The following is a 69601-nucleotide window of genomic DNA, read 5'->3' on the forward strand; positions in this document are numbered from 1 at the left end:
CGAGATGGAGGGAGCTGAGGGTGGGGTAGCTGTATGCTCTTTCCTGAGCCTGCCAAGCCCCCAGTAACTGAGTCCCCCAACCAGGAGGAAACAGCAGGCTCTAGTTTCACAGCTGGCCATCTCAGCTAAGGCCCAAACCTGGGCTAGGTGGCTAAGTGCAGGCTGGGCTCACAAGCCCCTCCCCGTGCAAATCTATCTCCTGGGTTAGGAGGCTGGCTCCCAGCTGCAGTGTGACAGACCCTTCAGGGCTCCCCAGGTGGGAATCAGGTGGTAGGTGAAGAGCTAGCCCACCTGGGCAAAGTAGGAGTTGACTGAGCACTTAGCAAAGGGCAGGGTTCGGGGGAGTAGCGGAAAGGGAGGGGCTCATTGAATTGACAGGGTGAGGGAGGGCTGAAGGGGCAGACCTAGGAGAAGGGGAGCTCATATCAGAGGTGGAAGAGCTCCGGGTTCCCCTGGTGACAATCTTTCCAAATTAACCCAAAGCTCCTGTTCTTTCCAACTTGAAAATGGCAATGAATGGGCAGCTGGGTTCCGAGGGGGATGGCGCTCACACTCCCCAGTGGGGCAAGTGCAGAAGGGGGCGGGTCTTTCCACCTTGGCGTGAATCAGATTAGCAGCCAGCTCAGGTGTTTCCCTTCCCAAACTGACAGAGGTTTGTCTGCAGGAGTCAACGGAGGCCAAGATCCCATCTGAGTGGTCCTCTCCCACTAGGGCCGGGATCCTGTCAAGTCCATATTTACATTGGACAGCGAGATTGGAAATCCACAGTCCACGCTCACTCCAGCCACAACTCCCATCCCGGTTTCCACCCCTGGCCCCATCCCAGACCACGTCCATTGCAGAGAGCCTCAGGTTAGTCCAGTCCTGCCTCATGCATGCCTCCCCACACACGCATCCCCTCCAGCTCCCCCCTCAAGTCACTAGCGCCCCACGCTGATATTGCACGTCTTGCAGCTGGGGTCCTTTTTGGCATCAGCAGTGGAGAGGCTCATGAGTTGGTGGCCGCTGATCTCTCCCAGTACACCCACGCTGAGGTCGACGGGCTCGGTGTATATGACCTCCAGGATGATGTCCTGGGCATGGTGATAGACCAGCTCGCCGTCCTCCATGCAGCAGGTCAGGAATTTGTTGCAGGAAATGTCCAGCTGGGGCAGGCGCTCCCGGCAGAAGTGGTCTCCCGGGGAGCCCTTGGGGGCCAGCACCAGGACGACGTAGTGGTAGGCGGTGTACATGCAGTAGAAGTCCGCAAAGTAGAGGTTGGTGTTGGGGCTGAAGAGGCGCTGGGCGGGGATCTGGAAGCGGTAGCGGCCATAGGGTGAGTCCTGGGGGGGCTGGCCTGTGTTGAACTCGGTGTTGCAGCTGAAGAAGATCCCGTGCAGCATGCCGCTGGTGGGTGAGCCATGGCTCCCGCTGTTGTCCTTCAGGGAGGGCTTCATCATGTTCCCACAATGCATCCTGAGAGGCAGGGGGAGAAAGAGTGAGCCGCAGCCTGTCAGCCCAGCGGAGGGGGTATGGCTCTTGTTCTCCATCTGCCGCACTAGAGACTAGCTGCACCTCGGGGTTACCCCAGCACGCCCCACTGAAATCCGGGTTCGGATACTATTTGCTGGTGTGCGTAGAACACAAGCTTGTGTTGGGAGACTAGTGGTTAGAGCAGGGAGTGAGATTGGAGTCAGGACTCCGGGGTTCTATTCCCAGCTTCGAGAGTGGGGTGGGGTCTATGGGTTAAAACAGGGGACTAGGCATCAGGACTCCTGGGTTCTATTCCCAGCTCGGGGAGTGTGTTTGAAATCGGTTTTACTTTAGAGCGGGTGCAGATAGGTCTGGGACAGGACAGGGCCAGAGGGGAGACCAGCCTTGCAGTCCCAGCTCTGTGTTCTTTGTGCCCTCTCATTCTAGGTCAGGAAAATATCTCCTGGAGATGATGCTTCTCCCCCCAGGCTCCCTTCATTTGCTAGGCTGGGTGTGTGTTCCAGCCCTGCAAGGGGAGCCTGTGCGGGTAGGGGGTGTTACCTGACATGCTGGAAATATTCCTTGTGCTGGTTCCTATAGAAGACAGAGAATCTGAGCATCCTGCCAGCAATGAGCTCAGCCTTCTCCTGCAGCTGGGCCAGGTGCTCCTTGGCATAGTCTGCAAGGGGGAGGGAGACATTCGCCATCAGTGCAGCCAGCTCCCCTCCTACCCACCCCTGTGCAACCTGCCAGGCCCCTCCCCATCCCCTCCAGACAGCTGGCTCCCCCTCTGCACCCATGGCAACCAGGCGGCTCCCCCTCCCCATTCCCACCTTTCTGCCTCCCTCGGATGGCTGCAGCGAGCTCCCCCCTCCCCTTGTTTATTCCCTCCCCTGCCTTCACAAATGGTTCCCACCCTTTCCCCTAGCTGGCAGGAGCCAGCTCCCCCTCCCTTTGCTTCCCCCTCAGGGTGCGACTGGCTCCCACACCCTAAGCCTCCCACTCTTCCACTGTTGCTCCACAAGACAGGGTTTTGCTAGCTCTCACCCCACACCGCCACACCGCTTTCCTGTCAGCCTCTGTTCTGCCCCAGAGTCAGCAGCTCCCACTGCTCTTGGTTTTTTTATATGCCTTTAGCCCAGGACGCTCCCTCCCCTCTTGGGCTGCCCTGCACCCATCCCCCTCTTCTGTCCCCTTTCCCCTCACCCCTTCAGCAGAACACCCACAGCCTGCAAATAGGCTCCTGCCCCAGGGGCAGGGGGTCTTTGACTGCACAGGATGCCCCTGCTTAGTAGCACCATTGCCCCGAGGCGCTGAGAGGACCGGGGATTGTTGGGGAACAGAGCGCTCCCTGGGAGGGGACGGGGGACGGGCAGGGGCACACACAAAGCCTCCCTCTGTTGACTGTCACTATGGAATTGGGGTGGGGGGTCAGTGGAAAGGCTGTGGGGGGCTCCAACCTGTGTGAGAGCAGAGCAGGGGAGCAACAATTCCCCCCTCTGCCCCCACCCCAGCTAATGCAGAAGAAAGGAAATCTACTTGTGGGCACCGTGCTGGTGGCAGCTGGTCTGTGCCAGCCCCCTCAGACTTGGCAGCAGGCCCATTAGGGAGCAGTCGCTGGCTAAGAGAAATGGCTGCACAAAGAGGCTGGAGCCCCATGGGGCAACCCATGGACAGCTCAGTTCTTGTTTAATATTCAAGTAGCGTGAACCACTCCCACCCCCGCAGCCCCGCCAGGGCTCGCACAAGCAGCATGAACTCCCCAGACCTTGCATAAGCGGTATAACATGACAGAGTGTTTTTCTCCCCAGGGCAGATCCAACGTGGGTCCACAGTGAACTCAGCTCTGAGAACCAATTCCCCTCTGTGGTGCAGCAGGCTGGAGATTCCCTCCCGAGGATGGGCCAGAGGGGCTCATCACAGTCTGAGCCAGCTGGGCACGGACCATGTGGCTGAGGTTCCGCTACCAGCCATTGCACACGCAGGGCACACTCACCCCCCGTGCAGAACTCCACGGTCTCGCTCCAGCCGGACACCAGGTACTCCCCATCACTCTGCTTCACCGCTGTCTGCACTGCCACGCTGTACTCTGTCCTGGGGCTCAGGAACCAGTGGCCCCTCACAGTCATGGGCAGTGGGACTGCCTTGGCGACCAGCTTGGTGGGCACATCCTGTTCAAGGGCAAGAGCCATGCAAAAATAAACCAGGCTTGGGATCGAAGCAGTGTAGCTAGTGATCCCCTCCGCACCACAAAGCCTCCTCCCACAAGGAGCATGACACCCGGGCCCTGGGAAATACAGCACCCATCCAGGAATAGCCTCAGAGCATTGCACAAGGCTGATCTGGCAAGACCCTTCAGCAGCTCAGCTAAACTGGAAGTACATGCTTGTAAAAGAGCCCGTGCCTGCCCATGATGAACAGAGAGGCAGGTCATGGAGACCTTGGGAACACCCTTCTTAAAAACAATCCTAGTCTATTACAATGACAACTGCCATGGCTCCACAATCTGCTGTACACTAAGCTGCATGACCTACTAGCGTGGAAAACTGTCTGGTATATTGCTGCAGTGGCCACTACTCTAAAACAACTGTCACTATTAATATGTTGCTCTTAAATAGCATAGACTGACCGAGAATGCTGTCAAATTCACTATAATAGAATACCACTGCTGCCTAGCATCACCCTCGCACTCGTTACTGTAGTACACTGCAGAGGAGCACTGTTACTAATATCTGTTACTGTAGTATTTGTTGCCATAGTATCTACTGAAGTGGAATACTGTCATATCTGTTACTGCAGAGTATTCTAATATTCATTAGCATGGTATTAATATCTGTGGAATACTCTGGTGCTTGTTATTGCAGAATAATTTATTACCATGGTATTTACTGTTGTTGTACCTGTTACTGCAGAATATGTAGTATCTATTGACTCATTGCAGTGGAATATTGCAGTACTTGATATTGCAGAACATTGTTGTCATTATTGCCATAGCATTGGTCACTGTGGAATACTGTAGTACGTGTTACTGCAGAATGCTGCGGTATCCATTAACATAGTATTCCGTCCTATGGAACACTAATTCTTTTTCTGTTTGAGCAATGTCTGAGATGGTGCCTTCTGTGTTGCACCACTCAGGTGCCAATATACCTCCCACCCCACCTGGCCAGAGTTGTGCCCAACTCCTCCTGCACACAAGATGGGCAAAGAAATCTCACAGAGCCCTGGAAACAGCCAAACAAGCTCCGAGGTGTCCTGAAAACCTTTGTTTTAAGGAATAAATTGCCGTGTCAGTAGGCCACAAAAGCATCAGTGCAGCGCAGTGCTGTTTCTGTGGCAACGGCAAATGCTGAAGAGTCAGGAGACGTGGGGGAAAAAGACGCTTATTACTGGGGAGGGGAAAAAAATAATGTTTAACATTAAATAGCATCACCGTGGTAACCATCCTGCTAAAAGGATCCTGAATTAGTGACTCTGTTCCAGAGGGAGAAGGAAGAGTGAGTAATTCACTCTACGTCTCCTCTGGTTCTGCGTTGGAGGGTAGGTTTAGCACTCTTCTCCATGCTGATTTGGGGGGTACAGCTACTTCCTCACCCATCCCCACCCTGGTTCACGGGAACAGGCCCCAAGTCTCCCAGGGCTCTGGCCCCCTGGCATCAGCTCTCCTAGGCAAAACCTTTTAACTTCACAGTAGAGTTGGGTGGGGAAAGGAGGTTCTTTTTCCATTAAAGCCTGGCTCAGGCATTTCGGGCTGGTGACACTAGTGGGCTGAGAGTCCGAGGGGCTGAGATCCAAATCCTCCTCCCACTGAAGGATTTTGACATCAGTGGGACCTGGATTTGAACCTGACTCTTCTAGTTACCCACAGCAGCAGGCACAGCGCCCCCCCCCATGTTGTCCCCACCCATGAACCCAGTCCCTACCCCGAAGGGACTCCTTCCATGCTCCATAGGACATGCACTCCTTGGGTCCTCCACTGAAGCTGCCAGCAAAGAGACCCAGTATGGAGGCATCTGGGATGCAGATACACAGCTGGAGGAAGAGATGGCAGCTGATGGGCTACACGGGGAGTGACTCAGCGCTGGGCTGAGTACTCGGAGAACAATCGTTGGCTGAGGGTGGCCACAAGCATCCAGTCGCTGACCACATTTTTCCCTACCCCCACCCCCACTGGGCCGCCCCACCCCTTGCTCACCCTGTGTTTGAATTTGTTGGAGTTCTTGTTCTCCTTCTTGTTGAGGTCGATGAAGTAGTGGGTGACTCGCTCCAGGTCTCCCCCGTCCATGGCCCAGGAGATCCGGAATGAGTCACATGTGATGTTGTTGATCTCGATGCTGCGGGGGGTGGAGAGCAGCTCCATGGTCCAACCCGCCTGGCTCCTATGGCACAATGAGGGGATCAGTACGGTGACGGGAAACCAAGGGGTAGAGGCCATAAAATCAATTGGCCTCATGACCAGATTCAGAGCCCATTAGAGTCAATGGACAGACTTCCCTTCACCAGAGTGGGTTTAGCCTCCAGCCCACAGCCTGGCCCCAGGGCAGAACCCCCTGACCCAGCATGGGACTCCGTTGCAGCTTCCCATCCCCGATGTGAGAATCTGGGGGGTGCTCTGAGGCAGCCCCTCTGCCAGCACTGGAGAGAGAGTACTCTGCGGAGGTGTATGTTCACACAGCTATCTGGATGCACACGCAGCTTCTGTGGGCACAACTCTGCCGATGGGGAGTGAAAATGCTGGCCCTAAACGAAGGGGGGGGGGACAAGGCGGAAGAGCTGTGACTTGGGAGGCATGGGAGCTTGCATGGCTAGGAGGCCAACCTGGGAATGGCTGAGCACGGCCCAGCTGTAGAGGAAGGCTGACCTTGTTGTTAATACACTGGCCCAGGACTTGGGGGGAACTGGATTCCATTGCTGGACTCCCTCAGCGCTTTGCATATGTCACTTACTGTCCGATTTCCAAAGAGACCGTGCTGTGTGTCCACCCTCGATAGGCACCAGACTGGCAGCACACGCTGTGTTGAGCGCTATGGAAAAATCTGGCCCCCGCTGTGGGTGGTGAGCCCTTGAAAAACTGACCCCTCACCGCTCTGTGCTTAAATTCCCCTACTGTAAAAGGGGGGCCACTGACACTTCCTTGGCGGGCCTCATCTGTCTAAAGTGTGAGCTCTTTGGGGCAAGGGCTGTCTCTGATCCTGTGGCCATGCAGAGCCCAGCATGATGGGCAACGATCTCGGTTGGAGCTATTGGAATACAAATAATAACACAGAGAATAGCCCTTCCCAAAGAGCGGCAACTCAGACAGCGATTCCCCAGCTTCTGTCATTCTTTCGCTTCCTTTCCCCATGTATGTGCCCCTCTCATCGGAGCCCTAATTAATTCCATCTGAATCCATGGCGCCAGCTGAAGAGCGGGTGTCAGCCCACACGGAGGTTTGACAAAGCAGCCGGCACCTTGCAGGTGTTGGTGCCAGCAAGTACATCGCAAGCCTTGAACGGGACAGATTCAGAGCAGATGGTGCTGGGGAGGGAAGGGGCTCTGGGCCAACAGACGCAAAAGGAGGAGGGATTTGAGGGGTTTTTTTTGTTTTGGAAGGAAAGGAATTGCAGGCAGGGAGGGGTTGGAGGCTGTGCATGCCAGGAGCTAGAGAAGATGTGAGAATGCCAAGAGGGAGATCGGTGTGGTATCTGGGTAACCCCCAGTTTTAACATCCTGGCCTTTGTCATTTCAGGCACTGCTTCCCACTGTGCTTAAAGCAGGTTGATTGCTGTTGTTGTACAGAGGGCAGGGTGCAATGGCAGATGGCCATATGCTGCAGTTACAGGGGAAGTGGGGGTTTCTTGCACATGCACGCAGCGTGTTGTGCATGGATCAGGCAAGGGAAAGTAAACAGCATATGCGGGGCATGCAAGGTGCATGTATGTGCAAAGAATGCAGATACTGTCGAGTAAGGTGTGTTTTGGTTGTGTAGGTGGTATGTTTGGAACATGTGCATACAAAGTACATGTGGTGTGTGAGCAGAGGTAACGGGTTCACATGTCACCTGCATGTGTTACGTGTGTGTGTAGTAGGCAGAACCCATGGGTACATGTGGCATGGATGTAATGTGTGTGCGTTCATGCAGCGTAAGTGTGTGCCCTATGTGTAAAAAGGGCACCTGGTGAATTGGAGATTCACTCTGGGTACAAGCCCTGCATGAGGCCCGCTAATGAAGTGGGTTCTGCTATGTATTACTAGCTACTGATGGCTGCCAAAAGGCAGCTTTGGGGTGTACATGGAACCTGAGTGGTACATGGGCAGAATTTCACCCAGCATTCAGCATGAGTGCAAACAGATTTCCCAAATGCACTCAGCCCCCAGCAGCCCCCATGGTGATCCTGGGAGCCCAGTGTTCAGAAAAGCGCAGCACCCAACATCTGCTCAGCACTATGAGCTCTGGGCCAACGTGTGGTGTCTGGAGTGGTTGCATGACATTATTTCTTCCACGCCTCTTTCATTTGCAGTGTACCCAAGTCTGTGACCTTCATGGATGCCAGCAGCTTTGATGTAGGGATTATTTAAGAAGCAAAAGGCAAGACAGCCTAGGGCTGGGCAGAAGCTGAAGTTCCTTGTAGCATTATGAGGCCTGAGAGGAGTTTTTTCCATAAGGAGGAACTAGGCATGAGACTCTAAGATCACACACAGAGGTATAAATCAGGAGAGATTTCACTTCCACCCGCTTGGCACAGAGGGTGGTGGTGGGGAGATGAGATGTGACTTGGGGAGGCATGGGTGCTCTTCCCCTGCAGCACTCCCTGGGCGGAGGGGAAGGTGCCCTGCCAAGAAGTAACCCTTATAAGCTAGGTGTTTCTCTTTAAAGAGATGGCACTATATTTGCTTAATGTGGGGAGGGAAGGGGGGGGGCGGAAGAAAAACAACAACATAGGACTTAGATTTGGGGAAATGTATAATTACATGTAAATGTTCTCCCGCACCAGCTGTTTGTGCTACTGGGAAAGCTGCTTTTATGCCCAAGGCCCAGCCAGCACTGAGGCCTCTGGGCTTGATTCTGGACTCTACCCTGCCACTGATTTGTTGTTTGATCTTAGGCAAGTCACTTCCCTATCCCGCTCTGTGCCTCACTTTTCCCATCTGAACAGTGGGGATATGGGCTACCGTTCTGTTTCATGGGGGCAGGGAGACTCTGCCCATTGATATTTGTAAAGTGCTTTGAGATTGATTCTCAGATGAAAGGGGACAGAGGTATTATTGGCTGAGGTCGGGCACACTGAGGGGCACACTGAGTTGGCCCTGGTGAGTTTTGCATTCACTTCATGTTGCTCTGGCTCCTTTGGAAACAACTGTGCAATCAGTTTCAAAGGGGGGGTGAGGCTTTTATCTGGAGAGAACAGGTCTGATCGCCTGTGCTCCCATGGGGAGGGGCACTGGGTGAATCACGAGCAGCTAAAAGGCCTAATTCACCTTCCCTTTGCTCTTAGCGCCTGTGGCTGAGCCCTCCCCAGCTAAGGAGGCTGGGGCCTGGTCAGTGCTTGGGTGGGAGAGCTGCTGAGTGAACAAAAGTGGTGCTGGCAAGTCGACATAGGATGTTTGGAGTCAGTATTGAAAAGCTGCTTTCCGATGAGAAGTAAAATCAAGCTCTAACTAAGCTGCTGTGGCCATTAAAGATCCCTTGGTGTTTCTTCCATTAGCAAGACCAGCATCTACTCTCCCAGGGATGCTCCACAGCCTTTAGAAGGACGGATTTGCAAATGTTTCTCTTTTCTCTTCCCCGCCCCGCTCCATCTCTCCCCTCCGCCCACCCCCTGCTCTGTCACACGGGCACCAGCTCCTGCAGCAGGATCACAGTTTGTTTCGTGCCAAATTTCCCTAATCGTCTTTCTTCTCTTCCCCCCCTGCCGTGATGGCTCCTTTGTGTTTGGGAAGCAGGTGCTTTTATTTATAGCTGCCACATGAACAGCCCACACCTTCGTGTTTTGTTGCCATTTCTCAGAATTCAGTGCATCAGAATTTAACCCTGCGATGACTCAATATATCCAACCACAGGGAGCATAGTTGTTGTGCAGCACCAGGCACTAGCTGAGGGGGGGAGGCTGTTACCTGGGTGACGCACTTTTTAGAGAGTCAGTGTCACAGTTAACAAGGACCTGAGGGGGGCCACTTGAACTCTCTTTTAATATGAGGGGGAGAGGAGATGAATCCAGGCATCAGCTTAGCAACCCTACAGTAATAACCAACTAGTGTCAAAGCAACTCGAGAATAACAATCAACCCGTGCGCACATCTCATAAGCAACCCTACAATAATGATCAGCTAGTATGTAAGGCAACTTGAGAATAACAACCAACCAGCGCGCACAGCACTTCTGAAGACCCCTACAACGACAACCAACCAGCATGCACATCTCATGAGCAACCCAACAATAACAACTGAGTGTGCACAGCACTTGTGAAGAGCCCTACAGTAACAACCAACCAGAGTGCACAGCCCAAGAGCAAATCTACAGTAACAACCAACCAACATACACCACATGCGTGAGCAACCCTACAATAATAACCTGCCAGTTTGCAGAGCCCTGGTGAGCAGCCCCAGTGTGGGCCTGCGCTAATACCAAACCATCATGCACATGGGCGGGAGCAATCGGGCGACAGGAGTGGCAGCCTGAGTCCACTGTGGACATGGTGCTGCTAACGACTGAATGGGAGATAATCCCCAACCCCAAATCTCTATTGGCTGGATTCTCCTGCCAACCACCCTGGCACGGGCAGAAAGCTCTGAAAGCCACAGCTCTACACGGGTGGGGGCCCACCCAGCGTGAAGCACCTGCTGATAAATAGCCAGCGGCTGCTGCTGGTCTCAGCTGTGCTGTTTGCTCAGAGACCGATCCTTGGGGATCCGGCCAGGCCATTAACGCTGTCCTTTAAATCAGCTGCAGTCCAACCTGCCAGCAGGCTGCCTGGTTTAGTGAACAGAACTGTGTCTTGTGACTGTAGCTGAGGGCCTGATGCAAGGTTCCAGGGAGCAATTCATTGGCACCCTTCCAGCCCCGCTCAGCTTCAGCGTGGGTCCCATTCGCTCAGCACCCCCAGACATTACCAGTATGTTTCCTTTCTCTATTGACGCGTTTTTCTCCCTTCTCTCCAGTGAATTTAGCTCTGGTGAAATGTGCTGGGCTGGCCACACTGGGGAGGAGCAAGGCCCTCTGGCTCCAGGTCTGATGCCAATGGCTCTCTGGAGCAAGAGGGGAGTCCAGCCTCCATGCCGCATTCTGTCTTCGGCCTCCCTGCTGAGGCTGCTGGCAAATGAAGGGGAGGTAGTTGTGGTGGACAGTGGGTTTGTAATAGCCACCGCTGTCCACCGAGAACTCTGTACGAATTCACAGATCCAGTGCACTGATGCCATTTTTCTCCAGCACCTCCTGCTAGGAGAGGCTTATCTCTCTGCAGCATGATACCGTCCAAGGAGAGGAGGTTCTTTGTGCAAGCTCAGCACTTCCTGATGATCAAGTTTGGCTTCGAAGCAGCTGCATCAGGTAGGCTAAAAGCTCAGCCCTTTGGCTCCGTCTGGTTCAGGGTGGCAGAGGATGCAGGAGGAAGAACTTGGGGAGAAATTGCTCCAGAGTGATATTTCTCAGCCTGGCTGTTCTTTCCTCTGGTATCTGGAGGGAGAGGGGCAAAGGCATGGCAGCCAGAAGCAAGGGGTGAAGGAGAGATAAAACTTTGTGGCCCCTTGGTGTGGCTGCTTCTGTTCCCTGCACAACCTGTTCTTAGGGGGAAAGCACTGCCAGGAATCCAAACAGAGCAGGAGGGAGGCTGGGTTAGGCTTGGAGCCTGGAGCTCAGGAGCAGATGGAGAGAAAGAGAGCGGGAGGTGGATAGGACAAAGGAGGGAGGGGGGTCTGGGAACAGACCCTGGACTCCCCCATGTGCCCTGTTGATGCACTTGGGCGGAGCTTGGCCAATGCACCTCACAGAGCTCAGAGCTGACCAGGCCCCTGCCCCACAGCACTTACAGCCCAATAATGGGTGGACAGGGAGGCTGGCTGGATGAATGAGCTGAAGTGAAATGTGCCTCTCCAACCGCCATGCAGGGAGGCCGTCAGCACCCGGTTAACCTGGAGACCCATCTCAGTACCGAGCGGGGCTTAGCAAAGCATAAAATACTGTCAGGAGCAAGTGCTTGCTGCTCTGCTTTTGAAAATGCTCCACAGGGATCTGGATGCCCCGAAGCCCCAAGTGCCATTGGAAGCCACTCAGCCAGCATTTCCAGTACGGGTCCTGACCTGCACTGAATGTACAAGCAGCTCTCACTGCGGAGCATGGGAGTGCACAGCTAGGGCCATGGGGCTAGTGAACAGTGTGATTCCTGTGTACCCCTGAGCAGGGTCATCCCTGGGTTCCCTAGCAGTAACACAGCACAGTCCAGAGGTCCAGTGAGGAACCCTGATGTGGTGCATAGAGAGAAGCTATGCTTTTGGAAGGGGAAAGATACACAGGTCTCATCATGCTTGGGGTGCCACCAAACAAAGTCTAATCTGCAGCCCTGCGGTCAAATTTGGTGCAATGTGTACATGTGTTTTTATTACGCAGACCTTGGCAACGGGGATCAATGAGGGGATTTGGATGGCCAGATCAGATCCGTCTCTGGCAGCAACTGGCATAATGTTCCAATCCATTGTTAGCGCCAATTAATAAGTAGTGTTTGAAGAATGCATAGCAGGCTGTTTGGCTCGTCTGATGCACATGGGCTCATACAAAGTTAGTCATAAATGCATGCAGATCTCCCACGCGGGCAGAGGCATGAAGGCATGCGTGGCGATCCGCAGAGAGAGGGAGAGAGGAAAAGGTGCGTGTGAAGAAGGAGCGATTCCTACAGGAGCATGCTCAGATACAGAGACGTGAGCACAAAGAGAGAACATGCCTGGCAGTGCACTGACATGAAGACATACAGAGAGACAGCCACATCAGACATGCATGCAAGGCTATTGTTTAGCTTGTGTATGCACAAGTAGACAGAGACACATACATGTATGGCAAAGCACATATATGAACAGCGACAGGCATATGCAGATAAACACAGGTGCAAGTAATTGCTTGGTCTCTGTTACTGGAAAATATATGCAGGTATGTACAAAGGAAAAGGTACATACACGAATGGGGATGCACAGGCATGAACAATGATAAAGAGACCCCTGCCCAGAGCGACAGACCCAACTGGGTGTGTAGCTGTCACAGAAAAAGAGCTGTACACATGCATGTATAAAGCAAGGCACGAGTGAATAGCACTACATATCTATGTCCAATAACGGAGAGGAAAACACACATACTCAGGGAGATGCTGGTACACACGTGGGAAGCTATTGCCTTGCTTCTGTGTATGCAGACATGCATGGGGATGCGCACACAGGAACGGGGCAAATGGAAGCACACGCATGTCGAGTGATCACCTTATCCGTGTACGTGGTCAAAGAGAGGTGCCAATGTGCATGTGCAAAAAGACATACAGGGCACATACAGAAAAGGAGACGCAGACATATGCACACCTGTGTAGCTCTCACTTTATCTCCCTGCATGCTCAGGGCACCCCGCACAATTATCGGCCCGAACAGAGGCAGGCACATGGCGGAGGTGCCCATGTGGGCACAGAGAGCCCAAGGAACGCACAGAGGCAGCTGTCGCTCCCTCTCTGTGCATGTTCAGAGAAAGAAATATACCAAGACACACTCAGGCAGAGACACTCACACAGGCTCAGAGGAACGAGTTACCTACACTATGCAGAGGTAGAGGAAGACCTGGACTGGGACATAAACAGAGATGTGCACACGTGTATGCACACACTCATGTAATTGTGCACGCCCATTTCACACACACACACCCCCCCCCACCCCGCCATTAAAGAGTGCTCCATTCCAACCTCTGATTCGTAAATTAAAAGCCACTTGACTAAAGGGGAACGAGGAGCCTTGGCCAGTACTCAAGGGAGCTAGCTCCCACGCTTATAGCCCAGATCCAAAGCAGGGTATGGAGACAGCCAGGGAAGAGCAGAATGTGTGTGGGAGGCGCTGGTCTCCTCAGGGACTGATGCAGAAAAGCCTAGCAGCCTACCTCTGATGTGAATGCCACTTCAAAAGAAGGGACGTGGGAAGCAAACCCAGCCTGTCCCAAACCCCTGCCTCATGATGGGGACAATTCTGACCTCCTTGGCTTGTTCCCCTGCATCTCTGCCCCTTTAAACTCCAGTCCCTCTCCCCACATCGGCCACCCACACGGTCTCCTTCCAGCCCTCTCACCCTCTCTCAGAACAGCAAGTTCCATTTTCACCTGTCTGAGCCAAACCAGGGAGATGGAGCAGGAGGCTGTTGGAAGAGATGGGCTCCCTGCTGTTCAACAGATTGGCTGGGTGACCTAGGGTTTCTACTGGCTGCCTACAGGAAAGCAATGGCCCCCTATGTCCCCTAGGCTGTAGCAGGCAGAGTAATTCCCCGAGCAGAGCCTGCCAGCAACTAGAGAACCTGAGCTGTAGGGAGCCAAGGTCACCAAAGGCAGCATGTTACCGAACCTCAGAGATGAGTGCAGGCAGTATGAGGGTGCAGCTCATACTCTCCCACTCGCATGCAACCCCTCCCTCCTCACAGCCCTTCCACCGCCATGCAGACATACTCACCTGCATGTCCACCTACGCACGCACACACATCCCACTGCCTGTACACAAGCACATACAGATGATCCATACATACCCACTCACAAGCAGGTACACACAAGGAGATGCACACCCATTCACAGCCACTCAAACACCTGAGTACACACACACACACACACGCCTACGGAAACATACATAACGACAGGCATACAAATACAAACACACCAATTCACATTAGTGCGCACAGCCACATACATACGCACACATTTCTAACTGTATATGCACAAGTACAGTCACACAAACACACATGTACGCATACATACAAACCCACTCACCCACATATATTCACAACCACCCATCCGCAAGCGCATACATATTATGCATCCGTGCACACACTCACAACCACACACATGTATCCGCTCATATCACAGTCAACGCATCCGCTCACAGCCGTGTACACATCAGTACATATACACCTGCTCACAATCACCCATAAACATATATACATACAACACATCCCTATATATACATACCATACATACCTCCACATGCATGTCCATACATGCAAACACAGAGAAAACCATGCACATGCATGAATCAAACTCATGCATAGACATCCATTAACATACATACAGACACACCCTGCACCCAACCATGCACATACAGTACATACACACCCATTCACAGGTACTCCATACTCACATATATCATGCAAGCACACCCACTCACTCACAGACACCCATTAACACATATACATGTACACCCCCCCACACACACATATATCTGTTTACACACGCACACAGACACACCAATCTGGTCTCCGGTGGCAGCTCTTTTTAAGAGCATGGGATTTTAGGCTGTCAGAGCTGCATGGCACATTAGCCCCCATTCATGGAAACCCAGGTAAAGTTCTCCGATCTTCCCCATTCCGATCGGCTGTGTCGTGAAGAAAGGAGAAGGTCGTTTCCTTGGGGACAGTGAAAAGCAACGTGACAGGTACAGCTGTCTTCTCAAGCCCTTGGAACAGATTCCAGGGCTTGGAGAGATTGACAGATGGGGCCCTTGCCTGGGCTGCTTAACCTCCCTTCCCCTGCTGTACTGTCTTATTATATGGGGGCTTTTCCTGCCTCAGGGCTTCTGAAACACCATCCTCTCTATTATCACTTACCTAGTGCCTCTTTTCCTCCATGCGCTTCACCAGACTTGACCGATTAATCCCTGGGAGGGAGGGATTTCTTGCTCCCATTTAACAGATGAGGAAACAGAAACATAAGTGACTTGCCCAAGGCCACACAGTGAGTCAGTGTCACAGCCAGGCTCAGCACTCCTGAGTTCATGGCATCTGGTCTGGTGCTCAGAACCACACACACACACACCCCATCTCCGAGTACAAGGTAAAAGTGCCTTACCTCTCTCCACAGGGAACCTCTGACGCAAAGAAGTTAGTGTGGCTGCCTTGTGTATTAAATGTGTGTCAGACACACAGCTGGGGTGAGGTTTCTGGTTCACAAAAACTTGGCTGCAAAAGCAGTCTCTCCAGCTAGGTGCTGCTGCTTCCCATGCAGTCCCCTGCCTCCTTCTGGGCTGATGCTCCTCCTCTGCCTCCGGCTGCTATCGCTGCTACCCAGATTCTTGCAAGCGCTAGGAAACAGCAGACACCCTAAAGAAGAGGAGGAAAAAAAAATCAAAGCAGCATGGAGGAGAAAAAATAATACAGCCCTTCTCCACCAATCAGGTCTCAGGCTGCAAAGCATCAGGTGATGAGCAGCCACGTTCCCTGCCTAGCTTCCCCAAGCTGCATCCTCCGCTGTGCAGGGATAGCAATGTGAAATTACAGAGGCTTTTCCTGTGGTGGAGGGTGGGGAGTCGCAGGATCTGGGGCAGGATCTGGGGCAGAGAGGGGAATTCGGCCTCAGGATGGGTGCAGAAGTGTGACGTACTGCACGCATGGTACCAAAAATGGGGAGAGATTGGTGGTCACTAAGCAGTGCTGAAATCTTATCTGAAACTTCAGAAGAATGGGCCAGACTCAGCCACTGGTTTGACAGGAGTTGCAGCAGTGATGTATTTGAGCAGCTTTAGGCACCATGCTTGCATTTATACAGCAAGCCCTGACACTATTCACACCTGGATGCTTATTGGTTAACTGGGAATTGTTAACTTTGTTGGATTCTCAACCTTATTCAATGTCAAAATTTTTCACAATCCCCTTATATTTACTATAAAAGTAAGAATAAGAAATGTATTGATGATAATATAAGCCCATATAATTTATTTGTGTGAGTGTTTTGAGAGGTTGGCGTAGCATACTTGCCCTTGAAGGGGAAGGTTTTGTGAGGAGTGGAGAAGCGAAATTTTCTTTGCTTTAGAACTGTAGTAAAATGTTCAGTGCTTCATGACCCCTCTGGCTGCCTTTCATCACACACACACACACTGTCCACACCCCACTGTGGGGTTGCAACCCCCCATTTGAGAAGCGCTATCCTTGTGGACAGAGTGGGGTAATTGTCAGGATTCCTGGGTTCTGTTCTCAGTTCTGGGAGGGGGGTGTTCGATTCATAGAGTTTAAGGCCAGAAGGGACCATGAGATTATCTAAACTGCCCTCCTGTAGATCACAGGTTCACCATGATGCTGGTATGGAGCTCAATGTGTTGTGTTTGGCTAAGCCATCTCTTCCAGAAATGCAGCCAGGCTTATGTGAGTTCCTCAGCCAGAAGGCCCCCCTCAACATCCTGCCAGGGCTCCTCCTGGTGCAGGGAGTACAGTAAAACTTGCAGAGGAATCGCAGGGAGCGGAGGCGGGCCATGGACGCTGGACTTTCCCTGCCCACATGGTGGAACAGTTTCACATTCCCAGTGGCTTGGATGGAAAAACCGGACGGTCAAGTGAAGGGATTTCAGGTTGAATGGAAGTCTCTCCATTCTCTTCCCCTACCCCACAGCTGCCCCATCGTGTCACAGAACAGCATCCCCTGGGCTGCAGCTGGGACCCGCTCAGTTGCACATTGAGTAGAGGTAACCGAGGTGCTGGTAATTACATCATCCATCTAGCTGTCAGCAATCCAAGGGCAGCCGGGATGCTGCCACAGCTGCCCGGCAGAACCCCTAATGATGTCTCTCTGTCACTGTCCCCTCTGTCACAGTCACAGCCTGGCGGAACTTGCAGCGCTGTCAAAGGATAGTTCACCTGCCCTAGCCTTGGGCTTCCCTCAGCCCTAGGCTCATTGCCAGGGAAGCAGAATGGGGGCAGGGAGAGAGCAGGTGTGAGGGGTACATGTGAATGGTCATCTCAGTGAGTGTTTGTGTGAATGTCCGTGTGTGTGAGTATTTGCATATGTGTGCAACTGCTTATGAGTGTACATTGATTTGGCACCTAGATACCTTGGGCACCATCTCTCTGCTTGTGTTATCCCTGTGCAGTGAAGATCAGCTATGACCTAGTCCCTGTGCTCCCTCAGTATGTCAGTTGCACCGATTTACAGCCCAGTTAGATTTAGTGATGTGGAAAGGCCATATATGCCTGATGTGATTTAGAATCATAGAATATTAGGGTTGGAAGGGACCTCAGGAGATCATTTAGTCCAACCCCCTGCTCAAAGCAGGACCAGTCCCCAATATTTGCCCCAGATCCCAAATGGCCCCCTCAAGGATTGAACTCACAACCCTGGGTTTAGCAAGCCAATGCTCAAACCACTGAGCTATCCCTCCCCCCTGGGCGGGGGTGTGTGAGAGAGGAGAGAGAGCGAGAGAGAGAGAGAGCACCTCAGGCCTGGACCAAGCGGACCCTAAATCTCTCTATTCTGGATGGGTGAAAGTAACCCATTAACTCCTATTAAGTGGGCCCAAGTGGTTCATGGGCCTTGGACTGGCCTACAGCACAGGGGAGAATTCACCTGAAGAGCGGATGTGATCCTTCTAAAGGGTTTGTAATTAGGCATTACTATCATCAGCTTATTCTGGACAAGCAGATCTGAAATTTCCTCTCTGTGTTCTGTTCCCCACCTACAGTGCATAATGAACATTAAGGTTAATTAGGAAAGGATGAATCTAGAGGTGCATGAGAGATTGTCAAACTTTTAGAAAGTATTTTTTGTAAGTGTGGCTTTGTGAAACGTTTGTGAGTTTTGCAAAATGTCTGCCTATCTAACTGGATTCTCAGCTAATGCAAATCAGCATAGTTCCATTGAACAGGTCCCATGTATACCTTTTATTTTTCAAGAGAACTCTTATTGAAAATGATGAGCCCAATTCTGATCTCCTTTACACTAGTGTCAACATGGTATCTTTCTATTTATTACTCCAGATTTACACTAGGAAAAGTGAAATCAGAGTTTGACCCATGCATCTATTTCTAATGAAAAGAAAGCCTGTGCTATGCAGAGAATAGAGATTCTGGTTTAAAAGTCATTCTTGAGTGGCTTCTAGCCTCTTACAAAACAAAGTTTAACAAAAGAAATCATGTTGCAGCCCAAAATTTGTGTTTGGACAGAGCTAATAAGCAGAGCCTCAGAAGTCCTGCTCTAAATCTAGAACCCATGATTTTCAAATAGGATCAAATTTTGGCAAAATGAGTTCTCTCTTCCCTCCAATTAATGGGTTTTACAGGCACCTTCAGGGGTGACCGTACAAGCACAATTCTGCAGAGATGGTGTGGATACTGCAGAAAACAAGACAAAGGAATATGGAGGTGCACAAGGACCGACTGCAGCAGCATCCTCTTCAATTTACCGCTCTTCACCTGAAATGTTAACATGCTCCATTACTGCAGTTTCATGACACAATAGAGGTAATGAAGGAACGTTTTATTTCTGAGGGGCTGGTTTCAAAAAACACCTTTATCTTGATGCGTGAAAAATGAATTTGATAGCAACAATTTCAGCTAGTGGGATTTTCCCTTAGGCTTGGAGAGCCCACTTTCATTGCTGATATACCTCCCTTCCTGCAGAGGTGTTAAATTAAAGCCCAGCACGACTATATATTTTTCTATTTTCACTTAGCACTAGCAAGGAGATACTTGAAGTTCTTTTGTAGCAGGCAGCAGCCACTGACAGGAGCGAAGGACTGTTTTGGTTTTTATAGAGCCAGGGCTTGATTTTGAAAAGCATCTTTGGATTTTTCTCCAGCAAATAATTGCAGGCCTGGTTTTATGGGGTCAAATAATTGGATGAACCATGCTTTGACATGTAGCTGCTTGGCTGCCTCCTGGAAACCAGGTGATTAGACATCATACACTGTAAAGAGTGTCTGCAGAATTGTGTCTGGGTGTATAGTTGTGTGGGTGCAAAACTGCTGTTGCAAGTATTTCCAACCCCCAAGCATTCAAAACTCAAGAGCTGGTCCCTGAGAAAATCATGAGTGGCCTAAAATTCATGAGATTTTAAAAAAATAATAATGTTTTGTGTTTTGGTTTCTGAGCCTTTGGAATGCGTTCAGGTCACGTTCTCAAGCTTTTCTCCAAAATGAGAGCTAGAAACATACTTTTTTCTTTTAAATTAAAAAAAAAAAATCAGTGAAATCTCATGCACTCCGTATCCTCCAGGAGCTGGGGCTTTTAAGAAAAACAGTAAGTATTGCAAGAGTTGGCAGCGCTGATTTGCAGAGAATGAGACGAGGGGCAGCAGGTAGTTAAAGCATGGATGCCACTAGTAAGCTTCTAGCAAAAAGAAAAGGAGTACTTGTGGCACCTTAGAGACTAACCAATTTATTTGAGCATGAGCTTTCGTGAGCTAGCTAGCAGCTCACGAAAGCTCATGCTCAAATAAATTGGTTAGTCTCTAAGGTGCCACAAGTACTCCTTTTCTTTTTGCGAATACAGACTAACACGGCTGTTACTCTGAAACCTAAGCTTCTAGCAGCATTTACCTCCTCTCATCCTGGGGAATCGTGCGAGTGACAGACAGTCTATCGTACAATTCTTAGCATGGGCATTTCGATGCCAATGTGATCTAGAGGGTTTGCAGGGTGATTGTGTTGTTAGCATAGGTAGGTATTAATCGCAGTAGGGGAGGAGAGTGATTGGGAGTCTGGACTCCTGGGTTCTATGCTTGATTTGCCCACTTATGTCCTTTGTCACCCTGGCAAGTCAGTGCTCTGCCTCTGTTTCCCTCCCTGCCCACTAGCTGCAAGTATTTCCCCAGTGCAGTGGGCGCCCCTCATAAAGATGACGCCTCCTTCCTCCTTTGCCAGAGGTCGCCCCTCACAAAGATGGCGGCACGCTCTTTTCTCCATTACGAGTGCGTGCCCCTCACAAGCATGGCGGCGCGGCGGGAGTCCCATCACTTCCACTGCCCCTCACAAAGATGGCGGGAGCACGCATGCGGGCTAGAGTTGAAAGGTCAATCGTGGGGTCACGCTTTTTCCTGTTTGCTGCTGCTGGTCGAGGCTGGGTTAGATAACAAGGATTGGGGTCTGATGGGGGTGGGGGGTCTGGACGGCGGGGGGGGGCGGGGTATGAGCCCCCTATGAAGGGGGGGTGCGTGTCTGGACGGGGGGGGTCCTGAGCCCCATATGGGGGGTGCGTGTCTGGACGGGGGGGCGGGGTATGAGCCCCCTATGAAGGGGGGTGCGTGTCTGGACGGGGGGGGTCCTGAGCCCCATATGGGGGGTGCGTGTCTGGACGGGGGGGCGGGGTATGAGCCCCCTATGAAGGGGGGTGCGTGTCTGGACGGGGGGGGTCCTGAGCCCCCTTTGGGGGGTGCGTGTCTGGACGGGGGGGTGTCCTGAGCCCCCTATGGGGGGTGCGTGTCTGGACGGGGGGGAGGAATGAGGGTGATTGAGCTTGCTATGGGGGGTGTGCCTGGAAATGAGAGTGGGTTCCCAGGCTCCTATGGGGTGTGTGAGCCTGACAATGAGTCAGGTGGTGTCAGAGCTCCCTATGGGGGGTGCACACCTGGAGATAGCAATATGGGGTTGAAGCCTGGGCGGGGGGAATGGTAGGGACTGCACGCCTGGAGACAGGTGTGGGGTCTGAGCCCGATATGAGGGTGCCTGGAGATGGGGGAGCCTTGAAGGCGAGGTGTCTGAGACCCCTGCTGGGGGATGTTGAGTCCCTATAGTGAGGGGCCTAAAGAAAGGGGGAACTCTCCCCCTGTGGTGAGGGTGAGTTCCCTTATAACCTGGAAGCTGGGTAATTGAGCCCCTATGTGTGGGGAGAAGTGAAAGGGTCAAAGCCCCCATGTAACGAGGGGGATCTGACCCTGTACAGCAAAGGGTCCAGGTGGGAGGTGGGTGTGAGCCCTGAAATAGTGAGGGCTGGGTATGTGGGCCTTCTTTCTGATCCCCTTTTGGGGAACTGGTCCTCAGTCCAGCAAAAGGCAGATGACTTGCAGAAAAGATCTCCCAGCTCTGGCTGTCGTCCTGTGCTCAGTATACCTTCCTTACCTGCAGGCCGCCCCGCCGTCCCCCTCCCCCCCACCTTCCGAAGGGCCCTTCAGTTAATCATGCCCCTGGTATCTGAGGTCTGTTTTGTCCCCTGTGATTTGTTAATTTCTTGCCCTAGCAATTATCCTTATTCCCTTTTCTCCCGATCGCAACAAATTCCTATTCCTCTTCCTCCTCCTGACTGAGCTGTGTCTGAACAGAAAAGGAGTCAGCATGGCTGTAACACCACCTCCATTCCTTCCGGCTCAGGAAATGGGTTTCCAGGTGTCAGCTCTTTGGGTTGCTGGAAATTTCAGCCCTGTTGTTCCCTCTGATATTTCTCTTCCCCAGATAACTGGAAAGGATGTCGGAGGGGAGTTCAGGCAACGACGCTGGAAACCCAGGCAGTCTCCGGCCTGGACTCGCTGGGGCACGAGGGCTGATAGGGAGGAGACCTGCCACCCCCATTACTCCCGGGCGCCTCCCCTCCATCCGTTCCCGAGACCTTACCCTCGGAGGAGTAAAAAAGGCAAGTGTCCCCAATGGCACAGAGAAGACTGCCCTCCTGACTTTCTTTAACCAAATAAGTGGCCTATAAAATAACTTTGATCTCATTTTATAGAACCTGATCCCGCACCCACCAGGGTCAGTACCACTGACTTTACCATGTGCCAGATCTGGCCTGTAGTATCCATGACTTAGTGCTGTACAGTGATCAAGAACACACAGTCACTGCCACAAAGAGCTTGTACCCTCAACAGATGTGCTTAGTACTGTTCCAGTGACACTTCTTTGAGGGATGCTGCTAATTGTTCTTGGCTCCTTTTTGGAGTCTAACGAAAGATGCCTGACATTAAAAAGCTTAGAGACCTGATTTTTATTACAATAATTCCAGTGTCAACTTGTTTTTTTGTATCTTTCTGCCTGTCTCGGATGGAGGAAGGGGCGTAAACTGAACAGTAACTGTTTGGGTTAAGAAGAAAGTTGTCCATTTTGGGGTGGCTTACACCTTCCTATGCAGCATCTGATAAGGAGGAGACAGGATACCACACTCGACTGACCACTGGTGTGGTCTGATATGGCAGTTCCTATGTAGTATAGTTGTTGCATCAGGAGCCTTTGCAATCAGAACTCCTTGTTCTGCTCCCTTCTCTGACACTAACTCCTTCTGAGGCTTTGATCAAGTCAGTCTTTCTATTTCCTTTCCCCATCTGGAAAGTGGGAGAATACGTATCTCCTCGCCTTGTAGGGCTGGATATGAGGGTTAATCAATTAATGTCTGGAGAGCAGTTGGGAAAACAAGCCTTAGATAAACAGCATTATTCTTTTTTGAACTGGCAGCCTGGTGATGACCTTGCCAATCCCTGCATGTTTCCATGTCCTCTGTGGCCTCTTCTTCTCTAACCCATTCCTGATGCCACATGAGCTATTTGTGTAACTGGGGCTGGCACCTTCTGTAGAGGTAACTGGGTAGGGAGTTGTACGGGACACACTGCATTGTCTGAGTCTGTAATGCAGCCAGACTGGTTCTGTGCCAGGCTTCCTCACTTCTGTTTGTAAAGCATCTTTTTATCCATAAACGCTCAAATAGTCAGAGCCTAGACAGACATTCGGGTGCCTGTGCATAAGATGGCTTGTAAACAGCAGCTCCAGTGGGGAGAAACTATTGGACCATGGTAAAACAAGATACTGATGTAAAGTACCTCCAGAAGTCGAGATTTACATCAAGGGCCCAGGGCCTGGCTCCCTTCAGCTCCTACTGAAATCTGTGGGAGCTGAGGGCTCTCAGGATCTAGCACCATGTTACAGAGCTCAGCAGCAGATGGTGGGGTCATCAAATAGCTTCCCGTTTGTTTTCTGTGGCTTATATTTGGCACTTTCTGAACAAGAGACTTAATCATTTTTTTGTTTTTGTTTTGTAGAAAACTTTCACCCCCAACATAATTAGCAGGAAGATCAAAGAAGAGTAAGTGGCCACCTTATATTGTCTCAGTGGAGTGGGATGTGATCATCTAAAACCCATATTAACGTGTACTGGCTGCAGTGCACTATTAAACAGCCTCCACGTTCCACCCCAGGGGTGGCTGTTTTGCAGTGATTGCTATAGACAGTTTGTAAAATATTCTGGCATCTTCTGAGTGTATGTAACGACAGTCTAAGATGTGAGGGTGGATCATTTCAAGTGTGTTAGGATTCAGCAGGAGCGTTTTAGGCTTGCAATAAGCAATACCCCATCAAACCTTTTTCTCCAGGCCAAAAGAGGATATCTCCATCAAGAAAGAGAAGAAAGAGAGAGATCGGGATCGGCAGCGAGATGGCCATGGACGAGGCAGGGGGAGGCCGGAGGTCATTCAGTCCCACTCCATCTTCGAGCAAGGCCCAGCAGAAATGATGAAGAAGAAGGGTACAGTTAGCAGGAGTGTGGACAGCACTTAAGGCTGTGGGGCAGGAGGGTGTCACAGAAGCCACTTTTCCCAGAGTCTCCCTTCTGCTTTGCTTCTCCTCCTTGGAGATGACTTCCAAGGAAGGCCAGTGGTGGGGAGAGATGCTGCATTTCAGTGTCAACTTGAATGATCCCTGTGTCCGACTTGCATGTATCTTTTGGCCAGAATTGTTAAAGCACTTTGGAATGAAAGGTGCTGTCCATGGGTAGGTTGTTTTTGTTAACGTGGGTACTGCCTTTTTTGCAAAGGTTTGAAATAAAATGATCTAGGGTTTGGAAGGGCTCAGTGATTCACGTTGGGGTAAGAGAGCTATTCACCACAAGGTTACCAGTTTCAATCCAGCCCATTAAAGTCACCACTGTTCGATTCATTGCGTGGTGGGTCTCAGTGTGGTTTCTAGTGGGCAAATGTCCTGGTGGCTTGTGCAACATGCACTTGGGGAAGTTAAGACTGGAGAGTCTTCCCTGGCTGGAGAGTGAGGCCTTGTCTTCACAGTAGTGTGAGTTCAAGCTGTAACTCAAGTGTTACCCCAACCCACCTCCCGTTTGCGCGCACACACATGGCTCTAGTTACATGGTGCTTTAAAGTCAGCTGAGCAGCGCTGTTGCAGGGTATTAGTTGATCCTCAAGTACTTGATCCTCAAGTACTCAAGCTACGAATGCAGTGGGGGTGCAGCAGCCTAGGTGATAACGACTCATCAGCTGCTGATCCATTCACTCTGCGTAACTTGGGTGTTGTTTTGCACTGTGACCATGCTCACTCGAGCTAAGCTAACTCGGGTAGTAACTTGAGATAACTGTTGCAGTGAAGACTAGCCCTGATCTACCCTCTCTCCCCACAGGTGCAGTTCCTCTAGGCCAGGGTGGAGGCACATTGTCAGGCTAGTGCTGGGGAGAAGCTTGCACTGTTTGTGCTGTTCTGTTCTAGAGTTGAACAAGGGGATCCAGGGCTGCAGGGCTTTGAATCTAGAACCACTTAATTCACACCAAGAAAAGGGGGATTGAAATACAGTGCTCAGCCAAGGGATTATCCCTGTTCCAAACCTTCACTCCTGCGCTCGCCTTCTCTTTCACACAGGCACTTGGGATAAGACCGTGGACATGTCAGACTTTGGACCTTCCCACATCATCAACATAAAGAAAGAGAAGAGGGAGACGGACGAGGAGACCAAGCAGATCCTGCGTATGCTGGAAAAGGATGATGTAAGCAAGGCTGGGAGGAAAGGGCAGTACCATCTGGGACGCAGGGCTATAGTTCTCCATCCGGCTGGAACAGAAGAGCCTACTCCAGGATTGTTCCATTGGATGGGGGCGGGGAGGTTGAGGAGGGAGTTTAAGGCTTCTAGTTCCCTGACGTTTGTTAGTCTGGGAGTCCCCAATTCTAGCCCTGCCAGCAGGACACCTAGGGCCAAGTGGCTGTTTCCCCAGAGGCGGGGCGTCCCTGCTGCTCCCCGAGAGTCAGTTTCTGCACCCAGCAGCAGGAGCTTCAGGCTCACCTCTGGTTACTCTCCTGATTTCACTGCCTCGTGGAGAGGAGAGGAGAGGATACTTACGTTGCCTGATCCTGCAGCAGTCACGGACAGCTCCCATTGACTCCTGTGGGGTTGGCTTGTATACAGATCAGACCAAGCACTGTTACAGATGGCATGGAGTCATAGGATTACAGTATCTGGGCATGGTTGGTGTGCAGGACTAGAAGGCAGGATTCCTGGGTTCGGTGCTTAGCTCTGCTGTCAACTTGCTATGTCAGTGGCAACTCACGTCCCCTCTGTACCTCAGTTTCCACTTCTGTAAAATGGGCAGGGTGCCTATCTGCATAGGGGTTATGAAGTATTTGTCCTCTCTGTGTCCAATGACCCTGATAAGTCCTGGCTGGCAGCTCTCCCCTCTCTGGCACTGAGGGATATTCTACCTTCTGACTCTTCTCTCCTGCTTTCCTCCTTCAGTTCCTTGATGACCCACGCTTGAGGAATGACATCCGGAACAAGCCAGTTCAACTACCCCTGGCCCACTCAGGCTGGCTGTTCAAGGAGGAGGGCGATGACCAGGAAGATATGAAGCCTTTGGCCACCAGCACCAAGGAGGAGATGATGGAAGTGGATTTGCCTTCAGTGAAAGGTACTGGATTCAAGCCCATCATGGTCAGACTCTGTGCTGGGATCCCTATGGGGATACACCTAAGCTCACCAGCCCTAGCTACAGCCTTGCAGCTTGAATGCTTGGGGTAGGGGAACATGGAGCTGATTTGTTCCAGTGTACTCACAAAATCCAAGCATTCAGCTAAGGGTACTGGCTATTGACTGAAAGGTATCCCTGGGAGGCCTACCTAGCAGGTCTCATACATTTGGTCTGGCCCTTCTACTTCTAGCCTCCCCGCCCCAGCGAATGGGGGACAGAGGCATATCAGGGGTTCCCTGATCAGAAGAGAAGCAAGCTACAGAAGTTGCAGGGGGTGGAGGGAAACCACATGGGGGGGATGTGTCCTCTTAGTATGTTGGACCATTCACAGCAGCACAAGAGGTACAGTGCTGTCCAAGCCTGTTTGCTCTGACTGAGGATGGTTCTTGTCTCCAGCTCTTCAGAAAGGGATGAGAAACCACCCAGAACCAAGGGTTTATTCAAGAGGCTCAGTGTGTAGCCCAGACGTTAACTACGTGTAACATTTCCCATCATCCTAGTCACTAAGGGTCAGGTCCTGCACGGTGCTGAGAGCCTCAATTCCCACGGACTCCCAATGAGAGTTGAAGGTGCTTAACACCTTGACAGGTGAAATAAAGACACCAGAGGCCAGCGTTCTTCCTGTGCCCCTGGCTAGTCTGTTGCAAGGGAGCAAGATTTGCTGCAGGTGGCAAGAGCCTCTTCTCCCCTGCTTTCCCCCACCCTCACTCCCGGGGGTGTGAAGCGGACACCCCCGGAGCATGGGAAGATGGCTGTTGTCTAACAGGGAGCTTATGGTGGAGTGGGGAATAATTCTGCACAGGTAGCCTGCGACCCTGTCTGCACCGCAGTGAGCTCTGCGGTTTTGTCTCTGCTCTTAGTGAAAGAGGAGCCCCGCGATGAGGAGGACTCTGAGGAGCCACTGGCGGTTGCCAAGCCATCTCAGGCAAAGGCACCTCCCAGCTACCCGCAAGACATCTCCGTGGCAGAGCTGCTGCAGAGTCTGAGCCTGACCAAGGAGGAGGAGCTGGTCTTCCTGCAGCTGCCGGACACCCTCCCTGGGCAGCCGCCCACGCAGGACACCAAGCCCATCAAAACAGAGGTGCAGAATGAGGAGGGGCAGATGGTGATGGTGAAGCAGGAGAAGAACCAGGTACGAGATCAAGCGGGGCCCTCACTGAGCCCTCCATGGTATGGGAATGAGATGGACATTGTAGCAGGGGGTTGTCTTGCTGCGCATCACCCCTGTTAGAGGGGAGCTGTGTGCATATATTGTAGCTAGGTGCTAGGGAAGCATGTGGACTCCCCGGGAGGCCCATTAGCGGAACTCGTAGGTAAAACCTAGCTAACAGCTGAGCCCTGTGAGACAGAGGCTGCCTCCGGGGCACTGGTGTGCATGTGCAGTGGGAGAAGGAGCAATGCAACAAGGGACACTGTCTGTGCTGGCATTTCTGGGGAGTTTGCTGTATCCAGTGGTGAGAGACCTGGGGCAGGGGAGGGCACACAGGCAACTTTAACAATGCTCCCCAATCCTTTCGCTGTGTCCTTCACACACTCCCAGAAAGCACCTAGGATTTCTTCGGTGCAGTTTCTGTAAGTATCTCAATCTGCGTCTTGGCTCATGGCAATTCCCACTTCCACTGTGCAAGTTTCCCAAACCTGTTGGCCTTTGACATCCAACCAGCTTGAGCCAGGTGGCAGATATGCTCACAACCTCAGCACTTACGGAAGGCTCTGGTTTTGAGGGAGGCTGCTTTGTTTCGACACTGATGGAACTTCCATTAAATTCTGAAAGAGGCAATTAATGTCTATCCAATGATACAGCACACCTGAGCCTCATTGCATGGGGGTGGAGGCATATCTGACAGGATCTCTTACTTCTCTTTGGAGAGACTCCTTCCAGGGAAGGCGTAAGCATCCCAACTTTTGACTGGAGAAGAGCACTGGGGTGACCAGGGCAAAGGAGCTGCACCCCTCTAACCCCGAATGTGTTTCTCCACAGGAGGCCAAGCAGGCTGAGAACATCTGCACCCTGGGGGACCTGCCAGAAGGGCAGGTGGGGAAGCTGCTGATCCGCAAATCGGGAAAGGTGCAGCTGGTTCTGGGCAAAGTGACTCTGGACGTGACCATGGGGACCCCCTGCTCCTTTTTGCAGGTACAGCTCGCTCAGCGGCCAGCATGTATGGGAAATGGCTCGTCCTTGCATCTATGGTGAATTTATTGCTGGTGAAAGGTGACACGCTGGCAGCCTTGGGAATGCTTCCTCCACCCCCAAACACTTGCTTGCTGCCCCGTGCCTGTGTGTTTCAGTCCTGGCTTGGCCTTGAGGGACCTCCTCTATGCTTGAGAGAAGTGTTCTCTCTCCAGGGTCTATTCAGACCTTGTCCTCTCAACTGAGATGGTAGTGAGAGCTAGTTGTTGTACTGGACTTTGTGATCCATGATGTCTATCTCCATGGTATATAAACACCATCTTATCGACCCCTAGCTGCTAGGAATTGGGCTGAGGCTCCAAAACTCATTTCATGTGGGGCCCATCCAGCAGCCCTCGGGTAGCAGTGACTTTATCTACTCTCCACCTGGGCCTGACTTGAACCAGCGCCCCGGAGGTGCAACGTTCTGTATCCAAATCTCACTCCCCTGAGCCATCCATTCGATGTGCCCTTTGAGGACTGAGAAGAGCTGCTGCTATCTTATTTGGGGTCAGGAAGAGGCCCCATGATATGAAGGCTGAAAGCATCCACACCCCAGCACTGGAAGTGGGGAGATAATCTCAGAGACAGTGGATGGGAGAGAGAACCCTAGCTCACTTTCTTTGGGAGGAGGTGGACTGGAGGAACCTGTAGTTTAGCAAGGATTTGGCCTACCCTAGTCATCTACTGGCTGTTTCTGTAACCAGCGCACGGGGGATCATGGTGCCCAGGCAGCCAGAAGATGAGTTTCTGGGCTCGGCTCTCCCTGCTGGGAAGGAAATGCTTCCCCTCCAGAGTTCAGATGCATACAACAGAGCATTAGAAATCAATGCTTGACGGGAGCGTAACTCACTCATGCAATGAATCAGGGCCAGGGAGTTAAGCTGCAGCATGGCTGTCTCGAGTGGTCATGAAGATAGTTTCCCCAAGCTAGGGAGATGCATTTTCTTTATGTTCATGGGCAGGTAGCCTCTAAACAGAGAGTGAATCTGGCTGTTTTTAATGGTTTCTCCTGTATTGTTGAAAGGAACTGGTATCTGTGGGCACTGGAGACGGCAGGACTGGAGAGATGATCGTCTTGGGACACGTGAAGCACAAGCTGGTGTGTTCCCCAGACTTTGAGTCCCTGCTGGAGCACAGGCATCGATAAGAGAAAGGAAAGAAGGAGCAGAGTTCTCCGTGGGATTCTCCTCTCCTTTGTGGAGGTTCAGCCCAGAGGTGGGCTGCTCCTCTCGTCGGCCTGGGACGTCCATCCCAGTTCAGGTTCTGTTCTGGCTACGGGAAGCAGGTGCATGTCAGAGGAGGGTTTCCCACTGGGGCCGTGCAATGCCCTCTGTGCCACTACTCTGCCCACGGGCATCTTGCTCTTAGACGCCTCCCATCCGTTTTCTTTACTGGCTGTGCTCAGAGCGAGGGGAGTTGGGAGGGCTCTTCCCCTCCAGGTGTAGCTATAAACAAGAATTACAGGGGACAAATGCACTCCTGTGCCCACTGGCACAAGTATACATATGTTCCCACCCTGTGTATATAGAAAAGCTACAGTGACTCCAGCCTCTGCCTATGGACCTAGCTCTGGACTTGAGACAACTGGGTTTTGGGTTTCAGGCACAGGTGAGGTGTGCCATAGCCTTTTGGTGCCAGTGAGGGAGATTTCCTTCCCCACTCCTGACTGTATACAAGCCTGCAGCATCCTACCATGTCCACCTGCCGTGCATTGCCAGAGTCCCTTCATCCAGCCACCACCATTGGGCTGAAGGAGGACTGGTCCCAGGAGGCACGACAAAGCAACTCAAGCTGCTTCCCCCTGCTCCCTGTGGTTGAATGAGCTGCCTGTGCCACCCTCCCAAGCCCTGCTGGGAAGAGCCCGGAAGCCAAGCCGGGGCCCCCATCCTGGAGACTGTTAAACTTTCACCTGTGGTTTCCCTTTGGCCAGAGATACAAAGTGAGCTGTTCCTGTGGGCTCTCTGATTTGCCTGTCGACTCCCAGAGTGAATTTCTGCCTCCTTTGCTGTACAGCCTCTATGTGTCTATAGGATGTTCGCACTGCAGTTAGACACCCACAGCTGGCCCATGCTGGCTGACTCAGACTCTGTCTAAAGGGCTGTTTAATTGCAATGTAGACTTGTGGGCTTGGGCTGGAGCCTGGGCTCTGGGACCCTCCCATTCTCAGGGTCCCAGAGCCCAGGCTCCAGCTCGAGCCCACAAGTCTACACTGCACTTAAACAGCCCTACAACCTGAGTCAGCGGGCACAGGCCTGGCACAGGTTTTTATTTGCAGTGTAGACATACCCTGAGTCACTTTAGGAGGGGTGTGTAGTCATTCAGGGGCTTGCTTTCACATCACCAAGTGATTGCCCAGAGAGAGACACTGCCTCTCATCTTTGCGTAAGTATTCCTTTAAAAGGCTAGGCCCTGTGCCCAGTAAATGTGTGATATGGCTTTGTGGGTGAATCTCCTGCGTCTGTGAAGGTGAGAGTCCTGTTTGCCAATGTCCAGATAGCACTTTGAACTCCTAAAGTGCTGTCCACGTACGAAGCATGTGTTGTTTAGATTTTCCAGCCTGCACCGCTTGGAAGCCATGGAAGAATGTGCCAATAACTTTACCAGCTGCTAGTCTTGTGTTTGGGAGTTTAATATTAAAATGTGGCCTTGGTACAAAATGCATTCAGCACCCTTCAAGCTTCCCCACCTGGCTGCTGACGAAACAAGTTTTCAGTGCATTCATTGTATTATTGAGGCTGTAGAGAAACAGGATGGCCAACACCACCTGGGTTTAATGACCACTTAGGTTCTGGAGTACTCCACAGAAACCACCTAATTCCACCCCTTCTGCTGAGTCTTCAGACACCCCTAACTCCTCCTCCGGTTTATGTGAGCGGCTAAAGATAGCTGTCTACCTCCCGCAGCCGCTTGTGCCAATGAAGTGGTTTGCCACAGGGGCAGTGGCTCTTGGAAGACCCAGCAGCTTGTCTGTGTGGGCTCTGTCTGGTGGAGCCAATGGAAAGAGCAGCACTTGCTGCAGTGTGGTGTCGAGGCTGCTGGATTCTACGGGGAGCATTGCATGGGTTGCATGTGGAAATCAAAGTGGAATAAAACTGCATCCGTGTGCACATGTGGTATAGGTGTGTGGGCTACAGATTATTCCTAGCAGGCTATCATGCGTTCTCTCTGTACTTAGTATCTTGTGTGCTCTCCTCTCCTTGAAACTTGCTATCTCCTCCACCCAGCATTTGGGAATCTGCTCTTCTTGCTGCACAGTTTTCCAAATCATGTCATCCTAGAAGCCACCTTTTTCCATTTGTCTGCCCTCTAGCTCCCTGCAATGTTGCAATTATCTTTCCTCAGAAGTATCTTCTATGCCCTGTTTGCCCATTCCTCTATCTGACAGGTTGGATGTACTATCACGAGCCGGATCAATAGAATCTGGGCGCTTTCTGTAGGGTTCATCTTTTCTCCTCCACCATACCTGTTGCTTGAGATGGGCTTGGTATCCTAGTCTGCTCAGTCCATAACTCTTGTTTAACATACACTATATACCGATACTTCTGTAGGAGGCAAGGAGAGTCATTAAATACAGTTGAGCATAAGCTTTCGTGAGCTACAGCTCACTTCATCGGATGCGATGAAGTGAGCTGTAGCTCACGAAGCTTATGCTTAAATAAATTTGTTAGTCTCTAAGGTACCCCAAGTACTCTTTTTCTTTTTGCGAATACAGACTAACACGGCTGCTACTCTGAAACCTGTCATTAAATACAGTATTCACTGTCTGGTTAAAACAAACAGCTGCTCCTGGCAGGGCTCTGGAGCTATGCTCCGGCTCCAGGCAAAAACCTGCAGCTCCACTGCTCTGCGCTCAGCTCCGGGCTCCGCTCCAAAGCCCTGGCTCCTGGTGCCACCACAATTTTGATAGAAATGTGTGAAATCTCAAGGCTTTATCTGACGGGAACATAAAACATCCCACTCTCTGCAATTCAGAATGCAGTAGCAAAGTCTCACTCATCCAGATAATCCTCTTTATTGGCCTGAAAACTAAGTCTGCATGCTGTGAGGGTATTAGAGGTCTGTCTGGCTGCAATTGCTAAGGCCATTGGACATGTTTCTGCTGGGGTGAATGATGGTGTAATGGTCAACCTCTGAGTTGGGCTCTATGGCTTAATGTTCCCTTGACTCAAATGAGGGTAAAATAAGGTGGAAAGTGCCCACCTTTGTAACCCCAACTTGCTTCTGACAGTTTGGCTGTCGTCAGATGCAAGCCCCCAGCACATCCATGGCATTGATGCGCTACACTTAAGGCTTATGAGGAGAGGCTGAGGGAACTGGGATTGTTTAGTCTGCAGAAGAGAAGAATGAGGAGGTATTTGATAGCTGCTTTCAACTACCTGAAGGGGGGTTCTAAAGAGGATGGATCTAGACTGTTCTCAGTGGTACCAGATGACAGAACAAGGAGTAATGGTCTCAGGTTGCAGTGGGGGAGGTTTAGGTTGGATATTAGGAAAGACTTTTTCACTAGGAGGGTGGTGAAGCACTGGAATTGGTTACCTAGGGATGTGGTGGAATCTCCTTCCTTAGAGATTTTTACTGTCAGGCTTGACAAAGCCCTAGCTGGGATTATTTAGTTGGGGATTGGTCCTGCTTTGAGCAGGGGGTTGGACTAGATGACCTCCTGAGGTTCCTTCCAACCCTGATAATCTATGATACACCAGTGTTTCTCAATCTTTTTGATACCCAGGACCAGCTTGCTGCCTTCCTAAACTGTCAGGGAGATCTCAGGGACTGGCGCTGGTCCAGGCCTGGTCATTGAGAAACACTGCTCTACACAACTACAATGGCCAGGAATGTCTTTATTATTAGGAAAGCCTGGTAGTTGGATCTCTATAGAAAGGCTTTTAATTCTCAGAATTTGGGTATTGTCTGTGCTGACAGTCGTACTGTTGCAGCTTGTATCTCTTACATGCCAAAACATCAGAATCTAGGGCCTAGGCCCACTAGCTATTGCATTATCCCCTACAACGAGGATACTGGAGGAGTGTGCCTTTCTGACAGCCGAAGCTGCAAGCAAGTCCTGTTGCTGGAGGGTGATCCAGGCTCTCGGGAGATCCTTAGTGTGCTGTGTGTGCTCCCTCCCCTTTCTATTAGCCAATTGGCTGCTGCCTTGCATAGTACGTAGGTTTGTCAAAATGCACCTGTAGAGCTGTCCCGTAGATCAAATCATTCCATTGGGACTTAACTACTATAGGATGCAACCACATCTAGCCTTGGTTCCCAGAAGGAATGCAGTTAATCAACAGGGTGCTCTAAGGGCTGCTCTGTACCTGAGTGGGGATGTGCAGAGTAGCTGGAGGTGCTGCTGTCCTGCAGATATAGGAGTAAAGAGGAACTCGTGGCCGGGGAAGGAGGTAGCTCAGGATTTGTCTTTATTGGTGCATTGAGTTCTTAATGTAACGCACCATCTTGAAAGCCTTCAGGTTCAGCGTTCCTCCCTGGATCCCCTTCTGGCCCACTAGGATGAGGCACACTGGGTTGGCCAGGGCAACAGTAATGGCATAGGTGCAGGTGTCGCTGTTCTCCTCTTGCCGTTTGGTCCGGAGGTCCATGGTGTAATTGTGGGTGTCTGTGTAGAGATTGTCCCGGATCACCAGACACCTGAGCCCACCCAGCGTGGTTCCCTGGGTGAGAAGTGTGTCTCTATTCCTACCCAGGAGCACTTGGATCTCCAGCTGAGTCATGTTTGCCAGAACCCCACCTGGGTGGGCAGCCAGGAGCTGCTGGTGAGCCACGGAGATCACTGCTGCATCGCAGCACAGCCCATCTCTCATCAAGCTGCTGATGTACTCCTGCCAGCCTGACATCCTGTGATCTGTGGAGCAATGTGTGCAGCTATGCCTTTCCGTGTCAGCAAGGTGGTCCCTTGTTCTAACCTCCAGCTTGGTCTCAGAAGGGCAAGGCACACATTCAGTCCATACAGTCTCTTTCCATGAATGAATGGCTTATTTCAGGCCAAGAGGAGGGGGAGGCTCTCACTACTGTGACATCATGCGCTTCCTCCCAAGCACAGTGTAAATCCTTGGTGCTCACCAAACAAGGATGCTTCAAAGCTAGATTTCCAGACGCTAAGATCCTGCAGTGTTTTTTCTCATCTGCACTGAGCAACCTCCACCAACATCCCAAGCAGCTGGACCCTGGGTGTGAAGGCTTAGCTGCCCTCCATGGCTTCTGATCTCAACCCGGGAAACAAGCCAGTGCTATGACGACAATGAGATCATTTCTCCCTGTGATGTCACAGTGCATCCTAACTGATGTCTGTCTAGTAAGTTGATTCATCCTTTGCTGTGTATTCAGGATTCTCCTTAACATTCATTGTCCCTTCTGCCCTACTTGAGAGAACATGTATTGGTGTAGTTGTCAGGTCCTAATCCACCAGCGCACTCTTGCTATTACCTGCTCTAGCTCCTGTGTGGGAAACTCCTCCATAACCCGTGCTTCTATAGCAGCTTTTACATTCTGGACTTACTCTGTAAGGAAGCACCACCCCAGAGATCACCAACCCTTCCATCCCATGGAAAAATGTCCTACTGCAACTAGCATGCAGGTCTTCCTGGATCGCCGCTGACCTACACCCTCATCAGTTTGCTACTGTTCTGTCCCACCTGTGTCAGTTTCATCTGTTCAGAGATGCTGGTCTAGGGTGGCAACCCTATTGCCTCACATCCAATGCTCCTTTGGCTGCCGGGTTTTGGAGCAGTGCAGCAGCTAGGGGAAGGGGAGGGCATGGGACTGTTTTCTGCAAGAAGAGAAGGAGCAATACTCAAGAATTTACAAATGAAAATAGAGGCTGAAGGGGGCTGTGAGCAAATGCCTCATTTATTACATAGACAAGCTGGGTGAGATAATATATTTTATTGGACCAACTTCTATTGGTGAGAGAGACAAGCTTTTGAGCTGCATCGAGCTTGTTTTAATCTATTACACATCTGCAGTTCTTACCAGCTGGTTTCCCTGGGTGTTAGCAGCTATCTACATGGCAAAGGTGGAGTGAAATAGCTAAACTAACTGAGAAGACAGCAGGGACTGGGCTCTTCAGATAGCAGCTGAAGCATTCAGTCTGTCTCTGATTTGTAGCTAACGGTGAATGTGCCCTCTAGTGTTAGCAGCTGGAGTGACTTTCTTGAGCAATCGCACCAGGGAAGGGAGGTAGCAGGAAGCAACCCTGAGCCTATCGCTCTCCCCAGAGGCTGAGGAAGCTTCTTCCAGCAGAGGGCTGGGTTGCAAGTAGGGGAAAAGCAGGGAAGAGTTTGACATTGCCCTTTCTTCCCTGCCTTCTGCAGGCCTGTACCCTGCTGGCGGTGATTTATTAGCAATGGGGAAATGTTGACCCCAGCTGAAGAAGCATGCTGCAAAAAGGTCTTGGCCCCTTGCACAAGCAGCATGCATGCTGCTGTGACCCCTAGCTGGCCATAACTGGTGGCCAGCTCTAGAGGGGGTGTGAAATATTTCCACGCCCACGGAGGGGAGTCTTTCTCTCTCCTACCCCTGGCTTTCTTCCTGGCAGCACAGAACTGAGGGTGGAAACAACCTTTTGCTGAAGGACCAGTGCCCTGTCCTAGGAGCTTTAGCCAAGTGCCTCCAAACGCAGGACTGGACCTCCAATGGAAGTGCTGCAGCTGGGGCTAGAGGATAGCTAAGGACTGAACGAGCGTAGAGGACAAGTCCTATCCTCCCCCACTCAGCCAGAGGAGTACACCCATATTTAATGGCAGGATAGGGATGCACCAGCTCCCACTAAGTGTAGATGAGGTCTCAACACTGCAGACATCTGTTTCAGCCAACTGGAACTCGATGTAGCTTCCAGTATGACAGCTATCACCTGATCTGCCATGCAGCCCACAGCAGTAAGGGTGCTTAGCCAGCCAGCTAAGGTGTAGTTAGCGCTTCCATATCTACCCTCTGCTTACACTCTACATTTTGCTGCCCCAGTATACTAGTACAAATGGTTGCTGCTCTTGTTTTCTTTCCCTGGGAATTATTTTCTCTAGCTTAGTGCAAGCCAGGACAGCGCCTTCCTTGCCAGCTTCACCTTGCTCTAGTGTCTGCTCCACGAGGATCTCCAAGCACCTCACAAACATTACTGACGGGGAAACGGAGGCAGAGTGCGGTGAAGCATCTTGCCCACGGTCAGAGAGGAGCCATGTGGCAGATAGGGAGCGAGTACCTAGATCTCCTTGGTCGCTGTGTTTATCCTTTAACCACCTGGGCCACCCTCTTTCTCCTTTTTCATGTCCTAGCTGTCTTGTGCATAAAATACATCCACTATGGGTACTAAGCTGGTGCAGATTGTGCATTACTACTAGTGCTCTGTTCCCAGTGCACCAGGAGGTGCACACCACTCACCTGCTGCACCCCCTCTTCTGAAGCAATTATCCTTATTCATTCCTCCCCACCCATCCACCACTGCTCAGCCAGAACTGAGCCAAGGGCTTGTACGGTGCTGTGTTCCTCCAGGCAACCTTCCTGCTTCCAGTCTGCCAGGAACGCTGGGAACAGAGCCTCCCAGACCACCTCTGCAAGTGACATTCTCCGGCCTTCTGGCGCAGGCAACCTGGACTGGCCAGCGCGTCAATCCAGCGCTGTCTCCTTCAGCATCGGGGTAGTTACCATTACCCCATTAGCCATCTTCATCTTCCCCAGGGCAAACATTGGTCCAGCTGCGTGAGTGGTTGCAGCCTCTCCTCCACTGCCTGGAGGCAAAATCAGAGCCTACTCTTTGGGTTGGCCTGGTCCTAAGCTTCAAGCTGCTTTTTATGCCTATTTCCATTCTGCATCCTTCCACCCTACTGAACCTGCCCATGGTGGGTCCCATTTCCTCAGCCTCTTGGTGTATCTGCAGTGACCCTCAGTCTTTGATCATTCTCTAGCTATAGAGGGTGGGGGTTAGGAGGAAACCTGGCCCAGGGGGAAATTATCCCGTAAGTGCCTTCTGCAGAATATCTTGCACTTTCCTTTGTAGCAGCTGCTGGCTGCTGTCAGAGGCAGGACTAGTTGGCTGCTGGGATTTGATCCAATAGGGTATTTGTTCTGTTCACCCCACTGCAGCCTCTACAGACCTTGCAGCCTCACTACCTGGGCAAAGGGGTTTGCCTAGGGCTCTGACACATAACAGGAGGCAGCGACATGTCTCCTGAGGGCTGGAAGCAATGTGTTCTGTGCCAAAGCACTGAATGAGATGGGAGAGAGCATTGGCTCTGGAAGAAACCTCAGCCATATCCCATAAGGGGGGAAAGAGGTGTGGCTTGCCAGAGTAACTATGAAGAGACCACCCCATGCTATGATGCAGGAGAGAGAGGGTCCTGCTGCAGGAGGGGGAAGTGAAGGCAGTAGGTCAAGCCCCACCTGTCCTCAATGGAGTCCCCACTATCCTACAGCATCTGGGTGATTTGCTTTATCTGCTGCTCGTGGAAGTAGTCACGGGCATGTGATAGATAGCAGCATCCCTGCACCGCTCCCACAGGTCACTGCTCGAGTAGCTGGCTGTTTTCTCCATCAGCTGCTTCAGGTTCACAGCACTGCTGAGGGCAGGGCTGGTGCCTGTGCCAACATGCCAACCTGACCATTCGCACCCCCAGGCTTGGGTCCTGACGCCAGCCTCATCCAGATGGGGAGAGAGGTGGTACTTTGAACTGGGCACTGTGAGTGGCTGACCCTTCCCTATGCCCTTGGGCTCCTCTTGCTAATATGGCCATGACCCTATGTACACCCATCCTGTTGCTGGGTCCTGACTCCTTTATCAAAGAGCATCACATTGGGCAGGGGTGGGGAGAAAGTGGCCCACAGGTGAGCAGCAGTGGAGGGAATGTGGGTCAGCAGGCTGAGGTGGGTATTTTCCTGAAGGGAGAAGAACCGCAATGACCAACCTGCTGCTGTTTCTGCTGGGATGAGGGGTTAGCAGCCACCTGTGTACGTGGCCACTCTTGCTCATCCCAGTGTAGCTGGGGCTTTACAGGAGCTGGTGTGGGAACACAATGTAGGCTATCCATTGCATGATGCATGGGGTATGCTCATCTCCCCTGCCTCCCGCTTCTCTGGTTGGGGGGAACTTTGCAATGTCAATGCAAGCTGTTTCCTTCTCCCCACCTGCCACCCATGGGCTGGTCACTCTTGGATCATGGGCATCTTGCCTTTTTGGAGGCTGTGCCCCTTGCCAGACCGCAGGTCTGTGCTGAACAGAGCAGAGAACGGCCTCCTGAGCACAACGCAGAAGGAGCAAAGTGCAGAGACGCATATTTATTCTGGTCAGAATGAGCTTCAGAATATCCTGCTGCTGCCTCAGCATCTGCAGGGAGAGAGGAGGACAAAGTGTGAGTGCTGGGGGTGGGAAGATGTTTTCTTACAAGGTAAGATCTGGAAGGTGGCAGGCATCCTCCTCAGGATGGCAGGGTCCACACTCACTCCAAGCACCATCACCTTCGATGCAATCAGACACACAGATTACGTGTTACCAGTTGCAGCCTCTGAATCATGGATCTGGTGGGAAGTGCTGGGATTTGATCTGCTGCAGCTCCCCCTAGAGGTAACAAACTGGAACAACAAAGCACCAAGCCAGGTACAAAGAGGAAACCAAAAACACCCACTAGGCTCCCAGCAACAGTACTGCCAACCCCAAATGTTCAAAAATCATGAGTTAGGCTCTCTAAAAATCATGAGATTGGCTTTAAAAGCATAAGATTATGTAAAAATAATAGATGTGGGGTTCTTTTTATTTGTCTTCTGCTTTTTGAGCCTCTAGGGTGCACTGGGGCCACATTTTTAAGCTTTCTTCACAGCCATGAGGGCTAGAAACTGACTTTTTCTTTCAGAGGGAAGGCTGAAATCATCACATATCCACTTGACTCCAGGAGCTGGGGCTTTAAGGAAAAAAATCATTATTATTAGACTCATGACAAAATCATGACAGTTGGCACCACTGTAACAACTGCCCTCTCCCCTGTCAGCTGGTACCTGGCAGTCAGATCGGCTCTCCAGCCCATCCCAGAGGCTGATGAACTGGGCTTTGATCATGGCATTGGCTTCATGGTCAGCGCTGGAACAGTTCTGCAGAAAGGAACCTGTCAGAGACAGGAGCACAGGTACAATACTATAGCTTTCAGAGTAACAGCAGTGTTAGTCTGTATTCGCAAGAAGAAAAGGAGTACTTGTGGCACCTTAGAGACTAACCAGTTTATTTGAGCATGAGCTTTCGTGAGCTACAGCTCACTTCTGATGAAGTGAGCTGTAGCTCACGAAAGCTCATGCTCAAATAAACTGGTTAGTCTCTAAGGTGCCACAAGTACTCCTTTTCTTCTTGCGAATACTATAGCTGAAGCTCTAGCCTCATCCTGCCTCCCATTCCCCTGCACCACTAACAACCTTACCCCAGCACTTCATCCTGACACCCCTAATTGCCCCTCTCTGCAGAAGTGATGGCATCGTGCCTAGACGAGAGCATCTATTCTAGGACATCAGTATGGGGGCAGGAGACCCAGACTCTATTCCGAGCTGAGCTGGCTCTGCCATGGATTCAGTATGTGGATTTGAGTGAGATGCATCCCCTGTCTGGACCCCAGTTTCCCCTTCTGTAAAAGGAGCTAATTATATCCCCTCTGTACAGCAGTTTGAGAGCAATGGGTGAAAAGGGTGATCTAAAGGGCTGTTACTGTAGCATTAGACCCTGCAGGCATAGGGACCCTTTGCTTCCAGCCCTGAGGCTTGGAGGCATTGTGGTCCTGGGGCCTGAGCCTAGGAGCTTGTGTTCCTGGGTTCAAATCCCAGCTTTGCCACTGCCTTTCTGTGGCCTTGGACAAGTCATTTAATCTCTCTGCATCTGCTCCCTGTTTACCTATTTTATCAATGAGGATGATGCAGAGCTGGATCTTGGTGACCAGTAAGAAAACAGGTTTCAGAGTAACAGCCGTGTTAGTCTGTATTCGCAAAAAGAAAAGGAGTACTTGTGGCACCTTAGAGACTAACCAATTTATTTGAGCATGAGCTTTCGTGAGCTACAGCTCACTTCATCAGATGCATACCGTGGAAACTGCAGCAGACTTTATATATACACAGAGAATATGAAACAATACCTCCTCCCACCCCACTGTCCTGCTGGTAATAGCTTATCTAAAGTAATCATCAGGTTAGGCCATTTCCAGCACAAATCCAGGTTTTCTCACCCTCCACCCCCCCCCACAAATTCACTCTCCTGCTGGTGATAGCCCATCCAAAGTGACAACTCTTTACACAATGTGCATGATAATGAAGTTAGGCCATTTCCTGCACAAATCCAGGTTCTCTCACTCCCTCACCCCCCTCCAAAAACCCACCCCCATACACACACAGACTCACTCTCCTGCTGGTAATAGCTCATCCAAACTGACCACTCTCCAAGTTTAAATCCAAGTTAAACCAGAACATCGGGGGGGGGGGGGTAGGAAAATAAAGAGGAAATAGGCTACCTTGCATAATGACTTAGCCACTCCCAGTCTCTATTTAAGCCTAAATTAATAGTATCCAATTTGCAAATGAATTCCAATTCAGCAGTTTCTCGCTGGAGTCTGGATTTGAAGTTTTTTTGTTTTAAGATAGCGACCTTCATGTCTGTGATTGCGTGACCAGAGAGATTGAAGTGTGGCTCTATCAATCTGTTTCTTTACTTCCGCAGGTGGGTATTGTAGTTGTAAGAAAGCTTGACAGAGATCTTGTAGGTGTTTGTCTCTGTCTGAGGGGTTGGAGCAAATGCGGTTGTATCGCAGAGCTTGGCTGTAGACGATGGATCGTGTGGTGTGGTCAGGGTGAAAGCTGGAGGCATGCAGGTAGGAATAGCGGTCAGTTACCTTCAGCCCCCAACTAAAACCCCTCCAACGCATTATTAAGGATCTACAACCTATCCTAAAGGATGACCCAACACTCTCACAAATCTTGGGAGACAGGCCAGTCCTTGCCTACAGACAGCCCCGCAACCTGAAGCAAATACTCACCAACAACCACATACCACACAACAGAACCACTAACCCAGGAACTTATCCTTGCAACAAAGCCCGTTGCCAATTGTGCCCACATATCTATTCAGGGGACACCATCACAGGGCCTAATAACATCAGCCACACTATCAGAGGCTCGTTCACCTGCACATCCACCAATGTGATTTATGCCATCATGTGCCAGCAATGCCCCTCTGCCATGTACATTGGTCAAACTGGACAGTCTCTACGTAAAAGAATAAATGGACACAAATCAGACGTCAAGAATTATAACATTCATAAACCAGTCGGAGAACACTTCAATCTCTCTGGTCATGCAATCACAGACATGAAGGTCGCTATCTTAAAACAAAAAAACTTCAAATCCAGACTCCAGCGAGAAACTGCTGAATTGGAATTCATTTGCAAATTGGATACTATTAATTTAGGCTTAAATAGAGACTGGGAGTGGCTAAGTCATTATGCAAGGTAGCCTATTTCCTCTTGTTTTTTCCTACCCCCCCCCCCCCCCAGATGTTCTGGTTTAACTTGGATTTAAACTTGGAGAGTGGTCAGTTTGGATGAGCTATTACCAGCAGGAGAGTGAGTCTGTGTGTGTATGGGGGTGGGTTTTTGGAGGGGGGTGAGGGAGTGAGAGAACCTGGATTTGTGCAGGAAATGGCCTAACTTCATTATCATGCACATTGTGTAAAGAGTTGTCACTTTGGATGGGCTATCACCAGCAGGAGAGTGAATTTGTGGGGGGGGGTGGAGGGTGAGAAAACCTGGATTTGTGCTGGAAATGGCCTAACCTGATGATTACTTTAGATAAGCTATTACCAGCAGGACAGTGGGGTGGGAGGAGGTATTGTTTCATATTCTCTGTGTATATATAAAGTCTGCTGCAGTTTCCACGGTATGCATCTGATGAAGTGAGCTGTAGCTCACGAAAGCTCATGCTCAAATAAATTGGTTAGTCTCTAAGGTGCCACAAGTACTCCTTTTCTTTTTAGTAAGAAAACAGCTGCTGTGAGCTTCTGTGATTCCCTGTACCGCTTGTCAGCCAGGGACAATGCCTGCAGGTGTATAAACTGGCACCCTGAGGCCTGTGCGATTGCCTTGGCAAAATGGGTCTTCCCACAGCCAGGGGAGCTATACAGAAGACCCTGCAGGGGGAGATACTTCAGCACCACCTCACAAGCTCCCCTTTTCCATCCCTGAGAGCCCACTCATACCAGGCTAAAATCCCAAAGAAGTGCTCAGCTAACTGGGCCCCATATGACCATGCTGGAACCAGGAGGGGAAGGGAGCTACACTGCCTCTTAATCAAACAGATTCCTAGCTAGATGCTCTCCTTGTTTGCACTGGATGGGCAGGCCCCTCTCCCAATGAAAAGTGCTCTGCTGCTATTGGAGATGTCCCAGCCTAGTGGGGATCCTTGGGGACTGTTATCAGCCCGAGTGAACATCAGGCCGTGGGGGTGAATGAATGTCTCATTCAGCCTTGCCTCCTTTGGCAGAAAAGGGTGGCTCTGTGCAGAGCACTGCTGGATCTTCATTGATTAAAACCCCAGGAAGGGAAGGGGAGGGTCCATTCCTAACCCTGCCTCAGAGCTCAGGCTCCTATTAGTTCAGCCTCAGTTTGAGAGTGGGGAGAACAAGGCACTTTTCTGTCCTCTCCCTACTCCACCTATCACCTAATCAATTAATTTACATTTCCCCCTGGACAGCTACAACTTTGATTTATCATTTACCTTTTTTTAAAAAAAAATAGTTCTTTCCAAACAGATGATTATAGTTGAGCATAAATAGCTGGTAATTGGGATTAAATAGTGTGTGGGTAATTCATTATTGATTATATGTGGGGGCATTATGGAAGACTTCCCCTCTCTATCTATTCCATCTCTCTCAGCATGCTGCCACCTCCTTATTCTGGGTCCAGCAAGGAAAGCTTCCCCATCTTTCCTATTGCTATTTAGAAACCCACCTATCATTGTGACCTTTTAGTCCCAATTAAACAAAAGGCCTAGGAAGCTTTCTACAGCCCAGACCATAAAAGCGAAGGGTGCAGGGGGATTTAGGTTTGCTCCAGATAGATCCTGCCTCCCCACAAAAAAATCTGAAGTGTGAGTAGATCAATTTACCCTCACTAAGAACTGCATGTAGCATATTCTATTTCTTAAGGGGGAATAAAGGACAGAATTTCCATTTAACTCAAGTATGGTTTAAAATTAAAGGTACTGGATTGTGACATTTTGTTTCCTGTAGATATAATTGTGAAACTGTAAGCTCTTTCTTTTTGTGTACAATAAAACACGGGTTGAAAGTCTTTTGCCTAGAAGATTTATTTACACCTCTATGGATAAAAAGAATAACCTTGAGAACACACTATACTGATGGGTTGATAGCACCTCAGCACATTTCAGTGAGCAGGTAATTCCCTTTCTGATGCCTGTACAGGGGATATCTATTTACACTAGAAACTTTTGCTGTATCTTTTGGCTATATATGGCCCAGATCCTCAAAGGTGTTTAGCCATTACAGGAGTGAGGAGCCTAAAAGCCTTGGAGGATCTGGGCCGCTGTCTCTTGGCTTCTCTTTCCCGACAGTGGAGTCAGGCTGTGCAAATGGGAAATTGCTGCCTAAGGCTGGGAGAGGCCCAACTCCTCCCTGGGCTGGTGATGGGCTCTGCCAAAGTGCCTGGGATGGCACCATGGTGCTGGGGACGAGGGAAGCCAGGGTGGGCTTGGTGCTAGAGCCTGGGCATCAGGGATGGGGACAGGCTTGGCGCTGTGAGGAAGCAGGTGCAGGCAGGCTCTGTGAGCTGCTGAGGGACAGCAGGGGATGGTTTGGTCCTCTCTCCCCATAGGAAGAGGCCAGGGTGGGTGCAGTGGGAAATGGCCTGAGAGGTGAGCTCTGTCCCTTGCACCTCCGAGGCCAGCTCTGCTCAGCACTGACCCCGCTGCGACCACAGCACCAGGCACCAAAACAGCCCCGGGCACAAGGGCTGAACGGAGCCCACAGGGAGCCACCCGGTGGCAGGGCTCGGGCCGGGCGGGAATGGGTTCAAGAGGGAGGACGTTAAGTGTGAGGGAGCCCGAGTCAACTCGAGTCTGGGCCGGGGCTTAGAGTGAGAGGACGACGGGTGCCGACTGTGAGGCGACACAGAGAGAGAACCACTGAGGCGGCATGAGCCGCGGCAGGGTGCAGGGGCGGAGAACCATGTTTCCAGGCGGGGCCTGGAAATGCTGATGCTGCTCCAGGCCCTCAGGGAAGGGAAGGGGGAGCGCAATGGGGAGAAGCGGCAGAGGGAGGCCACCCCTGCACTTGGAGCCAGCAGCAGAACCGCCCCAGAGCAGCAAGAAGGTTGGCGCCAGATGGAACAAGCGCTGCAGGCTGGGCAGGGGGGGTTCGGACCAGGCTCCCACATGGGGGCAGAGCTACGGGGCTGCGGCAGGAAGGGGTGGAAACACCACAAGGAGGGGGGGTGGGAAGCAGCGAGCGGCGCTGCCTGAGAAAGAGGAGCAGGTAGCCGGGCTGTGAGGTGGCAGGAGGGGCAAAGGCGAGTCTGGATCGAGAGGGCACGAAGCAGCCGGGCTCTGGTGGGAAGCTCTGAGGTGGCGGGAGCTGGAGCCTGGGTTGGGCAGTCAAGAGGGACGCGGGGCGGGCACTGAGGCAGGAGGCGCTGAGGTTGCTGCAGAGCGGGAAGGGGCAACGCTAAGTGGGTGGAGGAGGCTGGGGGCAAACCCAGAGAGGAGGTACGGGTGGAGGGAAGGGCTGGGCTTGAAGGGGGAAGCGCTGAGGTCACTCGAGGGGGCGGGGGAGTGTCTGAGGGAGCACCAGAGGGCAGGGCTCCAGCCAGGCATGGAGGGGTCAGGGCACAAGGGGGGTTCACGTTCAGGCGGGAAATGTCGACGTCACTGGAGGGGGAGAGGAAGGTGATTCGAGGCAGCAGGCTGGTCAAAGACCTGAGGTGGCACGAGTTCAGGGATGGGGCTCAAGCTGAGGAGGGAAAGATCTGAGGTGACACAAGAGGAGAGGATCAGAGCCAGGGCGGGGAAGACTGAGGTGAGGCTGGAGGAGGGGCTCAGAGACAGGGTGGGAAAGGCTGAGGTGATGCTGGCGGAGGGCTCAGGGCCAGGGCAGGAAAGGCTGAGGTCTTGCTGGAGGAGGGCTCAGGGCCAGGGCAGGAAAGGCTGAGGTGATGCCGGAGGAGGGCTCAGGGTCTGGGCGGGGAAGGCTGAGGTGATGGTGGAGGAGGGCTCAGGGCCTGGGCGGGGAAGGCTGAGGTGATGCTGGAGGAGGGGCTCAGAGTCTGGGCGGGAAAGGCTGAGGTGATGCTGGAGGAGGGCTCAGTACCAGGGTGGGAAAGGCTGAGGTGATGCTGGAGGAGGGCTCAGTACCAGGGTGGGAAAGACTGAGGTGAGGCTGGAGGAGGGCTCAGGGTCTGAGTGGGAAAGGCTGAGGTGATGCTGGAGGAGGGCTCAGGGTCTGGGCGGGAAAGGCTGAGGTGATGGTGCAGGAGGGGCTCAGGCACTGGGCGGGAAAGGCTCAGGTGATGGTGGAGGAGGACTCAGAGCCAGGGCGGGAAAGGCTGAGGTGACACTGGAGGAGAGCTCAGGGTCTGGGTGGGAAAGGCTGAAGTGACGCCAGAGGAGGGCTCAGAGCCAGGGCGGGAAAGGCTGAGGTGACACTGGAGGAGAGCTCAGGGTCTGGGCAGGAAAGGCTGAGGTGACGCCAGAGGAGGGCTCAGAGCCTGGGCGGGGAAGGCTGAGGAGATACAGGAGGAGGGCTCAGAGCCTGGGCGGGAAAGGCTGAGGAGATGCTGAAGGAGGGCTCAGAGCCAGGGCGGGAAAGGCTGAGGTGATGCTGGAGGAGGGCTCAGAGTCTGGGTGGGAAAGGCTGAGGTGATGGTGGAGGAGGGCTCAGGGTCTGGGCGGGAAAGGCTGAGGAGATGCTGAAGGAGGGCTCAGAGCCAGGGCAGGAAAGGCTGAGGTGAGGCTGGAGGAGGGCTCAGGGTCTGGGCGGGAAAGGCTGAGGTGATGGTGGAGGAGGGGCTCAGGGTCTGGGCGGGAAAGGCTGAGGTGATGCCGGAGGAGGGGCTCAGGCACTGGGCGGGAAAGGCTCAGGTGATGGTGGAGGAGGACTCAGAGCCAGGGCGGGAAAGGCTGAGGTGATGCTGAAGGAGGGCTTAGAGCCAGGGCAGGAAAGGCTGAGGTGACACTGGAGGAGAGCTCAGGGTCTGGGCGGGAAAGGCTGAGGTGACGCCAGAGGAGGGGCTCAGAGCCTGGGCGGGGAAGGCTGAGGTGATGCTGGAGGAGGGGCTCAGAGTCTGGGCGGGAAAGGCTGAGGAGATGCTGAAGGAGGGCTCAGAGCCAGGGTGGGAAAGGCTGAGGTGAGGCTGGAGGTGGGCTCAGGGTCTGAGTGGGAAAGGCTGATGTGATGCTGGAGGAGGGCTCAGGGTATGGGCGGGGAAGGCTGACGTGATGCCGGAGGAGGGGCTTAGGGTCTGGGCGGGAAAGGCTGAGGTGATGCTGGAGGAGGGCTCAGGGTCTGGGCAGGAAAGGCTGAGGTGATGCAGGAGGAGGGGCTCAGGCACTGGGCGGGAAAGGCTCAGGTGATGGTGGAGGAGGACTCAGAGCCAAGGCAGGAAAGGCTGAGGAGATGCTGGAGGAGGGCTCAGAGCCAGGGTGGGAAAGGCTGATGTGATGCTGGAGGAGGGCTCAGGGTATGGGCGGGAAAGGCTGAGGTGATGCTGGAGGAGGGCTCAAAGCCAGGGCAGAAAAGGCTGAGGTGATGCCAGAGGAGGGGCTCAGGGTCTGGGCGGGAAAGGCTGAGGTGATGCTGGAGGAGGGGCTCAGAGCCTGGGCGGGGAAGGCTGAGGTGATGCTGGAGGAGGGCTCAGGGTCTGGGCAGGAAAGGCTGAGGTGATGCAGGAGGAGGGGCTCAGGCACTGGGCGGGAAAGGCTCAGGTGATGGTGGAGGAGGACTCAGAGCCAAGGCAGGAAAGGCTGAGGAGATGCAGGAGGAGGGCTCAGAGCCAGGGCGGGAAAGGCTGAGGTGATGCAGGAGGAGGGCTCAGAGCCAGGGCGGGAAAGGCTGAGGTGATGCTGAAGGAGGGCTTAGAGCCAGGGCAGGAAAGGCTGAGGTGACACTGGAGGAGAGCTCAGGGTCTGGGCGGGAAAGGCTGAGGTGACGCCAGAGGAGGGCTCAGAGCCTGGGCAGGGAAGGCTGAGGTGATGCTGGAGGAGGGCTCAGGGTCTGAGTGGGAAAGGCTGAGGTGATGCTGAAGGAGGGCTTAGAGCCAGGGTGGGAAAGGCTGAGGTGATGCTGGAGGAGGGCTCAGTACCAGGGTGGGAAAGACTGAGGTGAGGCTGGAGGAGGGCTCAGGGTCTGAGTGGGAAAGGCTGAGGTGATGCTGGAGGAGGGCTCAGGGTCTGGGCGGGAAAGGCTGAGGTGATGGTGCAGGAGGGGCTCAGGCACTGGGCGGGAAAGGCTCAGGTGATGGTGGAGGAGGACTCAGAGCCAGGGCGGGAAAGGCTGAGGTGACACTGGAGGAGAGCTCAGGGTCTGGGTGGGAAAGGCTGAAGTGACGCCAGAGGAGGGCTCAGAGCCAGGGCGGGAAAGGCTGAGGTGACACTGGAGGAGAGCTCAGGGTCTGGGCAGGAAAGGCTGAGGTGACGCCAGAGGAGGGCTCAGAGCCTGGGCGGGGAAGGCTGAGGAGATACAGGAGGAGGGCTCAGAGCCTGGGCGGGGAAGGCTGAGGTGATGCTGGAGGAGGGCTCAGAGCCAGGGCGGGAAAGGCTGAGGTGATGCTGGAGGAGGGCTCAGAGTCTGGGTGGGAAAGGCTGAGGTGATGGTGGAGGAGGGCTCAGGGTCTGGGCGGGAAAGGCTGAGGAGATGCTGAAGGAGGGCTCAGAGCCAGGGCAGGAAAGGCTGAGGTGAGGCTGGAGGAGGGCTCAGGGTCTGGGCGGGAAAGGCTGAGGTGATGGTGGAGGAGGGGCTCAGGGTCTGGGCGGGAAAGGCTGAGGTGATGCCGGAGGAGGGGCTCAGGCACTGGGCGGGAAAGGCTCAGGTGATGGTGGAGGAGGACTCAGAGCCAGGGCGGGAAAGGCTGAGGTGATGCTGAAGGAGGGCTTAGAGCCAGGGCAGGAAAGGCTGAGGTGACACTGGAGGAGAGCTCAGGGTCTGGGCGGGAAAGGCTGAGGTGACGCCAGAGGAGGGGCTCAGAGCCTGGGCGGGGAAGGCTGAGGTGATGCTGGAGGAGGGGCTCAGAGTCTGGGCGGGAAAGGCTGAGGAGATGCTGAAGGAGGGCTCAGAGCCAGGGTGGGAAAGGCTGAGGTGAGGCTGGAGGTGGGCTCAGGGTCTGAGTGGGAAAGGCTGATGTGATGCTGGAGGAGGGCTCAGGGTATGGGCGGGGAAGGCTGACGTGATGCCGGAGGAGGGGCTTAGGGTCTGGGCGGGAAAGGCTGAGGTGATGCTGGAGGAGGGGCTCAGAGCCTGGGCGGGGAAGGCTGAGGTGATGCTGGAGGAGGGCTCAGGGTCTGGGCAGGAAAGGCTGAGGTGATGCAGGAGGAGGGGCTCAGGCACTGGGCGGGAAAGGCTCAGGTGATGGTGGAGGAGGACTCAGAGCCAAGGCAGGAAAGGCTGAGGAGATGCTGGAGGAGGGCTCAGAGCCAGGGTGGGAAAGGCTGATGTGATGCTGGAGGAGGGCTCAGGGTATGGGCGGGAAAGGCTGAGGTGATGCTGGAGGAGGGCTCAAAGCCAGGGCAGAAAAGGCTGAGGTGATGCCAGAGGAGGGGCTCAGGGTCTGGGCGGGAAAGGCTGAGGTGATGCTGGAGGAGGGGCTCAGAGCCTGGGCGGGGAAGGCTGAGGTGATGCTGGAGGAGGGCTCAGGGTCTGGGCAGGAAAGGCTGAGGTGATGCAGGAGGAGGGGCTCAGGCACTGGGCGGGAAAGGCTCAGGTGATGGTGGAGGAGGACTCAGAGCCAAGGCAGGAAAGGCTGAGGAGATGCAGGAGGAGGGCTCAGAGCCAGGGCGGGAAAGGCTGAGGTGATGGTGGAGGAGGGCTCAGAGCCAGGGCGGGAAAGGCTGAGGTGATGCAGGAGGAGGGCTCAGAGCCAGGGCGGGAAAGGCTGAGGTGATGCTGAAGGAGGGCTTAGAGCCAGGGCAGGAAAGGCTGAGGTGACACTGGAGGAGAGCTCAGGGTCTGGGCGGGAAAGGCTGAGGTGACGCCAGAGGAGGGCTCAGAGCCTGGGCAGGGAAGGCTGAGGTGATGCTGGAGGAGGGCTCAGGGTCTGAGTGGGAAAGGCTGAGGTGATGCTGAAGGAGGGCTTAGAGCCAGGGCAGGAAAGGCTGAGGTGACACTGGAGGAGAGCTCAGGGTCTGGGCGGGAAAGGCTGAGGTGACGCCAGAGGAGGGCTCAGAGCCTGGGCAGGGAAGGCTGAGGTGATGCTGGAGGAGGGCTCAGAGCCAGGGCGGGAAAGGCTGAGGTGAGGCTGGAGGAGGGCTCAGAGCCAGGGCGGGAAAGGCTGAGGTGATGCCGGAGGAGGGGCTCAGGGTCTGGGCGGGAAAGGCTGAGGTGATGCTGGAGGAGGGGCTCAGAGCCAGAGCGGGAAAGGCTAAGGTAACACTGCAGGAGGGAAATCTAAACTCGATCAATGCTCATGTTTTTGCATGACTTACTTGGAGGGAAGAGAATCTGCAATGATGTTTGGATAAATAAAATGTAGCTGTTTGTATGATACTCTTAGAATAATTAAAAGAATACAGCCTTTTCTAATTAACGGTGAAATAAAAGGTTTTTCACAGAAATAATAATTAAATAACTGAATTTTGGTGGAGAAGTTGGGATTTTTTTTAATGTATGTCTTCTATGTTATCACTCTATTTGCAGAACTTACAAACACAAAACGAAGAAAGTGTCTGAGAATTACCAAGCGAAGAAGAGGAATAAAAACAAGTCACTGAAGAAGGAGGAGAAGGAAAGGGACTCTGGGCACAGCAACCTCCCTGTATCAGGCCTCAGGTCATGTAATTACACTCTACGGGGATCTCGATCCTTTTAATACCTTGAGCAGCGTGACCGCCCTGTAAGCAGGGTCCAGACCTGTGCTGTTTTCTCCTTTTCACATTATGCTCCGTTAGCTGGCTAGTGACTGCCCTGTAATCAGGGTGCAAGTCACCTCCCCCTCGCTTTCGAGGGACATTGAGCTCTTTGGTAACTTGAGCAATGTGACCACCCTGTAACTAGGGTCCGGCTCTCTGCCCACTTGCTCGTCTGGCATTACGCCATACACTGGCCGACTAGTCAGCGTGACAGCCCTGTCATTTGGGTGCATGTCACAAATATCTATAGAATGGGACATATTGAGCCTTTTGGTACTTTGAGGAGCTTGACCTTCCTGTAATTCAGGTTACGGTCTCTGCTGTTTGGCTAATCCCTGTGACCACCCTGTAATCAGGGCACAGGTTGCATCTCTCTTTTGAAATCTTATGGAATTGGAACCATTTCAGTAACATGGGCACTTTGACCTCCCTGTAACTAGGGTTTGAGTCTTGGAGGCCCTTTGGGGTTCTTGGCATTGTGCTGTCTTCACAGCCCTGAGGCGAGGGACTGCCCTGTAATCAGGGCTCTGGTCTTTGCCCTCTAGTCTCTTGGCACTAGGTCAAGTGCAGCCCACTGATCTGAATGAGCACCCTGTAAACAGGGTACAGGTCTCATCAGACACTTTTTATGGTGCCCCCATGAGACTGTGTCCAGAGTCCTGGCCCTTTGCACTGCGCTTTCAACTTGCCTGGAATTGTGCAGCCAAGTCTCCTGCTTTCTGCTCCGCTTACTGTGCTCTTGGAGACCCGACCTCCGGCAGCTGTTGCTGGTAAGCTCAGAAAGGGAGGGTCCTGTGGACTAAGTTTTGGATTAGTCAATCCAGGCAGTTTCCCTTGTGACAATGACTGTGGAACACTTGTCCATTAATTCCATACTGCCCTTACTCATCTAATTCCTCTTGATTTAGCCTGGAGCCCGCCTGGTGTAATAGTTGAAAAGGGGAAATGTGGAGATTGTGCCTCTGGAGTAGGATGGGTTTGGTATTTTTGTCACCCGGTGGGGCTTGGGAGAAGGGGAAAGTCCTTACGGAATTGTCTGAGGACCGCAGAGAACTATCTTGGAGCTGAACAGCCAAGCTGTCTCAGACCCGGAAAACAACACTGTATCAGTAGTTTACGCTCAGTTTGTGTCGGGGATGCGGAGTTGTCGTAAGAGCTTCTGACTGACACACGCCTGTGTGCTCCCTTTCTCTGTTTCAGACAGCTCGAAGCACAAGTGGCCAAGAAGGAAGTGTCAGGAATGTCAAGCAAAGAAGAGTACAGAGGACAAGTCACTGAAGATGGAGGAGAAGGAAAGGGACTCTGGGCACAGTAACCTCTCTGTATCAGGCCTCAGGTCATGTAATTACACTCTACGGGGATCTCGAGCCTTTTAATACCTTGAGCAGCGTGACCGCCCTGTAAGCAGGGTCCAGGCCTGTGCTGTTTTGTCCTTTTCACATTATGCTCCGTTAGCTGGCTAGTGGGAGTGACTGCCCTGTAATCAGGGTGCAAGTCACCTCCTCCTCGCTTTCGAGGGACATTGAGCTCTTTGGTAACTTGAGCAATGTGACCGCCCTGTAACTAGGGTCTGGCTCTCTGCCCACTTGCTCATTTGGCATTATGCCTTGTTGTAGCCCTGTAGTCGGGATGACAACCCTGTAATCAGGGTGCAAGTCATATTCCTTTTGCTTCTGGGGGATGCTGAGCTCTTTGGAACCCTGAGCAGGGTGACTCCCCTCCCTGTAATTCGGAGTCAGGTCTCTGCCATCTTGCTGTTTGCCATCATGCCCTGCTGAGAGTCTACTCACTGTGACCACCTGTAATTCAGGTGCGTGTCACAAGTTTCTGTAGTATGGGAAATACTGAGCCCTTTGATACCTTGTGGGGCGTGACCGCCCTGTAATTCGGGGTCGGGTCTCTGCCCTTTTGCTCCCTGGCTTTATGCACCTTTATCTTTCTAATCGGAAAGACCACACCGTAATTAGGGTGCAGGTCGAAACCCTCTCATTTATCAGGGATTAGGGTTATTTTAGGGCCTTTAGGAGCATGACCGCCTTGTAATCAGGGTTCAGGTCTCAAGTTGTCTTCTGTGATTATGCTCTTTAATTCAGCTAGTCAGAGTGACCACCTTGTAATCAGGGTGAGAGTCACAATCCCCTCGCTTAACGGGAGCTACTGATGTCTTTGTTACTTGAGCCGGGTGACCTCCCTGTAACTAGGGTTCAGGTCTCTGTCCTTTGCTCCTCTGGGATTGCGTCTTGTTCTCAGCCTGGTCAGTAAGACTGCCCTGTAATTAGGGTGCAGGTCATGCGCCTCTTATTTAGGGAGGACTAGGTTCCCCTTCATGCGTTGAGCTGAGTGACCACCCTGTAAGTTGGGTTCAGGTCTCCCCCTTTTCTCTTACTCGTGATGGATTTTCCATTAATCGGCTAGCCCGATGGACCGCCCTGTAAGAAGGGTTCAGGTCCTTTCCCCTGTGGCTCCTTTGGGTTGTTGGGCTACTCACTTTGACCCCACCCTGTAATCAGGGTGCAGGTCTTGTCCCTTTTCCCTTTGTTTTTTCTGAGGGGAGGAAGATTGGTCGAGTTTAACACTGTGGGTCGAGTGACCTCTTTCGATGAGCTCTCTTTCTGTTCTGGGAAGTCCCCCTTTGTTTTGTATGGATGTGTTTGTGAGAGCACGTGATAGAAGTGGGTGTGCAAGCTTTTTAACTTTTATTTATTTATTTTTATTTTTTTAAGTTAAATTGCTGCAGCGCTTTTTCTTTACTCTTCTCAGAATCGGAAAAAGAGCTCAAAGTGTATTAATGTTTTTATCCTCCTCCTCCCCACAAAAGGGAAGAGTAAGGGCTCAGATGTCATCTTTTAGTGCCGTGGACAGTGTGACCTCCCTGTCAACAGGCATCTGGTCTCTTCATTTACGCTGAGTTCCATTTAGTGGGCTGATGACAATGACTGGCCTTTAAGGAGGCGGATTTAGCTCAGGTGCCTGTGACTCACAGGAAGTACAGCATCCCTTAGTACTTGGGCAGCATGGCCACCCTGTATCGAGGGTTCAGGTCTCTGCCCTTTGTTCTTTTGCCACCCTGCTACTTCAGCCGGTTGGTTTGAGTCCTGACCTTGTAATTAAGGGATTGTCTGTGTCCTTCTGCCTGCTGGGGGATATTGAGCTCTGTGGAACCCTGAGCAGTCTGACCGCCCTGTAACTAGGGTCCAGGTCTCTGCCACTTGCTTATTTGCCATTAGGCCATGCTCTGGTCAACTAGTCAGCGTGACAACCCTGTCATTAGGGTACATGTCACAAATATCTATAGAATGGGACATATTGAGCCTTTTGGTACTTTGAGGAGCTTGACCTTCCTGTAATTCAGGTTACGGTCTCTGCTGTTTGGCTAATCCCTGTGACCACCCTGTAATCAGGGTACAGGTTGCATCTCTCTTTTGAAATCTTATGGAATTGGAACCATTTCAGTAACATGGGCACTTTGACCTCCCTGTAACTAGGGTTTGAGTCTTGGAGGCCCTTTGGGGTTCTTGGCATTGTGCTATCTTCACAGCCCTGAGGCGAGGGACTGCCCTGTAATCAGGGCTCTGGTCTTTGCCCTCTAGTCTCTTGGCACTAGGTCAAGTGCAGCCCACTGATCTGAATGAGCACCCTGTAAACAGGGTACAGGTCTCATCAGACACTTTTTATGGTGCCCCCATGAGACTGTGTCCAGAGTCCTGGCCCTTTGCACTGCGCTTTCAACTTGCCTGGAATTGTGCAGCCAAGTCTCCTGCTTTCTGCTCCGCTTACTGTGCTCTTGGAGACCCGACCTCCGGCAGCTGTTGCTGGTAAGCTCAGAAAGGGAGGGTCCTGTGGACTAAGTTTTGGATTAGTCAATCCAGGCAGTTTCCCTTGTGACAATGACTGTGGAACACTTGTCCATTAATTCCATACTGCCCTTACTCATCTAATTCCTCTTGATTTAGCCTGGAGCCCGCCTGGTGTAATAGTTGAAAAGGGGAAATGTGGAGATTGTGCCTCTGGAGTAGGATGGGTTTGGTATTTTTGTCACCCGGTGGGGCTTGGGAGAAGGGGAAAGTCCTTACGGAATTGTCTGAGGACCGCAGAGAACTATCTTGGAGCTGAACAGCCAAGCTGTCTCAGACCCGGAAAACAACACTGTATCAGTAGTTTACGCTCAGTTTGTGTCGGGGATGCGGAGTTGTCGTAAGAGCTTCTGACTGACACACGCCTGTGTGCTCCCTTTCTCTGTTTCAGACAGCTCGAAGCACAAGTGGCCAAGAAGGAAGTGTCAGGAATGTCAAGCAAAGAAGAGTACAGAGGACAAGTCACTGAAGATGGAGGAGAAGGAAAGGGACTCTGGGCACAGTAACCTCTCTGTATCAGGCCTCAGGTCATGTAATTACACTCTACGGGGATCTCGAGCCTTTTAATACCTTGAGCAGCGTGACCGCCCTGTAAGCAGGGTCCAGGCCTGTGCTGTTTTGTCCTTTTCACATTATGCTCCGTTAGCTGGCTAGTGGGAGTGACTGCCCTGTAATCAGGGTGCAAGTCACCTCCTCCTCGCTTTCGAGGGACATTGAGCTCTTTGGTAACTTGAGCAATGTGACCGCCCTGTAACTAGGGTCTGGCTCTCTGCCCACTTGCTCATTTGGCATTATGCCTTGTTGTAGCCCTGTAGTCGGGATGACAACCCTGTAATCAGGGTGCAAGTCATATTCCTTTTGCTTCTGGGGGATGCTGAGCTCTTTGGAACCCTGAGCAGGGTGACTCCCCTCCCTGTAATTCGGAGTCAGGTCTCTGCCATCTTGCTGTTTGCCATCATGCCCTGCTGAGAGTCTACTCACTGTGACCACCTGTAATTCAGGTGCGTGTCACAAGTTTCTGTAGTATGGGAAATACTGAGCCCTTTGATACCTTGTGGGGCGTGACCGCCCTGTAATTCGGGGTCGGGTCTCTGCCCTTTTGCTCCCTGGCTTTATGCACCTTTATCTTTCTAATCGGAAAGACCACACCGTAATTAGGGTGCAGGTCGAAACCCTCTCATTTATCAGGGATTAGGGTTATTTTAGGGCCTTTAGGAGCATGACTGCCTTGTAATCAGGGTTCAGGTCTCAAGTTGTCTTCTGTGATTATGCTCTTTAATTCAGCTAGTCAGAGTGACCACCTTGTAATCAGGGTGAGAGTCACAATCCCCTCGCTTACGGGAGCTACTGATGTCTTTGTTACTTGAGCCAGGTGACCTCCCTGTAACTAGGGTTCAGGTCTCTGTCCTTTGCTCCTCTGGGATTGCGTCTTGTTCTCAGCCTGGTCAGTATGACTGCCCTGTAATTAAGGTGCAGGTCATGCGCCTCTTATTTAGGGAGGACTAGGTTCCCCTTCATGTGTTGAGCTAGTGACCACCCTGTAAGTAGGGTTCAGGTCTCCCCCTTTTCTCTTACTCGTGATGGATTTTCCATTAATCGGCTAGCCCAATGGACCGCCCTGTAAGAAGGGTTCAGGTCCTTTCCCCTGTGGCTCCTTTGGGTTGTTGGGCTACTCACTTTGACCCCACCCTGTAATCAGGGTGCAGGTCTTGTCCCTTTTCCCTTTGTTTTTTTTGAGGGGAGGAAGATTGGTCGAGTTTAACACTGTGGGTCGAGTGACCTCTTTCGATGAGCTCTCTTTCTGTTCTGGGAAGTCCCCCTTTGTTTTGTATGGATGTGTTTGTGAGAGCACGTGATAGAAGTGGGTGTGCAAGCTTTTTAACTTTTATTTATTTATTTTTATTTTTTTAAGTTAAATCGCTGCAGCGCTTTTTCTTTACTCTTCTCAGAATCGGAAAAAAAGCTCAAAGTGTATTAATGTTTTGATCCTCCTCCTCCCCACAAAAGGGAAGAGTAAGGGCTCAGATGTCATCTTTTAGTGCCGTGGACAGTGTGACCTCCCTGTCAACAGGCATCTGGTCTCTTCATTTACGCTGAGTTCCATTTAGTGGGCTGATGACAATGACTGGCCTTTAAGGAGGCGGATTTAGCTCAGGTGCCTGTGACTCACAGGAAGTACAGCATCCCTTAGTACTTGGGCAGCATGGCCACCCTGTATCGAGGGTTCAGGTCTCTGCCCTTTGTTCTTTTGCCACCCTGCTACTTCAGCCGGTTGGTTTGAGTCCTAACCTTGTAATTAAGGGATTGTCTGTGTCCTTCTGCCTGCTGGGGGATATTGAGCTCTGTGGAACCCTGAGCAGTCTGACCGCCCTGTAACTAGGGTCCAGGTCTCTGCCACTTGCTTATTTGCCATTAGGCCATGCTCTGGTCAACTAGTCAGCGTGACAACCCTGTCATTAGGGTACATGTCACAAATATCTATAGAATGGGACATATTGAGCCTTTTGGTACTTTGAGGAGCTTGACCTTCCTGTAATTCAGGTTACGGTCTCTGCTGTTTGGCTAATCCCTGTGACCACCCTGTAATCAGGGTACAGGTTGCATCTCTCTTTTGAAATCTTATGGAATTGGAACCATTTCAGTAACATGGGCACTTTGACCTCCCTGTAACTAGGGTTTGAGTCTTGGAGGCCCTTTGGGGTTCTTGGCATTGTGCTGTCTTCACAGCCCTGAGGCGAGGGACTGCCCTGTAATCAGGGCTCTGGTCTTTGCCCTCTAGTCTCTTGGCACTAGGTCAAGTGCAGCCCACTGATCTGAATGAGCACCCTGTAAACAGGGTACAGGTCTCATCAGACACTTTTTATGGTGCCCCCATGAGACTGTGTCCAGAGTCCTGGCCCTTTGCACTGCGCTTTCAACTTGCCTGGAATTGTGCAGCCAAGTCTCCTGCTTTCTGCTCCGCTTACTGTGCTCTTGGAGACCCGACCTCCGGCAGCTGTTGCTGGTAAGCTCAGAAAGGGAGGGTCCTGTGGACTAAGTTTTGGATTAGTCAATCCAGGCAGTTTCCCTTGTGACAATGACTGTGGAACACTTGTCCATTAATTCCATACTGCCCTTACTCATCTAATTCCTCTTGATTTAGCCTGGAGCCCGCCTGGTGTAATAGTTGTCAAGGGGAAATGTGGAGATTGTGCCTCTGGAGTAGGATGGGTTTGGTATTTTTGTCACCCGGTGGGGCTTGGGAGAAGGGGAAAGTCCTTACGGAATTGTCTGAGGACCGCAGAGAACTATCTTGGAGCTGAACAGCCAAGCTGTCTCAGACCCGGAAAACAACACTGTATCAGTAGTTTACGCTCAGTTTGTGTCGGGGATGCGGAGTTGTCGTAAGAGCTTCTGACTGACACACGCCTCTGTGCTCCCTTTCTCTGTTTCAGACAGCTCGAAGCACAAGTGGCCAAGAAGGAAGTGTCAGGAATGTCAAGCAAAGAAGAGTACAGAGGACAAGTCACTGAAGATGGAGGAGAAGGAAAGGGACTCTGGGCACAGTAACCTCTCTGTATCAGGCCTCAGGTCATGTAATTACACTCTACGGGGATCTCGAGCCTTTTAATACCTTGAGCAGCGTGACCGCCCTGTAAGCAGGGTCCAGGCCTGTGCTGTTTTGTCCTTTTCACATTATGCTCCGTTAGCTGGCTAGTGGGAGTGACTGCCCTGTAATCAGGGTGCAAGTCACCTCCTCCTCGCTTTCGAGGGACATTGAGCTCTTTGGTAACTTGAGCAATGTGACCGCCCTGTAACTAGGGTCTGGCTCTCTGCCCACTTGCTCATTTGGCATTATGCCTTGTTGTAGCCCTGTAGTCGGGATGACAACCCTGTAATCAGGGTGCAAGTCATATTCCTTTTGCTTCTGGGGGATGCTGAGCTCTTTGGAACCCTGAGCAGGGTGACTCCCCTCCCTGTAATTCGGAGTCAGGTCTCTGCCATCTTGCTGTTTGCCATCATGCCCTGCTGAGAGTCTACTCACTGTGACCACCTGTAATTCAGGTGCGTGTCACAAGTTTCTGTAGTATGGGAAATACTGAGCCCTTTGATACCTTGTGGGGCGTGACCGCCCTGTAATTCGGGGTCGGGTCTCTGCCCTTTTGCTCCCTGGCTTTATGCACCTTTATCTTTCTAATCGGAAAGACCACACCGTAATTAGGGTGCAGGTCGAAACCCTCTCATTTATCAGGGATTAGGGTTATTTTAGGGCCTTTAGGAGCATGACTGCCTTGTAATCAGGGTTCAGGTCTCAAGTTGTCTTCTGTGATTATGCTCTTTAATTCAGCTAGTCAGAGTGACCACCTTGTAATCAGGGTGAGAGTCACAATCCCCTCGCTTACGGGAGCTACTGATGTCTTTGTTACTTGAGCCAGGTGACCTCCCTGTAACTAGGGTTCAGGTCTCTGTCCTTTGCTCCTCTGGGATTGCGTCTTGTTCTCAGCCTGGTCAGTATGACTGCCCTGTAATTAAGGTGCAGGTCATGCGCCTCTTATTTAGGGAGGACTAGGTTCCCCTTCATGTGTTGAGCTAGTGACCACCCTGTAAGTAGGGTTCAGGTCTCCCCCTTTTCTCTTACTCGTGATGGATTTTCCATTAATCGGCTAGCCCAATGGACCGCCCTGTAAGAAGGGTTCAGGTCCTTTCCCCTGTGGCTCCTTTGGGTTGTTGGGCTACTCACTTTGACCCCACCCTGTAATCAGGGTGCAGGTCTTGTCCCTTTTCCCTTTGTTTTTTTTGAGGGGAGGAAGATTGGTCGAGTTTAACACTGTGGGTCGAGTGACCTCTTTCGATGAGCTCTCTTTCTGTTCTGGGAAGTCCCCCTTTGTTTTGTATGGATGTGTTTGTGAGAGCACGTGATAGAAGTGGGTGTGCAAGCTTTTTAACTTTTATTTATTTATTTTTATTTTTTTAAGTTAAATCGCTGCAGCGCTTTTTCTTTACTCTTCTCAGAATCGGAAAAAAAGCTCAAAGTGTATTAATGTTTTGATCCTCCTCCTCCCCACAAAAGGGAAGAGTAAGGGCTCAGATGTCATCTTTTAGTGCCGTGGACAGTGTGACCTCCCTGTCAACAGGCATCTGGTCTCTTCATTTACGCTGAGTTCCATTTAGTGGGCTGATGACAATGACTGGCCTTTAAGGAGGCGGATTTAGCTCAGGTGCCTGTGACTCACAGGAAGTACAGCATCCCTTAGTACTTGGGCAGCATGGCCACCCTGTATCGAGGGTTCAGGTCTCTGCCCTTTGTTCTTTTGCCACCCTGCTACTTCAGCCGGTTGGTTTGAGTCCTAACCTTGTAATTAAGGGATTGTCTGTGTCCTTCTGCCTGCTGGGGGATATTGAGCTCTGTGGAACCCTGAGCAGTCTGACCGCCCTGTAACTAGGGTCCAGGTCTCTGCCACTTGCTTATTTGCCATTAGGCCATGCTCTGGTCAACTAGTCAGCGTGACAACCCTGTCATTAGGGTACATGTCACAAATATCTATAGAATGGGACATATTGAGCCTTTTGGTACTTTGAGGAGCTTGACCTTCCTGTAATTCAGGTTACGGTCTCTGCTGTTTGGCTAATCCCTGTGACCACCCTGTAATCAGGGTACAGGTTGCATCTCTCTTTTGAAATCTTATGGAATTGGAACCATTTCAGTAACATGGGCACTTTGACCTCCCTGTAACTAGGGTTTGAGTCTTGGAGGCCCTTTGGGGTTCTTGGCATTGTGCTGTCTTCACAGCCCTGAGGCGAGGGACTGCCCTGTAATCAGGGCTCTGGTCTTTGCCCTCTAGTCTCTTGGCACTAGGTCAAGTGCAGCCCACTGATCTGAATGAGCACCCTGTAAACAGGGTACAGGTCTCATCAGACACTTTTTATGGTGCCCCCATGAGACTGTGTCCAGAGTCCTGGCCCTTTGCACTGCGCTTTCAACTTGCCTGGAATTGTGCAGCCAAGTCTCCTGCTTTCTGCTCCGCTTACTGTGCTCTTGGAGACCCGACCTCCGGCAGCTGTTGCTGGTAAGCTCAGAAAGGGAGGGTCCTGTGGACTAAGTTTTGGATTAGTCAATCCAGGCAGTTTCCCTTGTGACAATGACTGTGGAACACTTGTCCATTAATTCCATACTGCCCTTACTCATCTAATTCCTCTTGATTTAGCCTGGAGCCCGCCTGGTGTAATAGTTGTCAAGGGGAAATGTGGAGATTGTGCCTCTGGAGTAGGATGGGTTTGGTATTTTTGTCACCCGGTGGGGCTTGGGAGAAGGGGAAAGTCCTTACGGAATTGTCTGAGGACCGCAGAGAACTATCTTGGAGCTGAACAGCCAAGCTGTCTCAGACCCGGAAAACAACACTGTATCAGTAGTTTACGCTCAGTTTGTGTCGGGGATGCGGAGTTGTCGTAAGAGCTTCTGACTGACACACGCCTCTGTGCTCCCTTTCTCTGTTTCAGACAGCTCGAAGCACAAGTGGCCAAGAAGGAAGTGTCAGGAATGTCAAGCAAAGAAGAGTACAGAGGACAAGTCACTGAAGATGGAGGAGAAGGAAAGGGACTCTGGGCACAGTAACCTCTCTGTATCAGGCCTCAGGTCATGTAATTACACTCTACGGGGATCTCGAGCCTTTTAATACCTTGAGCAGCGTGACCGCCCTGTAAGCAGGGTCCAGGCCTGTGCTGTTTTGTCCTTTTCACATTATGCTCCGTTAGCTGGCTAGTGGGAGTGACTGCCCTGTAATCAGGGTGCAAGTCACCTCCTCCTCGCTTTCGAGGGACATTGAGCTCTTTGGTAACTTGAGCAATGTGACCGCCCTGTAACTAGGGTCTGGCTCTCTGCCCACTTGCTCATTTGGCATTACGCCGTACACTGGCTGACTACTCAGCGTGACAGCCCTTTCGTTTGGGTGCCTGTCACAAGTATCTATAGAATGGGACATATTGAGCCTTTTGGTAGTCCCTTTGTAATAGGGACTTTTGGTACTTTGAGGAGCTTGACCTTCCTGTAATTCAGGTTACGGTCTCTGCTGTTTGGCTAATCCCTGTGACCACCCTGTAATCAGGGTACAGGTTGCATCTCTCTTTTGAAATCTTGTGGAATTGGAACCATTTCAGTAACATGGGCACTTTGACCTCCCTGTAACTAGGGTTTGAGTCTTGGAGGCCCTTTGGGGCTCTTGGCATTGTGCTATCTTCACAGCCCTGAGGCGAGGGACTGCCCTGTAATCAGGGCTCTGGTCTTTGCCCTCTAGTCTCTTGGCACTAGGTCAAGTGCAGCCCACTGATCTGAATGAGCACCCTGTAAACAGGGTACAGGTCTCATCAGACACTTTTTATGGTGCCCCCATGAGACTGTGTCCAGAGTCCTGGCCCTTTGCACTGCGCTTTCAACTTGCCTGGAATTGTGCAGCCAAGTCTCCTGCTTTCTGCTCCGCTTACTGTGCTCTTGGAGACCCGACCTCCGGCAGCTGTTGCTGGTAAGCTCAGAAAGGGAGGGTCCTGTGGACTAAGTTTTGGATTAGTCAATCCAGGCAGTTTCCCTTGTGACAATGACTGTGGAACACTTGTCCATTAATTCCATACTGCCCTTACTCATCTAATTCCTCTTGATTTAGCCTGGAGCCCGCCTGGTGTAATAGTTGTCAAGGGGAAATGTGGAGATTGTGCCTCTGGAGTAGGATGGGTTTGGTATTTTTGTCACCCGGTGGGGCTTGGGAGAAGGGGAAAGTCCTTACGGAATTGTCTGAGGACCGCAGAGAACTATCTTGGAGCTGAACAGCCAAGCTGTCTCAGACCCGGAAAACAACACTGTATCAGTAGTTTACGCTCAGTTTGTGTCGGGGATGCGGAGTTGTCGTAAGAGCTTCTGACTGACACACGCCTGTGTGCTCCCTTTCTCTGTTTCAGACAGCTCGAAGCACAAGTGGCCAAGAAGGAAGTGTCAGGAATGTCAAGCAAAGAAGAGGACAGAGGACAAGTCACTGAAGATGGAGGAGAAGGAAAGGGACTCTGGGCACAGTAACCTCTCTGTATCAGGCCTCAGGTCATGTAATTACACTCTACGGGGATCTCGAGCCTTTTAATACCTTGAGCAGCGTGACCGCCCTGTAAGCAGGGTCCAGGCCTGTGCTGTTTTGTCCTTTTCACATTATGCTCCGTTAGCTGGCTAGTGGGAGTGACTGCCCTGTAATCAGGGTGCAAGTCACCTCCTCCTCGCTTTCGAGGGACATTGAGCTCTTTGGTAACTTGAGCAATGTGACCGCCCTGTAACTAGGGTCTGGCTCTCTGCCCACTTGCTCATTTGGCATTACGCCGTACACTGGCTGACTACTCAGCGTGACAGCCCTTTCGTTTGGGTGCCTGTCACAAGTATCTATAGAATGGGACATATTGAGCCTTTTGGTACTTTGAGGAGCTTGACCTTCCTGTAATTCAGGTTACGGTCTCTGCTGTTTGGCTAATCCCTGTGACCACCCTGTAATCAGGGTACAGGTTGCATCTCTCTTTTGAAATCTTATGGAATTGGAACCATTTCAGTAACATGGGCACTTTGACCTCCCTGTAACTAGGGTTTGAGTCTTGGAGGCCCTTTGGGGTTCTTGGCATTGTGCTGTCTTCACAGCCCTGAGGCGAGGGACTGCCCTGTAATCAGGGCTCTGGTCTTTGCCCTCTAGTCTCTTGGCACTAGGTCAAGTGCAGCTCACTGATCTGAATGAGCACCCTGTAAACAGGGTACAGGTCTCATCAGACACTTTTTATGGTGCCCCCATGAGACTGTGTCCAGAGTCCTGGCCCTTTGCACTGTGCTTTCAACTTGCCTGGAATTGTGCAGCCAAGTCTCCTGCTTTCTGCTCCGCTTACTGTGCTCTTGGAGACCCGACCTCCGGCAGCTGTTGCTGGTAAGCTCAGAAAGGGAGGGTCCTGTGGACTAAGTTTTGGATTAGTCAATCCAGGCAGTTTCCCTTGTGACAATGACTGTGGAACACTTGTCCATTAATTCCATACTGCCCTTACTCATCTAATTCCTCTTGATTTAGCCTGGAGCCCGCCTGGTGTAATAGTTGTCAAGGGGAAATGTGGAGATTGTGCCTCTGGAGTAGGATGGGTTTGGTATTTTTGTCACCCGGTGGGGCTTGGGAGAAGGGGAAAGTCCTTACGGAATTGTCTGAGGACCGCAGAGAACTATCTTGGAGCTGAACAGCCAAGCTGTCTCAGACCCGGAAAACAACACTGTATCAGTAGTTTACGCTCAGTTTGTGTCGGGGATGCGGAGTTGTCGTAAGAGCTTCTGACTGACACACGCCTCTGTGCTCCCTTTCTCTGTTTCAGGACAGCTCGAAGCACAAGTGGCCAAGAAGGAAGTGTCAGGAATGTCAAGCAAAGAAGAGGACAGAGGACAAGTCACTGAAGATGGAGGAGAAGGAAAGGGACTCTGGGCGCAGTAACCTCTCTGTATCAGGCCTCAGGTCATGTAATTACACTCTACGGGGATCTCGAGCCTTTTAATACCTTGAGCAGCGTGACCGCCCTGTAAGCAGGGTCCAGGCCTGTGCTGTTTTGTCCTTTTCACATTATGCTCCGTTAGCTGGCTAGTGGGAGTGACTGCCCTGTAATCAGGGTGCAAGTCACCTCCTCCTCGCTTTCGAGGGACATTGAGCTCTTTGGTAACTTGAGCAATGTGACCGCCCTGTAACTAGGGTCTGGCTCTCTGCCCACTTGCTCATTTGGCATTATGCCTTGTTGTAGCCCTGTAGTCGGGATGACAACCCTGTAATCAGGGTGCAAGTCATATTCCTTTTGCTTCTGGGGGATGCTGAGCTCTTTGGAACCCTGAGCAGGGTGACTCGCCTCCCTGTAATTCGGAGTCAGGTCTCTGCCATCTTGCTGTTTGCCATCATGCCCTGCTGAGAGTCTACTCACTGTGACCACCTGTAATTCAGGTGCGTGTCACAAGTTTCTGTAGTATGGGAAATACTGAGCCCTTTGATACCTTGTGGGGCGTGACCGCCCTGTAATTCGGGGTCGGGTCTCTGCCCTTTTGCTCCCTGGCTTTATGCACCTTTATCTTTCTAATCGGAAAGACCACACCGTAATTAGGGTGCAGGTCGAAACCCTCTCATTTATCAGGGATTAGGGTTATTTTAGGGCCTTTAGGAGCATGACCGCCTTGTAATCAGGGTTCAGGTCTCAAGTTGTCTTCTGTGATTATGCTCTTTAATTCAGCTAGTCAGAGTGACCACCTTGTAATCAGGGTGAGAGTCACAATCCCCTCGCTTAACGGGAGCTACTGATGTCTTTGTTACTTGAGCCAGGTGACCTCCCTGTAACTAGGGTTCAGGTCTCTGTCCTTTGCTCCTCTGGGACTGCGTCTTGTTCTCAGCCTGGTCAGTAAGACTGCCCTGTAATTAGGGTGCAGGTCATGCGCCTCTTATTTAGGGAGGACTAGGTTCCCCTTCATGCGTTGAGCTGAGTGACCACCCTGTAAGTTGGGTTCAGGTCTCCCCCTTTTCTCTTACTCGTGATGGATTTTCCATTAATCGGCTAGCCCGATGGACCGCCCTGTAAGAAGGGTTCAGGTCCTTTCCCCTGTGGCTCCTTTGGGTTGTTGGGCTACTCACTTTGACCCCACCCTGTAATCAGGGTGCAGGTCTTGTCCCTTTTCCCTTTGTTTTTTTTGAGGGGAGGAAGATTGGTCGAGTTTAACACTGTGGGTCGAGTGACCTCTTTCGATGAGCTCTCTTTCTGTTCTGGAAAGTCCCCCTTTGTTTTGTATGGATGTGTTTGTGAGAGCACGTGATAGAAGTGGGTGTGCAAGCTTTTTAACTTTTATTTATTTATTTTTATTTTTTTAAGTTAAATCGCTGCAGCGCTTTTTCTTTACTCTTCTCAGAATCGGAAAAAGAGCTCAAAGTGTATTAATGTTTTTATCCTCCTCCTCCCCACAAAAGGGAAGAGTAAGGGCTCAGATGTCATCTTTTAGTGCCGTGGACAGTGTGACCTCCCTGTCAACAGGCATCTGGTCTCTCCATTTAGGCTGAGTTCCATTTAGTGGGCTGATGACAATGACTGGCCTTTAAGGAGGCGGATTTAGCTCAGGTGCCTGTGACTCACAGGAAGTACAGCATCCCTTAGTACTTGGGCAGCATGGCCACCCTGTATCGAGGGTTCAGGTCTCTGCCCTTTGTTCTTTTGCCACCCTGCTACTTCAGCTGGTTGGTTTGAGTCCTGACCTTGTAATTAAGGGATTGTCTGTGTCCTTCTGCCTGCTGGGGGATATTGAGCTCTGTGGAACCCTGAGCAGTCTGACCGCCCTGTAACTAGGGTCCAGGTCTCTGCCACTTGCTTATTTGCCATTAGGCCATGCTCTGGTCAACTAGTCAGCGTGACAACCCTGTCATTAGGGTACAAATGTCACAAATATCTATAGAATGGGACATATTGAGCCTTTTGGTACTTTGAGGAGCTTGACCTTCCTGTAATTCAGGTTACGGTCTCTGCTGTTTGGCTAATCCCTGTGACCACCCTGTAATCAGGGTACAGGTTGCATCTCTCTTTTGAAATCTTATGGAATTGGAACCATTTCAGTAACATGGGCACTTTGACCTCCCTGTAACTAGGGTTTGAGTCTTGGAGGCCCTTTGGGGTTCTTGGCATTGTGCTGTCTTCACAGCCCTGAGGCGAGGGACTGCCCTGTAATCAGGGCTCTGGTCTTTGCCCTCTAGTCTCTTGGCACTAGGTCAAGTGCAGCCCACTGATCTGAATGAGCACCCTGTAAACAGGGTACAGGTCTCATCAGACACTTTTTATGGTGCCCCCATGAGACTGTGTCCAGAGTCCTGGCCCTTTGCACTGCGCTTTCAACTTGCCTGGAATTGTGCAGCCAAGTCTCCTGCTTTCTGCTCCGCTTACTGTGCTCTTGGAGACCCGACCTCCGGCAGCTGTTGCTGGTAAGCTCAGAAAGGGAGGGTCCTGTGGACTAAGTTTTGGATTAGTCAATCCAGGCAGTTTCCCTTGTGACAATGACTGTGGAACACTTGTCCATTAATTCCATACTGCCCTTACTCATCTAATTCCTCTTGATTTAGCCTGGAGCCCGCCTGGTGTAATAGTTGTCAAGGGGAAATGTGGAGATTGTGCCTCTGGAGTAGGATGGGTTTGGTATTTTTGTCACCCGGTGGGGCTTGGGAGAAGGGGAAAGTCCTTACGGAATTGTCTGAGGACCGCAGAGAACTATCTTGGAGCTGAACAGCCAAGCTGTCTCAGACCCGGAAAACAACACTGTATCAGTAGTTTACGCTCAGTTTGTGTCGGGGATGCGGAGTTGTCGTAAGAGCTTCTGACTGACACACGCCTGTGTGCTCCCTTTCTCTGTTTCAGACAGCTCGAAGCACAAGTGGCCAAGAAGGAAGTGTCAGGAATGTCAAGCAAAGAAGAGTACAGAGGACAAGTCACTGAAGATGGAGGAGAAGGAAAGGGACTCTGGGCGCAGTAACCTCTCTGTATCAGGCCTCAGGTCATGTAATTACACTCTACGGGGATCTCGAGCCTTTTAATACCTTGAGCAGCGTGACTGCCCTGTAAGCAGGGTCCAGGCCTGTGCTGTTTTGTCCTTTTCACATTATGCTCCGTTAGCTGGCTAGTGGGAGTGACTGCCCTGTAATCAGGGTGCAAGTCACCTCCTCTTCGCTTTCGAGGGACATTGAGCTCTTTGGTAACTTGAGCAATGTGACCGCCCTGTAACTAGGGTCTGGCTCTCTGCCCACTTGCTCATTTGGCATTACGCCGTACACTGGCTGACTACTCAGCGTGACAGCCCTTTCGTTTGGGTGCCTGTCACAAGTATCTATAGAATGGGACATATTGAGCCTTTTGGTACTTTGAGGAGCTTGACCTTCCTGTAATTCAGGTTACGGTCTCTACTGTTTGGCTAATCCCTGTGACCACCCTGTAATCAGGGTACAGGTTGCATCTCTCTTTTGAAATCTTATGGAATTGGAACCATTTCAGTAACATGGGCACTTTGACCTCCCTGTAACTAGGGTTTGAGTCTTGGAGGCCCTTTGGGGTTCTTGGCATTGTGCTTTCTTCACAGCCTGAGGCGAGGGACTGCCCTGTAATCAGGGCTCTGGTCTTTGCCCTCTTGTCTCTTGGCACTAGGTCAAGTGCAGTGCTTCACTGATCTGAATGAGCACCCTGTAAACAGGGTACAGGTCTCATCAGACACTTTTTATGGTGCCCCCATGAGACTGTGTCCAGAGTCCTGGCCCTTTGCACTGCGCTTTCAACTTGCCTGGAATTGTGCAGCCAAGTCTCCTGCTTTCTGCTCCGCTTACTGTGCTCTTGGAGACCCGACCTCCGGCAGCTGTTGCTGGTAAGCTCAGAAAGGGAGGGTCCTGTGGACTAAGTTTTGGATTAGTCAATCCAGGCAGTTTCCCTTGTGACAATGACTGTGGAACACTTGTCCATTAATTCCATACTGCCCTTACTCATCTAATTCCTCTTGATTTAGCCTGGAGCCCGCCTGGTGTAATAGTTGTCAAGGGGAAATGTGGAGATTGTGCCTCTGGAGTAGGATGGGTTTGGTATTTTTGTCACCCGGTGGGGCTTGGGAGAAGGGGAAAGTCCTTACGGAATTGTCTGAGGACCGCAGAGAACTATCTTGGAGCTGAACAGCCAAGCTGTCTCAGACCCGGAAAACAACACTGTATCAGTAGTTTACGCTCAGTTTGTGTCGGGGATGCGGAGTTGTCGTAAGAGCTTCTGACTGACACACGCCTGTGTGCTCCCTTTCTCTGTTTCAGACAGCTCGAAGCACAAGTGGCCAAGAAGGAAGTGTCAGGAATGTCAAGCAAAGAAGAGGACAGAGGACAAGTCACTGAAGATGGAGGAGAAGGAAAGGGACTCTGGGCACAGTAACCTCTCTGTATCAGGCCTCAGGTCATGTAATTACACTCTACGGGGATCTCGAGCCTTTTAATACCTTGAGCAGCGTGACCGCCCTGTAAGCAGGGTCCAGGCCTGTGCTGTTTTGTCCTTTTCACATTATGCTCCGTTAGCTGGCTAGTGGGAGTGACTGCCCTGTAATCAGGGTGCAAGTCACCTCCTCCTCGCTTTCGAGGGACATTGAGCTCTTTGGTAACTTGAGCAATGTGACCGCCCTGTAACTAGGGTCTGGCTCTCTGCCCACTTGCTCATTTGGCATTACGCCGTACACTGGCTGACTACTCAGCGTGACAGCCCTTTCGTTTGGGTGCCTGTCACAAGTATCTATAGAATGGGACATATTGAGCCTTTTGGTACTTTGAGGAGCTTGACCTTCCTGTAATTCAGGTTACGGTCTCTGCTGTTTGGCTAATCCCTGTGACCACCCTGTAATCAGGGTACAGGTTGCATCTCTCTTTTGAAATCTTATGGAATTGGAACCATTTCAGTAACATGGGCACTTTGACCTCCCTGTAACTAGGGTTTGAGTCTTGGAGGCCCTTTGGGGTTCTTGGCATTGTGCTGTCTTCACAGCCCTGAGGCGAGGGACTGCCCTGTAATCAGGGCTCTGGTCTTTGCCCTCTAGTCTCTTGGCACTAGGTCAAGTGCAGCTCACTGATCTGAATGAGCACCCTGTAAACAGGGTACAGGTCTCATCAGACACTTTTTATGGTGCCCCCATGAGACTGTGTCCAGAGTCCTGGCCCTTTGCACTGTGCTTTCAACTTGCCTGGAATTGTGCAGCCAAGTCTCCTGCTTTCTGCTCCGCTTACTGTGCTCTTGGAGACCCGACCTCCGGCAGCTGTTGCTGGTAAGCTCAGAAAGGGAGGGTCCTGTGGACTAAGTTTTGGATTAGTCAATCCAGGCAGTTTCCCTTGTGACAATGACTGTGGAACACTTGTCCATTAATTCCATACTGCCCTTACTCATCTAATTCCTCTTGATTTAGCCTGGAGCCCGCCTGGTGTAATAGTTGTCAAGGGGAAATGTGGAGATTGTGCCTCTGGAGTAGGATGGGTTTGGTATTTTTGTCACCCGGTGGGGCTTGGGAGAAGGGGAAAGTCCTTACGGAATTGTCTGAGGACCGCAGAGAACTATCTTGGAGCTGAACAGCCAAGCTGTCTCAGACCCGGAAAACAACACTGTATCAGTAGTTTACGCTCAGTTTGTGTCGGGGATGCGGAGTTGTCGTAAGAGCTTCTGACTGACACACGCCTGTGTGCTCCCTTTCTCTGTTTCAGGACAGCTCGAAGCACAAGTGGCCAAGAAGGAAGTGTCAGGAATGTCAAGCAAAGAAGAGGACAGAGGACAAGTCACTGAAGATGGAGGAGAAGGAAAGGGACTCTGGGCGCAGTAACCTCTCTGTATCAGGCCTCAGGTCATGTAATTACACTCTACGGGGATCTCGAGCCTTTTAATACCT

At 51.7% G+C, this 69601-nt stretch overlaps 2 protein-coding genes and 1 pseudogene across 3 annotated transcripts; 1 reads left to right on the forward strand and 2 right to left on the reverse strand.

Moving 5' to 3' along the window:
- Window positions 1–920: 920 nt before the first annotated feature.
- Window positions 921–5812, reverse strand: PHYHIP (phytanoyl-CoA 2-hydroxylase interacting protein). The gene is made up of 4 exons (XM_077805888.1): window positions 5648–5812; window positions 3449–3623; window positions 2014–2131; window positions 921–1455 (listed from the first exon to the last, which is right to left on the reverse strand). Exons 1-4 carry the CDS (start codon window positions 5810–5812, stop codon window positions 921–923), a joined length of 993 nt encoding a protein of 330 aa, XP_077662014.1.
- A 14594-nt stretch (window positions 5813–20406) lies between these two features.
- Window positions 20407–31353, forward strand: POLR3D (RNA polymerase III subunit D). 2 transcript variants are annotated; one of them, XM_077805712.1, is made up of 9 exons: window positions 20407–20469; window positions 21794–21971; window positions 23365–23408; window positions 23695–23846; window positions 24965–25089; window positions 25833–26004; window positions 26925–27196; window positions 28046–28198; window positions 29262–31353. In XM_077805712.1, exons 2-9 carry the CDS (start codon window positions 21807–21809, stop codon window positions 29382–29384), a joined length of 1206 nt encoding a protein of 401 aa, XP_077661838.1. In that variant the 5' UTR covers window positions 20407–20469; window positions 21794–21806; the 3' UTR covers window positions 29385–31353. The 2 variants fall into 2 exon arrangements, with proteins under 2 accessions (XP_077661838.1, XP_077661839.1); XM_077805713.1 differs by having other exon boundaries at window positions 20418–20472; window positions 21792–21971.
- A 2295-nt stretch (window positions 31354–33648) lies between these two features.
- On the reverse strand, window positions 33649–34083 carry LOC144257566 (profilin-2 pseudogene; annotated as a pseudogene).
- Window positions 34084–69601: the final 35518 nt, after the last annotated feature.

This window comes from Eretmochelys imbricata, chromosome 26 (assembly GCF_965152235.1).
Source record: "Eretmochelys imbricata isolate rEreImb1 chromosome 26, rEreImb1.hap1, whole genome shotgun sequence".
In the NCBI taxonomy this organism is placed as follows: Eukaryota; Metazoa; Chordata; order Testudines; family Cheloniidae; genus Eretmochelys; species Eretmochelys imbricata.

Bases quoted from the DNA above. Each gene is read 5' to 3' on its own strand.
- PHYHIP (XM_077805888.1), bottom strand. From the start codon at position 5,812: ATGGAGCTGCTCTCCACCCCCCGCAGCATCGAGATCAACAACATCACA. The intron at 2,132-3,448 runs GTGAGTGTGCCC...TCCCCCTTGCAG, and splicing joins CGTGGAGTTCTGCACGGGGG to ACTATGCCAAGGAGCACCTG. The intron at 1,456-2,013 runs GTAACACCCCCT...CCTGCCTCTCAG, and splicing joins GAATATTTCCAGCATGTCAG to GATGCATTGTGGGAACATGA.
- POLR3D (XM_077805712.1), top strand. From the start codon at position 21,807: ATGTCGGAGGGGAGTTCAGGCAACGACGCTGGAAACCCAGGCAGTCTC. The intron at 21,972-23,364 runs GCAAGTGTCCCC...TTTGTTTTGTAG, and splicing joins CCCTCGGAGGAGTAAAAAAG to AAAACTTTCACCCCCAACAT. The intron at 23,847-24,964 runs GTACAGTTAGCA...TCTTTCACACAG, and splicing joins AGAAATGATGAAGAAGAAGG to GCACTTGGGATAAGACCGTG.